Below are 72,089 nucleotides of genomic sequence, written 5' to 3'. Positions count from 1 at the left end.
AGACACCATCATCCTCCCTTGGCGATGAGTGGTCAAAGTGTGGTGCTCACACCTGGTGCTCCTCCTCATGGACTACAAGGTGGACCTCAAACTCATGTTAGGATCAAGCTCTGGTTGCTCCTGCTTCTCCTCATCACCATCATCTGAATCTATCTTAGAAAGACTAGGGAGGTCATCAAACCTCAGTGGTTATTGAACTAGAGAAATATGTGGTAGCCCTGCATGCTCTCTAGCCTCTCGATTGGCTTCATGGTTCTCCAACTGGTCCTGATATGCGGTCCACGCTGCATAAGTGCATGTGGTGAAGATGGCCTTGATCCACTTCCCAAATTTCTCCATCTTCTTTTCCTTACAAGGCCTAGAGTGGGACGACTTAGGCATGTCCACAATTGATGGAGAGCGTCTCACTGCCCTGCTAGCACCTGCCCCTCGGGTCTTCTCAATTTTGTAGACGGTGTGAAAATCATCTTTCTCAAATCTATAGCCAGAGACCCTCTCAATCATAAACATGAGATAGGGGGCATAGGGTATCACCTTTCTCCCATCCTCCATGGCGTTCCTCAGCTCATGCCACATGAAGCGAGGGACAATAAACCTGTCACCTCCAGGAGCAAATCTAGCAAGCACATTCCTCACATATCCATTAAGATCAGAAGCTGCTCCATCCTTGGGATTGATAGTGTGCTAGATCAAATTGTTTAGAATGTAATAATAGCTCTTCAGGCCACTGACCTTCCTATCTGTACTTCTCCTGTCAATCCACATATATGCAATATCGCGGATCTTAGCTCTAGCCTTATCATGAATGTAAGTGAAGCCCTGCTCCTGCTCTCCAAAACTAAGGATCTAGCTAAAAGTCACAAAATCAACTCGATAATGTCGTCCCTCAGTCATCCAGTGAATCTCAACAGTTTAGATATTATAGAAGAAAGTGGCATGGAACTGGGCTAGCACTTCCTTATTCCAATTATATCTGAAGCTCATAATATCAGTGAGGCCAAACAACTCACAAGCCTTGACCACCTTATTGAATTATGGCTCATTCTTTGCCTTCATCTCCTCCCAATCAACATACTGCATCTTGACAACTTTATTTCACAGATGCATAGAAGTTGGAATGAAACTCATTCCAAAACATGTTGTCTATCTCCAAATCCTTTGGCTGCTCATAGGAATTGTTCTCACGTGCATCCTCCACCATCTTTAGCTTTCCCGCATAGTTAAGCATGGGATGAGCACGTGTGTCAACCGAACGCCTCATCACTACATCCTCATAATACTCTCTGATATAGCTCCTATTAAACTCCTCAAGATGAGTTGGAGTATCTAGGTAAGCACCTAGAGGAATAGTGTGGCCAGCCCTCTCCAAGTTCTCCTCCTCCTGGATCATCTGAACTCTCCTCCCCGTGACTCTGGCAACATCTCTGCCTGCTGCACTATTGCTGCCCCCTGTGGTCCTACCACGACCATGATGAGGCATCTGCTTATCCCAAGGCTCTATCATCTTCCTCTTCCCCCCTCCGGTCATCATCACCTCTAGAGGACATCTATGCAAACAAATATAGGTCCAAATAAAAAAAAACTATACATAAGGGGTATAGAAGAACACTTGTAAAACACTCTGGATAGATGAGATAATTCAAATCTTAAGTTAGGAAAGCACTATAAACTAATTAGGTCAGAGGGTGCGGGCCGCACCTTAGGAGCGGCACTGCCACACCTAGTGCTTCACCTCTCCCACGATTCAATTCTTCTTAACTATTTAGACTATTTCTTAAACATTCTCCTAAACCACTAGACAATCTCAGAATGAGTATACCTAAACAAATACATCGAGTTGTCTACAATGTAGGTAAAGTGGCTACATGTTTAAGATAGAAACAAATCTGGTGCACAAATCCAACTAAAACAGAGAGTCATCGATGGAACAACATCTGCATTTACAAGTTCAATCTATTGAGTGCGGCACTGCTGCACCCAACATGTGGCACTATCGTGGGTGCAGATGAGGCTCCCTAGTACAATAAATTTAGCTACTAACTAAATACCTCTATATATAGGATATGGACACATATCTCAAGCACACTATGATCAGCAACAAATAATCAATACAAATAATGATCATAGTGCATTTGTTTCTTGTGATAAAATATTTTAAGCACAATATTTATACTTTTGTAATTCATTTCTCCTATCCATGCTAGTTCATCAATCAAGGTGTGCTATAGTTCAAACCATGTTACAAGAATCAAGAATATTTAGCTCACTATGCAAAGCATAAAACCTAGACTCATCAATAGGCTTAATGAAGATATCGGCTAGTTGTTTTTCGGTGCTCACATGACGAATTTTGATATCTCCTTTGGCTTCGTGGTCTCTCAAGAAATGATTGCAAATGTCTATGTGTTTAGTTCTTGAGTGGCTTACGAGATTGTTGGCTAACTTTATGGCACTTTTGTTGTCACACAAGACTGAGATTTTTGTGAAGTGACATCTGAAATCTTGAAAGGTTTGCCTCATCCAAAGTAGTTGAGCACAACATGCATGGGCCACAACATACTTGGCCTTAGTGGTGGAAAGGGCTACACAATTTTGCTTTTTAGAACTCCAAGAAACTAGGGACCGTCCAAGGAATTGACATGTCCTCGAAGTGCTTTTTCGATCTACTTTGTAACCGGCGTAATCAGAATCTGAATACCCAAGTAGATCAAACCTAGAGCCCTTAGGATACCACAAGCCAAGGTTAGGAGTGTGTACTAAATATCTCAAGATTCTCTTAATATCCACTAAGTGACACTCTTTCGGGTTAGCTTGAAATCTAGTACACATGCACACACTAAGCATAATATCAGGCCTAGATGCGCATAAATAAAGTAGAGAGCCGATCATGGAGCGATATACCTTAGTATCCATGGCTTTCCCTTAATCATTGAGATCTAGATGTCCATTGGTTGGCATGGCAGTTTTGATAGGCTTGGTATTCACCATGTCAAACTTCTTGAGCATATCATTGGTGTACTTTGTTTGGCTAATAAAAGTTCCATCCTTCACTTATTTGATTTAAAATCCAAGGAATAACATCGATTCACCCATCATGGACATCTCAAATCTCTTGGTCATGATCCTACTAAATTCATCATAAAAAATGATTAGTACTACCAAATATTATGTCATCAACATATATTTGGCACACAAATATATCTTTGCCAACTTTATGAATGAAAAGGGTAGGATCGGCTTTGCCTATTTCAAAGCCTTATTTAAGCAAGAATTCCTTAAGGCATTCATACCATGCTCTTGGTTCTTGCTTAAGCCCATAGAGCACCTTTTGGAGTTTGTAGACATGGTTGGGAAACTTATGATCTTTAAAGCCCGGTGGTTGCACAACATAGACAAGTTCTTGAATGGGGCCATTGAGAAATGCACTCTTCACATCCATTTCATATAGCTTGAAGTTGTGATGAGCGGCATAGGCTAGAAGTATTCGGATTGCTTCAAGCCTTGCCACTGACGCATATGTTTCTTCAAAGTTCAAGCCCTCTATTTGAGTGAAACCTTGAGCAACCAACATTGCCTTGTTCCTTGTCACCACTCCATTCTTATCTTGCTTATTGTGGAAGACCCACTTGGTGCCAATGACACTGGTATTGGGTCGTTCCATCGAAGTCCACACTTGATTTCTTTCAAAGTTGTTGAGCTCTTCTTGCATGGCCATTGAAAGGACCATGATGCCTAAGAGGGGGGTGAATTAGATAACTTAAAATTCCAACTCCTAAACTATGGCCTCTTTTTCTAACTTTAGCAAAACCTATGCAAAAGATAAACTATCTAAATGTGCAACTACGGTTTTGCTAGTGTGTTGCTATCTCTACCATAAAAGGAGTAAAGCAATCAATATAAATGCAGAAGCTAAAGAGCAAGGTAGAGATATGCAAACTCCCATCGACGACTCTGGTATTTTTACCGAGGTATTGAGAAGCGCGCAAGCTTCCCCCTAGTCCTCATTGGAGCCCCTCGCAAGGAATCCCTCGCAAGGGCCAAGCTCCTTGTTGGGTAACTCCATGGATAGCCTCGGGCCTTCCCCACGTGCAAGTGGGTCTCCGACGTGCCTTCTAGCAAGCCTCTCCCGGATGCTCTCCGCCATCTTCACTATCAAGCTTCTGGCCAAAACATCACAGGCCTTGTTCCCTCTAGTACATGGTGGCGGCCACACCACAAACTTGATTGGTGTGATCTCGCAAGACCACAAGCCCCTCCAATGTACAACAATGGTGCTTGCAAGCACCGAGTGGTAAGAGGTATGCAAACCTCACTAAACACTAGGCCTAAACCTAGAGCAAGCGCATAAGCGGTGGTCTAATCAACCTAAGCACTTCGCAAAGCACCTATGCTAATCACCTAATAAAATACTAAGCACTATGTAAGTGGAGATCAATAATGGTGTATCAACACCCTTGGTATGTTTCCTCAGCTCCACACCTCTCATTTGGCCGGTTGGGGTTGTATTTATAAGCCCCACTGAGAAAGTAGCCGTTGGGGATGAAATCCCGCTTTTCTGCTACTAACCGGATGCTGGAGTCTCTTGATCAGACGCGTCCATTTGTCCCAACCGTTGGAGCCGTGAACAACTGATCGAACGCTGCCAGCATCCGGTCACTTGCCACCAGACGTGTCCGGTCACTTGCCACCGGATGTGTCCAGTCGTAATTTCACCGCTCTGGAACCTCTCTGTACTCAATTAGACGCTGCTGTCCTACATCCGGTTGGTTTACCACTAGCATCCAATCCAGCATCCGATCGCTGCTGCTATTGCCGAGCCTCCTGATCGGAGCATCCGGTCGCTTTCCTCTAGTGTCTGGTCACCTCTGTGACCTCGTTTCTTTGCGATCTTATGTGTGGCTTGGTTCCTATCTTCGTGCTTAGACTTTGCTTGATATCTTGGGTCTTCTCTTGTGCTCCTAAGGTCTTGCTTGTGGTGTTGATCATCGGATCATCATGTCGTCTTCGTCCAAGTCACATCTTGCACCCTATTGAACTACAAAACAAATACTTACAAATTCATTAGTCCAATTTGGTTGTGTTGGTCATCAAACACCAAAATCTAAAGTAAATGGGCCTAGGGTCCATTTTCCTTACAATCTCCCCCTTTTTGGTGATTGACGACAACACGACCAAAGCAAGCAAATAATAGAATTATGAAATTTAAAAACTACCTACTTGCTAGGATGCAATGCAAAAGGCAAGATTATATGATGCTAAAAGATGCTACTTGTAAGACTACATAAAAACATATCTTGCCCTTGCAAATGTCCCCATGTGGTATTATGGATTTAAGCATTGCTTCCTACAAATTCTCCCCATTACATAGGCTAATCCATAATCCACTATCCTCCCTTTCTCGGACCATTACTGTAAATTAATGTTTGCTTTTGTTCCTCTAAATTCTCCCCCTTTGGAATCAAACACCAAAAAGGAAGACATTAGTAGCACAAGGGAGGGTCAAACTTTGTGATCCTTTGTGTGTAGAGTGAAATAGATCACAAAATTTGACTCTCACATTATATAGACTAAGCTCCCCCTAAATATATGCACACATATGATAGAAGTCAAAATATATGAAAAATTGGCAAAGTATTACACAAGGGAAATTAATCTATATAATGCACGGAGAAAGCATATAAATATCAAAATGAAATCAGCATGATGATATTGGTTTAGAAATACCACATGTAGAAATCAATTTCACTTCTACCACTTGCAATCGGTGGTGGATATTTGAAGTATGATGCTTAACTCCGAGGACTCCATTTTCCTTGCAATGAGACTACTACACACATGATAAGTTTGAAAATGTGTTAGTCTTGTTGGTGTTTCGGACCGGGGGGTCCTCAACCAACTAGTAAATTTGTACTGCATGTACCCAATCCTGGATGGTGATGCAAAGAGACACAAGGTTTATACTAGTTTGGGCAATCGGTGCCCTACGTCCAGTCTGAGAGATCGATCTTGTATTCCATGCACTAAAGTGCTTGTAGTAGGGGGTTACAAGCTGGGTGAGAGAGGGAGCTAATCCTAGGTCTCGGCGTGGAGTGATGCGGGCTGCTTGAGATATTGCTCTCAGGCCGCGGGAGAGTGTGCGTGAATTGAATGAGTGTGTTTGCGCGAGTCTAGGTCTAATCGCCCGCATCCCCCCCCCGAAATGACCCTGGTTCCTCCCTTTTATAGTTGAAGGGGGGACAAGGGTAATACATTCGCTAGCTACACGGCATTGTGCGGACAGAGGCGGCATGTCTGAGCCCTACAGCCTGTTCCTGTGGCGGCGTGGCCGACGGTGTGGTTCGTCCTTGAAGTACTAGGGCGACGTGCCGATCACATCTGATCCTATGCGTCATGGAAGCTCTAGTGCTATCTCGAAGCGGGCGTGGCAGTCGGCGTGTTGGCCATCATGTGTTGACTACGTGGGAAGCCGAGGCTCAGTTGGTGCCGAGGCCAAGCCATCGTGGGAGGCTCGGCAGACATGAATCCCAGAGTTGCCGAGACCCTGAAGTGGATTGCCGAGGCTTGGAGGGAGTAGTTGGTGACATACACTGATTTTGAGGCCATGGTGTCCCAGACTTGACCCCCCATGCTATGTTGTCTCTGGGGCGAGGGTTAGGTGGCACAGTGTAGTGTAGGCGCTGATCATGGGCACAGCACCAGAGCACAGTGGCCAGTAATCCCCGCCGTGCCTGGTCCAGGACGGTATGGCATAGACGTGACTTCCCATCTGGTCAACCACTCCGCAGTGTCGAGCCATCATCTAGCTAATATTGCGGGAGTGGTTGGCGCATTAATGGGACACGACGCGCTGTCGGGGAGACTGGTCGAGGCAGAAGCGACGGGTCGTTGCCGAGCCGGCTTCGAGCGAGACAGGGAATCGACATCTTGTCCGAGGCTCCTCGCGTGGGGCCTCGGGCGAGACGAAGAATCGGTTCCCTATCGAGGCTCCCACATGAAGCCTCGCACGAGGCAGAGATTTGTCCGGCCGCCGAGGCCTCCCGTACGAGGCCAGGAGCGAGACAGAGAGCTGGTGGGTTCGGACGAGGCTGGGGTTTAACAAACGGCTTATCCTTTGGCTTTGTTTTTTATGGTGTTTAAGTGATTTCTTTCGTTATACGCTCAGGGTACCCCATTCTATGGTACCCGACAGTAGCCCCCGAGCCTCAGGGAGAGTGTGAGCGCTCTTCTTGAGGTTTTGACGAGGCTTGACTTGCGGTAGCTTCTAGCGGAATAGCATTTCGTATTTCGAGGTTTCGGTGGGTGCGCGCAAGCGCACCCACTGGGTGTAGCCCCCGAGGCCCTAGGGGAGTGAGTTCATTCCTCTAGGGTCTTTTTCTCACGTTGTTCGAGGGATGTAATCGTATTTGCCGAGCCCACAAGTGCGAGTTTGGGTCGCGAGGTCTCAGCAAGATCGTAGGAAGAGCGCCCGTGCCGCTTTATAGAGTGAGAGGGCAATCAAGAGTCCTCCTAACTTTTTGTGCGACCCTCGTGCTTCCTTTTCATTTGGAAGGAGGGGTGGAACAAGCCAAGCTACCCTCGATGGGCGCAAGCGGTGGCATTTCCGGTGAGCTATTAACGGGTGAGTCCGAGTGGAGGCCCATGTCCTGTTCGCTAGGGGTCGGCTAGTGGTCTAGAGACGCACTACAAGAGTACCAGAGGGTTTCTCTAGTGGGTGCTGAGGCCATTCGCTGGGCCCCGGTGGCTCGGTGCCTCCCTACGGTGGGATCCCATTCGGAGACCTCCCTGCCGGTCTCGGACATGACTTAGGATGCCTTAAGCGTTTCACTTGCCAAGGCCTTGGCCATGTATGGGCTCACCCATAGTCATCCCTGGCTCTATTGCCCTAGGGCAGCTGTCGAAACCCTTAGGGGCCCAGCCTTTGAACCCCTGGACCATAACGGGCTCGCTGCCCTTTGTCGTGTTTTCTCGAATTTTCAAGTGCAGGCTTGGGTCGCTTGTCTTTGTCTTGGGTGCAGGAGGAGCCCCCGAGCCTCCGCACGGAGCGAGAGGGCGGTCAGGGGTCCCCTCGACTTTTTTGTTCGACCCTCGCACATCCTTTTCATTTGGACAGAGGGGTTTTTTGTCGAGCCCACTCGCGTGCGAGCCTAGGTCGCTTGGTCTTGGCAAAATTGTAGGGGCCCCCCCAAGCCTCTACATAGAGAAAGAGGGCGATCAGGAGTTCCCCTGGCTTTTTGTATGCCCCTCGCACATGAGGATTTGTTTGCCGAGCCCCCCTCGGGTGCGAGCCTGGGTCGTGGGGTCTCGGCATATCTACAGGAAGAGCTCCGTAGCCTCTGCATAGAGCGAGAGGGCTATCAGGAGTTCCCCTGACTTTTTGAATCGACCCTCGCGCGTCCTTTTCGTTCGAAAGGAGGGGTTGTTTTGCCGAGCCCCCTCGAATGCGAGCCTAGGTCGCTGGGTCTCAGCAAGGTTGTAGGAGGAGCCCCCTAGCCTCTACATAGAGTAAGAGGGCCATCAGGGGTTCCCCTGACTTTTTGTACGACCCTCGCGCTTCCTTTTCATTCGGAAGGAGGGGTGGAATATGCCAAGCTACCCTCGATGGGCGCGAGCGTTGGCATTTCTGGTGAGCTGTTATCAGGTGAGTCCGAGTGAAGGCCCGTGCCCAGTTCGCTAGGGGTCGGCTAGTGGTCTAGAGACGCACTCCAAGAGTACCAGAGGGTTCCTCTAGTGGGTGCCGAGGCCGTTTGCTAGGCCCCGGTGGCTCGGTGCCTCCCCACGGTGGGGTCCCATTTGGAGACCTCCCTACTAGTCTCGGACACAACTTAGGGCGTCCCAAGCATTTCGCTTGCTTGGGCCTCAGCCTCGTGTGGGCTCGCCCATGGTCATCCCTGACTCTGTTGCCCTGGGGCGACTGTCAAAACCCTTAGGGGCCCAGCCTTCGAACCCCTGGATTGTAATGGCTCAGCGCCCAGTTCCTTCATCTAAAAGGAATAGGGTGGGGGGAATGTCTCCCCCATCGGCTCGATAGCGGCTGGCGCGCCTTTTGAGGCGATTTTCTAGGGAGACGGAATGACGCCTGCTACTGCAGCGGTCGGGCGTGACATGGTGTCAGCGGATGGGACATAACTGTTCCTGCGATTAATGAGAAAAAGGTGGGCACATGGCGGTAAAATCGGATTGGGATTAACCACGCCGGATCTGAGGGAAACTTCCCCAATTTCGTCCATCATCCACTTCACCTTCATCCTATATAAATACGCAATGAGCCTCGCCCCTCCCCTCCTTACCTTGCCCATAATAGCTTTGCTGTCTTTTAGCCGTTGCTAGAGCAGAGAGCCCTAGGAGGAAGAAGGGAGAGAGGCGAGTCAAAGAGAGAGAGAGAGAGAGAGAGATTCACCGTCGTAGTTGAACCCTCCATCGCACTCATGGCCGGTGACATTGTTGTCATCGAGGCGGATCCTTGGGGTCCATCCGACATCACCGTGGAGATGCTTCAGTCGCTCATTGACGGCGGGCTCCTTTGTCCGGTTACCGACCCCAACAGGCCGGAGTGGATCGCTCCGTCGGGTGAGCCGAAGCCGAGGCCTCGCGACGGTTACATCATGACCTTCGTGTCTTTTCACGAGCGTGGCCTCGGCCTTTCGGCGGACCGGTTCATGTGGGCGCTCCTGCACTACTACAGCGTGGAGCTCCACAACTTCAACACCAATTCCATCATGCAGGTGACCATCTTCGTCGCTGTCTGCGAGGGGTATCTAGGGATTGCTCCCCATTGGGAGTTGTGGCTCCACCTCTTCCAGGCGAGGCATACCACCAAGCCGATGGGTACGTTGGGCATAAGGAAGGCGGTGAGGGCTGGCGGCTGCACTCTCCAAGTGCGCTAGGACCGTCAGCACCTCTACATCCTGGCCTAGCTTTCATCATCCAATCATCGATGGTACACGAGCTGGTTCTATGTTCGCAACGACGACGGTGGACTTCCCCCCTACACCGAGCGGATCATGGGGAGCTGCCCGGAGAGGTGGAAGTATGGCATCCCGAGGGAGGATCAACCCAAGTTGTAGCCGCTCCAAGAGGGGCTAGAGAGGCTATGGGGCTGTGGCCTTACTGCGGCCATGGTCATGGCCGCCTTCTACCACCAGAGGGTGCTGCTGCTGATGGCTCGGCGGCGGTGCCTGTTTGAGATGAGGCCGGATGAGCCAAATGAGGGCATTTGGATGTCTTCCTCCACCCTTTCCGACGAGGAAATTCTTCGCCGGGTGGGGGAGATGGTGGAGGCGAAGCTGAGGGTAGTAACCTGACCCCCTTCATGATGCGCCCGTCGCGGGGGTTCCTCTCACTGGTAAGTCACATGCCACTGCAACCCCTGGGGCATCCCTGTTTCTCATTGTTTTTGGTTCCCTTATCCGTGTTTATCGTCCCTTTAGGGGATGAGGGACGTGCGAGACTCCCCACCGCCTGTTCCTAAGGACGCAAGGCGGCGGGCGGCTAACCGGGCGCACGCCGAGGCATAGAAAAGGTGGAAGGACGCCAAGGTGGCGAAGCGCACGAAGAAGATCCTTGCGCGCGAGGAACTGGATAAGCGCCATCGATAGCAAAGGAAGGACGGTCTCCCATTGGAGGAGTCCCTGTCGCCGTTGCTATCGATGGATGCCTTGGATGGAGATGATGAGGGCAAGATAGGGCGAGGTCCCTTGGACCATCTCCCTGACATCGAGGAGACGGTGCCCGGGGCATTGGCAAGCAGCCCGACGCTCCCAGGAGGAGGAGGTGGAGCTACCCCGGGGTCGGCGATTGCCCACCTCGGGGCCGAGGCCAACATGCCCGAGGAGCGGGCGTTGGGCAAGCGTGTCATCAGCCCGGTGGGCTCGGTGGCAGCGGTGGAGCAGGTGGTGGCGGGGGCGACGCAACTGCCCCCGCAGAGGACCGAGGGGGCGTCGGGGTCTGTCGAGGACCAACCGACACCGATGAACACGGAGGCCATGCCTCTGCAGCCGCCACCGCCTTTGCAAACGAGGGTCGCCGTGCCGAAGCAGTTGCAGCCCCGCTCGAGGTAGGTGTATTTTTGGTGGAGCCGCAGCGCTTTCTGTTCATTCTGGCTAGCGTGATTGAAGATTGGGGGACGATCGTCCCCTTCATCGTCATTGATGCGGTGGTGGATGTCACGAGCCCGACGCCAAGCCCCTCCGCAATCACTGTGTCCCTGCTGCTCCTGCTCAAGAGTGTTTCGAAGCTATTGCAGAAGGAGTCAATCTTGCTCGACCTTGGCCTAAAGCTCACGGAGCTGCTCCAGGTCTGGGCATCAAAGTTGTCCGAGGGCAAGGTTCTCATTCTGTGCTGCTAGTGGGACAATGCATGAGGGCATGGCATCGCCCGTTCCCTAATGAAGCAGAGTATGGTTGCTTGCCCCCTCATCCTCATCGCCCGTGCTTGGCATCCCAAGTCCGACATGGAAGCACTCACGAGTGGGATCGTAAGTTCCTTTATCGTCAGAGTTGGAGTAGCCAAAGCAATAGTCACTCGTGACTAGGAAGTGGCGCATGGCTTCAGGGTCGTGAAGCCCAGAGATATCCGCTCCGGCCCACGCCTCGTCCTCCTCTGAGGAGTCGGCATGGGAGTGAGTCGAAGTCATGGTACCAAAGTCGAGGGTGAAGTGTTGGTGGTGTCCTGAGGGCTCCGCGTGAATGGAAGCGCATGCATAAGCATAGGAGGTGGCGGCATTTCTCAACCCAAAGGGGTACAGAGATGGTGCCATCGTTGGATTCTGCTTTGCCGGAGCTGGCTCCTCAAGAGGTGGTAGAGCAGAGCTCGGTGATGGGGCGTTGTCGCATGCCACCGGTGTGTCTCCCTTGTCTAGCCTCAGGCCAGACAGGTCCCCAACTAGGGACCTTGTGCCAATAGCTAGGCATGGGATACCGACAGAGCGCGGAGTGCCGTCCTAGGTTCGCATGGTGTCGGCGTGGCCCCACTCGCGTTGTGCCTGGCGAGCGTGACGAGAGCAGCCACCCGGGCGCTGCTAGCGCCTGGGCTATGGGTGCGTGACATCATCGTCGGCAGGCGGGGCTTGGGGTGTGAGGAGTACCATGTCGTACTCGTGCCCTAGAGACATGAACTCTAGGCTCCCAAACCAGACCATCGTGCCGAGACGCAGTGGTAGTACGGGGTCTGCCATCCAGAACTTGTTGGGATGACGAAGCTGACACGCAGAGGCCCCTACCTGGTGCGCCAACTATCGGTGTTTCGGACCGAGGGGTCCTCAACCAACTAGTAAATTTGTACTACGTGTACCCAATACTGAATGGTGATGCAAAGAGACACAAGGTTTATACTGGTTTGGGCAATCGGTGCCCTACGTCTAGTCTGAGAGATCGATCTTGTATTCCTTGCACCAAAGTGCTTGTAGTAGGGGGTTACAAGCTAGGTGAGAGAGGGAGCTAATCCCAGGTCTCGGCGTGGAGCGGTGCGGGCTGCTTGAGACGTTGCTCTCAGGCCACGGGAGAGTGTGCGTGAATTGAATGAGTGTGTTTGCGCGAGTCTAGGTCTAATCACCGGTGTCCCCCCCCGAAACGGCCCTGGTTCCTCCCTTTTATAGTTGAAGGGGGACGAGGGTAATACATTCACTAGCTACATGGCATCGTGCAGACGGAGGTGGCGTGTCTGAGCCCTGTAGCCTGTTCCTATGGCGGCGTGGCCGGCGGTGTGGTCCGTCCTTGAAGTACTAGGGTGACGTGCCGGTCACATCCGATCCTGTGCGTCATGGAAGCTCCAGTGCTATCTCAAAGCGGGCGCGGCAGTCGGCGTGTTGGCCATCATGTGTTGACTGCATGGGAAGCCAAGGATCAGTTGGTGCCGAGGCCGAGCCATCATGGGAGGCTCGGCAGATGTGAATCCTGGAGTTGCCGAGACCCTGAAGTGGATTGCCGAGGCTTGGAGGGAGTAGTTGGTGACATACACTGATTCTGAGGCCATGGTGTCCCAGACTTGACCCCCCATGCCACGTTGTCTCTGGGGCAGGGGTTAGGTGGCACAGTGTAGTGCAGGCACTGATCATGGGCACAGCACCAGAGCACAGTGGCCGGTAATCCCCGCCATGCCCGGTCCAGGACGGTATGGCGTAGACGTGACTTCCCATCTGGTCGACCGCTCCACAGTGTCGAGCCGTCGTCCAGCTGATATTGTAGGAGTGGTTGGCGCATTAATGGGACACGACGCGCTGTCGGGGAGACTGGCCGAGGCGGAAGCGATGGGTCATTATCGAGCCGGCTTTGAGCGAGACGGGGAATCAACATCTCATCCGAGGCTCCTCGCGCGGGGCCTCGAGCGAGACGGAGAATCGGTTCCCTGTTGAGGCTCCCACGCAAGGCCTCGCGCAAGGCGAAGATTTGTCTGGCCGCCGAGGCCTCCCATACGAGGCTAGGAGCGAGACAGAGAGCCGGTGGGTTTGGACGAGGCCGGGGTTTAACAAATGACTTATTCTTTGGCTTTGTTTTTTATGGTGTTTAAGTGATTTCTTTCGTTATACGCTCAGGGTACCCTGTTCTATGGTACTCGAGAAGTCTCAAAGCATCCAACTTATAGAGTAACCTTCCCCTAAATTTGTGCACACAAGTATGGAATACTTGTGGAAAACATGCACATTGATTTTAGAATAAAAAATACCACTTGAAAGATGACATCACATGAATGTGAGAGTCATTTTAAGGCGATATTCAGGAGAAATTATCTGTAATTCGGACTTTGGCACATATTAGATCAACAATTGAAGGACAAGCTATGTGCCATGCTCCTAAACAATTTTAAACCATGTAGGATTGCTCCAAGGAATAAGAATGAAACCGAGCAAGCCTACCATATAAAATACCTAGTGTATGCATGACAAAATATATAAGACTGCAAATGCAAACCTAGGCATAAAGAGTAGCTACATGCTAAAAGATATCAATTGTAGGAAAATTTAAATCTAATACCAATTGAAGTAAATTGAATATAGTTACCTAACATGGGAAGGGGAATTTGGGTCCATAGTATTCACTAACCCACTCGGCAATGATTTTGTCCATCATGATGCACCCCATGAAATGCATCCAAACTTTGCCAAGTCTCCAAATTCCATGAAGTCCATTGGACTTCTCACTTCCCTTTTAGGATCCAAACCTTTTTGGTGCTCTTCATGTTGGAGATGATTTCCTTTGGCACCCAAAAGCGTTTGACCCCATTGTTGGCTTGCTTGTTCACCTTGATGGCCACCACCTTGTCATTTTTCTTCTTCTTCAAGAGATAAGGTGTGGAGGCCTTCTTGTCCACCTTGTTGGTGTAGGTGTTGGAGAGCTTGCTTGTTTGCTTTTTCTCCTTCTTCTTTGCTCCTCCCCCATTCTTCACCTTGCACTCGTAGGACTTGTGGCCTTCCTTGTGGCACACGTAGCAAACCATGGTTTGTCCTTCATCAAGCTTCTTCACTCCTTTGATGGTGTTATCTTGATGAAGTTGGGCTTGCTTCACCTTGCCTTTCACTTGAGTCAAGTCCTTGGTGAGGCGAGCTACTTCTTGCTTTAGTTGCTCATTCTCCTTTGCAACCTCTTGTGTGCATGTATCTACAACAACTTTCTCAACACAAACTTGGTTGCACAAAGATGAGTCTAAACATAAATCATTACAAGAAGTAGAGGCATCCTTTTTAGACATGTTAATGGTAGAACTTTTCTTTTTAGATGCCATAGTGGGGGTTGTGCTAATGGCTTTAAGATTAGCAACTTCATTAGTTATCTCATCACAATGTTTGCACATGGTTTCCATTTTAGCAAGCAAACTTTTATAAGCATCTTGTGAGCTAGCTAACTTTCCTTTTAATTTTTCATTTTTCTTTACAAGTTGCTCATCATTGATTGTGCATGCATTTGTTGTTGTGCTTGCCTCAAGTCGCTCAATTTTAGTAGATAGTTCAACATTAAGATTAGCAAACTTCTCATATTGTTCAAGCAAAGTTTAGTATGCTTCTTGTGAACTATCTAGATTTTTTTTATTTTTCTGAGCTTCTTTTGTTGACTAGTGCAAACTAGCATAATTAAGGTTTTGTTGCACAATTTCTTCATAAGAAGGCATTTCATCATCACTATCACTCTCACTAGAGGATGAGCTTTCGTTACCTCATGCCATAAGGCACACACGAGAAGAGCTTGATGATGAGTGCTTACACCCTCGCCTCTTGTGATGGTGTTCTTCTTCACTTGAAGAATCATCTCATGACCTTATTGATGTGAGGGCTTAGTTCTTGCATGCCTTCTTCTTTGTCTTGGGTGTAGGCTTGTTTGGACAAACTTCCACAAAGTGCCCCAACTCGCCGCATCTATAACATCCTCTTTTTCTTTGCTCATTTCTTTGATTGGTGAAGATGATATTTTGAATTTGGATGGGCACACCCTTGACATTGAGCCTTTGGATCATCTTCTTCACCTTGTTGATAAGTTTGATTGATTCTTCATCAAGGTCAGAGGTGGAGGAGGAAGATTGATCATCATCACTTGAATCATCATCATCATCATCTTCTTCTTCTTCTTCGTCACTTGAGGAGCTTGAGCTTGAGCTTGTCTCAACTTGCCTACCCTTCATCTTTTTCTTGCCACATGCAAGAGCTTTGCCTTTGCTTGATGAAGAGGCTTCTTCTTGACCCATCTTGTGTGACATTTCAAATGCCACTATCTTGCCAATGACTATGGCTGGGGTCATGGTGCTCAAGTTCTCCATGTTGTGAAGGATGGTGATGATGCTTGCATATTTCTTTTGTGGTAGCATGGAGATGATCTTCCTCACGATGTCTACATCATCTAGCTTTGTTAATCCTATAGAATGGGGCTCATTGATAATTAGATTCAAACGAGAATACATATCACGAACAAGCTCATCATCATTCATTGTAAAAAAATCATAGCTTTGTTTAGCTAGACAATGTTTTTGCTCATGGACATTTGATGTACCGTCATGGAGCTCTTGGAGTTTTAACCATATTTCATGTGCCATATTTAGAGTGAATACTTGGTTAAACACATCCATGCTAAAAGATTCAAACAGACAATTTTTAGCTATAGCATTGAAATGAATTTCCTTTTCATCACTCTTTGTGGGTTTATCGGGATTCTTAATGTGTTTCATCCCATCACGAGTGACTCTCCAAACTCCCAAATCAACTGCCTCAAGGTAGCAAGCCATTCTAGCTCTATAATAGTGGAAGTTAGTGCTGTCAAAGTGTGGAGGCCTAAAGTTATCTATCCCAACCACTCAAAATAGTGTTAGCTCAATGGCGGCTAAGCCAAAGGTCTAAAATGAGCCAACTCGCTCTGATACCAATTGAAAGGACTGTGACGCCTAAGAGGGAGGGTGAATTAGGCAACTTAAAATTATAAGTCCTAAACTATGGCCTCTTTTTCTAACTTTAGCAAAACCTATGCAAAAGATAAACTATCTAAATGTGCAACTATGGTTTTGCTAGTGTGTTACTATCTCTACCATAAAAGGAGTAAAGCAATCAATGTAAATACAGAAGCTAAAGAGCAAGGTAGAGATATGCAAACTTCCGTTGACGACTCCAGTATTTTTATCGATGTATCGAGAAGCGCGCAAGCTTTCCCCTAGTCCTCGTTGGAGCCCTTCGCAAGGAATCCCTCATAAGGGCCAAGCTCCCGGTTGGGTAACTCCGTGGATAGTCTCGAGCCTTCCCCACACGCAAGTGGGTCTCCGACGTGCCTTCTGGCAAGCCTCTCCCGGATGCTCCCCGCCGTCTTCACTATCAAGCTTTCGGCCAAAACGTCGCGGGCCTTGTTCCCTTCGGTACACGGTGGTGGCCACACCACAAACTCGATTGGTGTGATCTCGTAAGACTACAAGCCCCTCCGATGTACAACAATGGTGCTCACAAGCACCAAGTGGTAAGAGGTATACAAACCTCACTAAACACTAGGCCTAAACCTAGAGCAAGCGCATAAGCGGTGGTCTAATCAACCTAAGCACTTCACAAAGCACCTACACTAATCACCTAATAAAACACTAAGCACTATGTAAGTGGAGATCACTAAAATAGTGTATCAACACCCTTGGTATGTTTCCTCAGCTCCACACCTCTCATTTGGATGGTTGGGGGTTGTATTTATAAGCCCCACTGAGAAAGTAGTCATTGGGGACAAAATCCCGCTTTTCTACTACTGACCGGATGCTGGAGTCATCCTGATCGGACGCGTCCGATCATCCTGACCGTTGGAGCCACGAACAACAAATCGGACGCTGCCAGCGTCCGGTCACTTGCCACCGGACGCGTCCGGTCACAATTTCGCCGCTCTAGAACCTCTCTGTACTAGATCGGACGCTGTTGTCCTACGTCCGGTCGGTTTACCACTAGCGTCCGGTCCAGCGTCCGGTCACTACTGTTGTTACCGAGCCTCCTGATTAGAGCGTTTGGTCGCTTTCCTCCAGCGTCCGGTCACCTTTGTGGCCTCGTTTCTTTACGATCTTACGTGCGGCTTGGTTCCTATCTTTGTGCTTAGACTTTGCTTGATATCTTGGGTCTTCTCTTGTGCTCCTAAGGTCTTGCTTGTGGTGTTGATCATCGGATCATCACGTCGCCTTCGTCCAAGTCACGTCTTGCACCCTGTTGAACTACAAAACAAATACTTACAAATTCATTAGTCTAATTTAGTTGTGTTGGTTATCAAACACCAAAATCCAAAGTAAATGGGCCTAGGGTCCATTTTCCTTATAGCCATCACCCAATCTGGGTCTCCAAGTGCTTGTTCTACCATAAGAGGCTCCAAAGAGGAAACAAACGAGTAATATTGACAAAAGTTTGCTAAATGTGAATGAGTTGTTATCCCCTTTCAAAGACTCCCAAGGATGTTATCAACGGGATGGTCCCATTGAATTGTTTGTCTTAGCCTTGGATGCTCAATGTCCTCTTGTTCATCTTTTGGATCTTCATCATCATCTTGCTCAAATATGGGTTGTAGGTTTTGTCCTCGAGCAGGAGTCGAATCAGCTGCTGCTGGCTGTAGGTGTGGCACTTCTGCCCTCAAGTGCAGCACTACCATGCTCTAGAGTTGCAGCAGATGCTTGTGCAGTGTAGCATTAGGTATGTTAGTGGAAATAGGTGCATCAGCAACTTGAGGAACCTCCACTTCAGTGACTTCTTCTTCATGTGGTCTAATATCACCAATAGCTAATTGCTTGATTGCTTCACATGGTGGATCCTTCTTTCCTACAACACTTGAATAAACTTGCTCCACTTGAGAGCCATTAGATTCATCAAATGTCATGTCTACCACAATCTCAACTCTCCTAGAGGTTTTGTTGAAGACATGATAGTCATGCTCATTTGATCCATAACCAAGAAAAAAACCTTCATCAACTTTATGTGTAAACTTAGAGATTTTGGGTTTCTTGTTAAGTATGAAACACTTACACCCAAACACTCTAAAGTAAGACACCTTAGGCTTGTTATCGGTTAGAAGCTCATATGAAGTTTTCTTCAACTTCTTGTGTAGGTAGAGGCAGTTGATGGCATGCTAAGCGGTGTTGATGGTGTCACACCAAAAGATGTTCGGCGTCTTGTACTCATCTAGAATTGTCCTTGCCATATCAATGAGTGTACGGTTCTTTCTCTCTACTACACCATTTTGTTGAGGGGTGTATGGAGTTGAAAACTCATGCTTGATGCCCTATTCATCAAGAAACTCCTCAACTAGAGTATTCTTGAATTCAGTCCCATTGTCGCTTCTCACTTTCTTGATGGGAAGACCGAACTCCTTTTGAGCTCTTCTAACAAATATCTTCACCTTCTCTTGAACTTGGCACTTGTCATGCAAGAAAAATACTCAAGTGAAACGGGAATAGTCATCAACAATAACAAGACCATATTTATTACCCTTGATACTTAGGTAGGCGACCAGTCCAAAGAGATCCATATGTATTAGCTCCAATGGTTGCTTGGTGGTCATGATGCTCTTTGGTGGGTGAGGTGCTCCAACTTGCTTTCTGGCTTGACAAGCGCTACAAATCCTATCTTTCTCAAAGTGAACATTTGTTAGTCCAAGAATGTGTTCATCTTTTAGAAGTTTGGCCAAGTTCCTCATCCCAACATGGGCTAGTCGGTGATGCCAAAGCCAACCCATGTTAGATTTTTCCACTAAACAAGTCTCAAGCTTAGCTTTACTTTTGTTGAAATGAACTAAGTAAAGCTTCTTCTTTAATTGACCTATAAAGACAATAGAGGAATCCTCCCTTCTAAAGACTTTCACACCCTTATCTGAAAAGAGACAATTGTAGCCCATCTCACACAATTGAGAAACAGACAACAAATTGTAACTCAATGAATCAACATGTAATACATTTGTAATTGAATGCTTAAGGGTTATAGCAACTTTACCGAGACCAATCACATCCCCCTTTGAATTGTCTCCAAAGATAATATTTTCATTTGAGTGCATCATCAGGGAATATGATGAGAACATACTCCTTTCTTCGGTCATATGATTTGTACATCCACTATCAAGCACCCAACTTGATCCACCGGAGGAGTATGCCTACAAAACAAGTTTAGTTGCTAGATTTAGGTCCCCAATTTGATTTGGGGCCTTGCATGTTAGTCATAAGAATTTTAGGAACCCAAATAGAAGTATTCTTATATATGTTGGTTTTCTTTCCAACATATTTTGCAATCACTATCCCACTGTTGTTGTTCCTAAAAACAAAGCATGGTGTCAAGCTTTGTCGAGGTGCATAAGTCTTCGGTTGATAGGCATACTTATTCTTGGTGGCCCATACTGATTCCTTAGGCTTCTGGGAAACCTGTTTCTCATGGTACACCTTCTTCTTAGGCTTAGTTTGATTAGGAATAGAATTGGTAGCATTCCCATTTTTGTGGGGCGCGACACTTCCGCTCAAGGATGCTGCACTGCCGTGGTCTATGTAGGCTGATCTATACCAATTTTGCCCTTCCTCTCAAACTACACACACTCATAGCCATTCACTATCCTTCTTCCATTTGTCTTGGCTCCTTTTGTATGTCCAAGCCGATGCTTGATTGAGAGATGCCTTCCTTGTTTGAATTATGGCCCTTTTGATTCATCATTCTTCTTGTCATTGGATTGGGTCTTACCTATCCACCCTTTTCTAATGACTTCATTGAGCCTAGCAATTTCCTTTCTCATAGCCTCCATGTTTGTAAGTTTAGTTGAATAGGCATTCAAATCAAGATTAAGACATTTTCCACAACGATGACTAGTGGAGGGAATAGAGGTTTTCTTTGCCTTAGGGAGATGTGAGTTGCTATCCCAAATAATGCCATATTGCATCTCAAGTTCTTTGTGCTTTTCATCCAAGTTACAATACTTTTTCTTGAGAGCTTTATTTGCTTTCTTTGTAATAGTATGGTCCTCTTGCTCTTTGGCTAAAGCCTTGCACAAGGATTCCACCTCACTTCTCTCTAATGCAAGAGCTTCTTTGCTAGCAATGTAGAGATCCTCTTGTTGGATAAGAGTCTCTTCTCTAGATTCTAGCTCGGTTGGACACTCTCTAAATCCTCCACTAGCTTAGTGATGAATAATTTGGTCTTTCCATCTAAATTTTTAGTTATCATGTTTATTTCTTCATCACTAGATTCATCATCACTAGAGCTATCACTAATATCACTACTAGAGATATCACTAGGAGGTGGAGGAGATTTGGCCTTCGATTTGGATTTTACCTTCTCACCCTTTTGCCATGAGATAAATGTGAGGGGAGTAGTAGTCATCATCGGACATGTCATTGAAGAGCCTTGGTGTAGGGGATGATTTATGAATAGCAATAGTTGCAACCTTCTCATCCTCTTCACTTGTGCTCTCTTTAGTTGAATCTCATTCATGCCCAATGTGAGCCTCTCCCATGTACTTCTTGCTCTTTTTACTGTCAGCCTTCTCCTCTTTCTTATCCTTCTTGTATTTGTTGTCCTTGATCTCATATGGACACTTGGCAATGAAGTGATCGGTGCTTCCATAATTGTAGCATGTCCTCTTTTTCTTGTTTGGAAAGCTTCTCTTCACTACCTTGTAGCCTTGCTTATTTAGCCCCTTGTGATACCTCTTCATAAAGAGAGCAACATCATCAACTTCCTCATATTGATCATCATCATTTTCACTTTCACTTGAAGATGATGTGTTCTCTACTTTTCTTGAACTTGCTTGCTTGCTTTGGGCTTGCTAGTTGAAGCTTGTTGGTTGATCTTGGACTTACTTGTAGAGCCTTTGCTTGCTTGATTTGTTGGCCTTGAGAGCTACATCTTTGATCTTGATGCCCTCTAACTTTGCTTGCAATTCTCTAAGTTTCTTCCTCTTATTTGCTTCTTCTCTTTGCATGTCAAAGGTCAAGGTCCTCCCAAATATATCATTTGGTGTGAAGTACTCAAGCTAGTTCTTGTCTCTAATTAGAGTGACCTCGGTCTTATTTCTAGGTGAATAAGCTTCCAACATAATCTTGACAACTTTGTGATCATCTAGTTCATCACAACCATAGCCTCTAATCTTGCCCACCATCATCATCAACGTATCAAACATCTCTTGTGGCCCATCTCCATCCAAGATTACAAACCGGTTGAGCTTTGACATCAACAAGTCAATTCTTGACTTTCTCACTTTGTCAACCCCTTCATGTGCTAGGTGCAAAGTGTCCCATATTTGCTTGGTAACATCAACTCCAATCACTCTATTGTACTCATCACCATCCAAGACACTAAGCAACACACTTGTGGCTTGACCATTGAGGTGAATGATTCTCATCTCTTCTAGTGTTGGGTTCTTGGGATCAACTGGTGGCTCAAATCTATTACAAACAATCTCTCAAATACTGGGGTGAAGACCTATAAGATAGGCTCTTATCAAGTGCTTCCACTTGGCAAAGTTAGTCCCATTGAAATGACGTAACTTGCCTATGGGCACATTGATAAAAGACCTCCGATCATGGTTAGGAATAGAAGAATAGTTAAAGGATATGGCGGCATATTTGTTGTTGTCTGCCTTGCCCTTTCCTTTCTTCTCCTTCTTGTTCCCCTTCAACACTTGGTATGACTCATCATCATCTCCATCTTCGGAACTATTTGATATGCTTGATGATGCACTTGTTGCCTTCTCTTCTTCTTGCTTCTTCTTCCTAGCTTCTCTTCTTTTTCTTCTTGCTTCTCTCTTGAGCCTTCTTTCTTCTTTCCTTTGCTTCTTCTCCTCTAACCGCTGCTCCTCCTCCTTCTTCTCTCTTGCTTCTCTTTTTAGCTTTCTTTCTTTCTTGCTTTTTCTTCTCTCATTCACATTGAGAGCTCCTTCGGCATCGATAGTCTCAAGATATGGTAGCATGGTGTTGCTTGCTATTGACGCACTCAGCTCGCTGCTGTCCATGTCGACATCCACTCGCTTTGCGCCACTAGTTCCTCCTCTAGGCTCCATACCTCGCACGGTGAAGCGTATATGAGGTAATCGGCTCTGATACCACTTGTAGGATCTCTGGTTGGCCTAGAGGGGGGTGAATAGGCCTGTCAAAACAAACACTCAAACTTTTATCGAATTCACCCTATGGCACTACCGCTTTGGAGGGCGGCACTGTCGGACTACAGCACTACTAGGCTAGAACAACGGCACTACTGCACCTACAGACAACTTCGAGCCACAGTTCAAAATCCGTGAACAAAAACTTAGATCAGAGAAATTTCCTAGTTTACTATAGGTATGACAACCACAGATCAAGAGCTAGAAGTAGTAGGAACACCACACATAAGTAGATCGACTAGAAACCCTAGAAATCACCTCAACCACAATATATCACGTAAGTAATGTAAATCAAGCACAAGTAACACAATGATTTATCCTGTGGTTTGACTCACCACCAAGGCTTGCCTACCTCTAGGTTGTTGAGGTTAGCCACTAAGGCTTAGGGCTTTCCAACCCTTCCTCATTCTCAAATCAAGAGACTTAACTCTTGAGATGAGGGGTGAGTTTATTAGCTTCAAGAGATGATTACAAACCTCTCGGGGCTGTGAAAGGTCCTAATATGGCTAGAGGGGGGGGTGAATAGCCTATTTAAAAATCTACAAATCAACTAGAGCACTTTGATTAGTATGACAAATAGCGAAATGCAAACTTGCTCTAGCTCTACAAGGGTTGTAAGCCACCTATCCAACAATTCTAGTTGCAATGATTACTAGGCACACAACTTGCAATGTTACTACTCACTAAGAGCTCTCAAACTTGCTACTCTAAAGTGCTCCACTAGATGAACTTAAAATAACAAAGCAAGTTCTCAATTCTAATTACACTAAAGAGCTTGCCACAACTAGTTTGTAAGAATATAAATGAATGAGTAGTGTGATTATACCATCGTGTAGAGGAGTGAACCAATCACAAGGTAAATATTAAATCAATCACTAGGAGAATATCAAATGGCAAGAGACAACCAATTTTCTCTCGAGGTTCACGTGCTTGCCAACACGCTACATCCTTGTTGTGTTGACCAACACTTGGTGGTTTGGCGGCTAAGAGGTGTTGCACAAACCTCATCCACACAATTTGGACACCGCAAGAACCTACCCACAAGTGAGGTAACTCAATGACACGAGCAATCCACTAGAGTTACCTTTCGGCGCTCCACCGGGGAAGGTACAAATCCCCTCACAATCACCAGAGATGGCCACAAACAATCACCAACTCGTGCCAATCCTCCTCCGCTGCACCAAGCCGTATAGGTGGTGGCAACCACCAAGAGCAATAAGTGAATCCCGCAGCAAAAACACGAACACCAAGTGCCTCTAGATGCAATCACTCAAGCAATGCACTTGGATTCTCTCCTAATCTCACAATGATGATGAAACAATGATGGAGATGAGTGGGAGGGCTTTGGCTAAGCTCACAAGGTTGTTATGTCAATGCAAATGGCCAAGAGGGTGAGCTTGAGCCGGCCATGGGGCTTAAATAGAATCCCCCACGAAATAGAGCCATTGTACCCCTTCACTGGGCACAACATGGGGTGACCGGACGCTCCGATCAGTTTGACCGGATGTAGGACCCCAGTGTTTGGTCGCCCGATGCTTGCCACGTGTCATCAGCTTCAAATGCCGATCGCCCGATCTCAATGGTCAAGTAATGACCGGACGCGTCAGTTAGAAAGTGACCAGACACAGGACCCCAGTGTCCGGTCATTTCCAGTAAGGTTCCAAACATGAAATTTCACGACCGGACACGTCCAGTCATTCTTGACCAGACACACCCGGTGTCCGGTCACTCAACGTTTCCTCTATGCGCCTCACATCAGCGTACATCAGCACTGACCGGACTCGGACCATGAGCGTCCGGTCAATTTACATGCCAGCATCTGGTCACAAGACTGAGACCGTGTGCTTACTATTGTCACTGACCGGACTCTGAACCCAGCATCCCATCACTGCACCACCAGCGTCTGGTCACTCTATGAACCCTTGTCTTTTCTGTATAGGGCGTCGGTGAAGTTTCTAACCCTTGCTCAAATGTGCCAATCACCAAGTGTATCACCTTGTGCACATGTGTTAGCATATTTTCACAAGCATTTCCAAGGGTGTTAGGACTCCACTAGATCCTAAATGCATATGCAATGAGTTAGAGCATCTAGTGGCACTTTGATAACCGCATTTCAATACGAGTTTCACCCCTCTTAATAGTATGGCTATCTAACCTAAATGTGATCACACTCACTAAGTGTCTTGATCATGGAAACAAAATGGCTCCTACTATTTATGCCTTTGCCTTGAGCCTTTTATTTTTCTCTTTCTTCTTTTCCAAGTTCAAGCATTTGATCATCACCATGCCATCACCATCGTCATGATCTTCGCCATTTCTTCATCACTTGGAGTAGTACTACCTATCTCATAATTACTTTGATAAACTAGGTTAGCACTTAGGGTTTTATTAATTAACCAAAACCAAACTAGAGCTTTTAGGCTGCCACATAAGTTGGCAAGCTACATGGGCAACGCTCTAGCTAACTAGGAGCCAAGCTCCAAGAGTAACAAACATAACCGCCGACCAAAACATGAACCAAGTGCTCTTTAGAGTTGGAGAATCAATGAAGTTGCTCTCTAATCGAGTTTTGGACCCTTTTCTCTCAAGGATTTATGGGAAAATCAATGGATTTGCTTGGGGGCTTAAGGTCAACAATAGAGGGAGGGAGAGAGAGAGAGCTCCTGCCCTATTTTGGGCATGCTAAAGTGAGGAAGAAGAGGCAGAGTACCGTTGGGAAGGAAGGAGAAGGGTATAAATACCCCTAGCCCCCAATGGTCACTTAAGTCATGGCAGTGCCGTGGCTCAAGCGCAGTAGTGCCTCTCTTTAAGTGCGGTAGTGCCTCACCACACAAGATAGCAAGGGCAAGAGTGAAATATAGACTGTCTTGGCTATGAATCTAAGGATGCATGTGTATGTTTGAGCACTTGGTAGTACATATTAGCTTAAGCATTGTGTCCCCCTTTATAGTACGACTTTTCCTATACTCAAATTCAAAATATAAAAGAATTTAAACCTCCATTGAGTTTGAAGCCATCTACATTTATAATTGGGGCTCCTTCATTTCGTGTAGCATCCTCAAACATGAATTCCCTGCTTGTCATCTCGATAAATCTCATTAGTTCTTTAATTGCATGGTCATTATCACTAAAACCCACAATTAGAGCTTGATTGCACTTTCAAATAGTCGGAGGTGTGGCGTGGATGGCGTGCAAGCATGGTGGAGGCACATGGCGATGGCGATGGTGGCGTGGCTTGGCTCTGGCATGCATGAGTGAGAGAGACAAGAGGGGGAGCAAGTGAGCACGTGAGTGGGGTGAGCGTGGACGCGCGGCGCACTTCAGCATGCATCCGACCGCGACGTGGCCTAGCCCTGATGTACGGGCACCACGCGGTGGCCACGGCCTATGGCCGATCGTCCATGATGGTGCGCTACCCGACCGGTTTCAGGCTGCATTAGGTGACTGACAGCGTGAGTTCAAGGACTTGGTACTCCTAATCCCTAGCGAGTTAGTAAAAATTCCATTACTAAGAGTTGTAGAGCTACATGTGATCTACAAATTTGCTTTAAGAAGTTTGGTCTAATTCACCATGGTTTGTAGGTTACAATGCTCCAAAGTGGTGTACCTTGAAACTGGAAATCAGTTTTGACTTAGCAAAATTTTCCAAGTGTGAAAACAACATTTTATTGCTACTTTGAAGCTATTTTTGACTATGTTAGGCACTAAATTAGCTCATGGTCCTTAAATAAAGTTTGTTCCCCATGTCAAGAACTACAACTTTTATTAAGGGACACTGTCATTCAAATAATCTATGCTATAGTTCAACTTTGGTCAAAGTAGGATCATGAAAAATGAAGTTTTGACTAAACTAGGACTTAGAAGCAAAATTGGCCCATGTCATGAATACAAACATTGTTCCATTTTCCATCCTAGATGTGTCTAAGGTGTTTTTGTGACTTCACAACCATCTCTTGCATTGGTCACACATGATCACAAGCATATACATGTATATAATCAACATCACATGTGATAATATGTAAGAATAAGATGAAATTTCACATGCTCATGCTCATGAAATGCAAGTGCCAAATGCAATGCTTAACACTAGGGTGTTACATTGTTCCTAAAGAAGTTCGTGGCAGTCGGCATTTTGCCTACTCGGTACTCAAGGTACCTAGCCCTCGTGGCTCAATGACTATACGTGGTGACGGCAAGGATGTCATCGCCTATGACATGAAAACCCTAGACATGATCAGGCAGTATGCATAGGTCCCAGTAGACCTAAAGGAACCACCAGCTAAGCAACAGAAGACAACTGCAGTGGTGACTACGATTGTGACAACCCCAAAGCCGAAGGAAGCGCTAAAAGATCCTGAGTCCTCTAAAGCAACCGTGGCCTAAGCTAAGGCTCTGGCACCACTAGCTCAAGAACCGGCGGCCACTGTCAGTGAAAGTCATGAAGAAGATGATGAGTTGGCAAAATCTCCTGATTCTACTCCTCAAGCGAAGGAGACCTAGGACGATGCGTCAATAAAGAAAGTCCAACTGGATCCCCAAGATCCAACCAAAACTACCAATATCGGGTCAAACCTAGATCCTCAATAGGAACTCAAGCTCATTACTTTTCTCTAGGCAAATAAAGATGTGTTCTCTTGGGAACCGTCTGACATGCCTGGAATCCCTAGAGAAGTAATTGAGCACCAACTTGGTCTACCAGCTGGCACCCGACTAGTAAGGCAGAAGCAAAGACGCTACACCCTAGAAAAGCAATCTACCATACATGACGAGATTAACCATCTGTTGAAGGCAGGTTTCGTATGAGAGGTCCCTTTTCTAGAGTGGCTAGCGAACCCCATCATGGTGAAGAAGCCCAATGGTACATGGTAGATGTGCGTTGACTACACCAACTTGGATAAAGCAAGCCCAAAGGATGAATATCCCCTCCCAAGGATAGATCAAACTGTAGATTCAACCTTCGGATATGAATTGCTATTTTTTCTAGATGCCTATTCAGGGTATCACCAAATTAGCATGTGCATAGATGATGAGGAAAAAGTTGCATTTGTAACTCCTTTCGGTGTATACTGATATATTAAGATGCCTTTTGGCCTAAAGAATGCTGGTTCTACGTATCAAAAGTGTGTTCATATTATCATTGAAGGCCAAATTGGCTGTAATGTCGAAGCATATATTCATGACATAGTTGTTAAAAGCAACTCCAGAGGTGATTTAATCACCGACTTAAAGGAAACTTTTAACAATTTATGAAAGAACAAAATGATGCTTAATCCTGATAAATGCATGTTCGGCATTTCATCGGGTAAGCTACTCAAGTGTTTGGTGTCTCAATGTGACATCGAAGCAAACCCCAAGAAGGTCAAGGCTATCGAAGATATGTAGTCTCCACACAGTCATAAGGAAGTCTAGAGACTAGCTAGAATGATGGCAGCCCTAAGTTGATTCATATCCAAGTCAGGCAAACAAGGTATGCCATTTTATAGATTGCTACATAAACATGATGGTTTCCAATGGGATGAATAGGCCAAGGAAGCATTCTAGAAATTCAAGCAATACCTGAAACAATTACCGACCCTCGTGCCTCCAAAGGAAGGCGAAGTCATGCTCTTATACGTAGCAGCAACCCCCAAAGTCATTAGCACGGTCTTAGTGGTCGAGCGTCGGGTGGAAAAATCCATGAAGCAGCACCTGGTCTATTTTGTAAGTGAAGTCCTACATGACACTCGATGCAGGTACCCTAACATCCAAAAATTATTGTATGCCATACTAATGTCTTCTTGAAAGCTTAAGCATTATTTCTTGAGTCATAAGATCAAAGTGGTTTCATCCTATCTGCTCAACACTATTGTTCATAATCAAAATGCCATCGGTAGGATAGCCCAATGGTCTATCGAGCTAGGACAATACGACATACAATTTGTACCTCGAACTGCAATCAAATCATAGGCTCTAGCTGATTTCGTTGTAGAGTGGACAAACCCCAAATCAAAAGAGGCAGTGAAAGTGCATTTGCCCCCTATGTGGGTTTTGGTGTATTGATGACATCCAAATTAGGGACTAATGTGATCTTAATGAGATATGTCGCAGCAATTTGTCCCATGAAAGATTTAAAGAGTTGACAAAGATGAAATGGTGTCCCTCAATTCATGAAGTTGAAAAAGGCATCGAACTTTAAAGCGGATCTTCAAGTTTACATTTTATGCTTTTAAGTTTAGGTATGTCATACTATAAAGAGGGATGCAAACTTAATTGGTCTGAGGAAGATAGAGTGCTCAAGTATAAAATTAAAATCAAAGAGAGACACTCTAGCACTTCACAAGCACATAGAATAGTTTTTGGTGACTTTTGGTGTTGAAAGTCCTGATGTAAGCCGAAACTCTCGACCGTCGGAAGTCACGACTCATGCTAGAAGTCCTAATGCTCAATCACTTAGCCTACGCGGTGACTACGGCCTTTCAAAGTCCCAGTGTGAGTTAGAACTCCCGACAGTCAAAAGTCTCTACCCAAGTCGAGAGTCTCGACTCCTGGACTTAGCTGGCTGGCTGGCTACGCCCATTAGAAGTCCCAACTTAGGTCAGGAGTCCCAACACCTGGCCACCTGGTTGCCCTGCAGACCGTACGCGTCGGAAGTCTCGATGTATGCCGGGAGTTTCAATGTTGACGTGTTCGTAATGACTTTGACCTTGCATGAACAATGTTTTCTTTATAGGTTGGAAGTCCCTAGATCTGCGTCGAAACTTCCAATGTAGATTTGAATGGTTGGATTTCTACCTTTAGTATAAATAGTTCTCTCATCTCTTCTAACCGGTAAGTACTCATTCATTGCAACCTACTCACGGTGAAAACAACTCCTAAGCATTCAAGACTCCCCTCTCCTCTCCCCTTTGCTCCAATCTTCGATTCCCCTAGGGTTTTGAGTGAAAGAAGAGTGGATTGAGTGAGAGCATCGCTTTGGCAATCTTGAGCACTTGATTTTTTCATCAAGCCAGTTGTATTTGCATCTATTACTCTTGGGGCTTTGCCCCTAGCCACCTAGGCGTCACCCAAGAGCTTCCATCTTATGAAAGAGCCTTGAGAAGTTTATATTATCCTCGATTTCTTAGTGGAAACCTCGAGTAACCTTTGCGGTTGCTTTGAGAGATGCAAGGAGGTGAAAGAGACTCTGGCCTTTGTGGTCACCTCAACAACGAGGACATAGGAGCTCCTTTTTGGGGTTGCCGAACCTTGGGATAAATCCCTATGTTCCGCGTGCTTGTTGTTGTTGAGACTTGTGCTATCACTTTTATTCTTGTGTGTCTCTTCCTCCCCAAAAATTTTCTTAGGGTTTGGACTCGATCTATGGAGTGGTGACCTTTCGGCGTCAAAGGAGCAACCCCAATGCGTTACCTTACCACTAGGAAGTGGGGTTGTAAGTTATCGAAGTCACAAAATTCATTTTAGCACTTATAGTATATTTTTCGTAGGCATCGGGACTTTTGATAGTTTGCGTCAGAACTTCTGACGATGTCGGGAGTTCCAACCCAAACTGTCGAGACTTCTGATAGTTGTTGATAAGTGACTTTGAGTTTTGTATAGAATTTTTTAGATACGCCTCTTCATCCCCCTCTAGGCATTGTTTAGATCCTTTTAATAGGTATCAGAGCAAGGTCTTCTTTTAGCGCTTCACCACGTTAGAAGAAACAATGTCGGAGTCCAACAAGATGCAAGCCGATGCCCTCGAGATGGCCAAGAAGATAGCTGAAGAGTTGATGGCTGCTCAAGTCAAGTTTTTCCAAGATGAAATGAAGAAGATGCAAGATGAGATGAGCAAGATGAAGGAAGAATTAAGCAAGAAGGTTGATGATGCAATAAGTGACAAGAATGATGCAACAAGTGGCAAGAATGAAGCAAACAAAGATGCCACTAGTGATGTTTATAGGCATATCAATGATTAGAGTCAAAATTTGATAGGCTTGAAGTACAATACATACCACGAAAATATAATACCGATGCCGACTCTTTAGCCAGTCGAGCAACTTCACGATAGCACCTACCGGGAGACGTCCTAGTCGAAGTGCTTGAAAAACCCTCTATCCTGATCTTGAAATCGGGTCCAAACCCCACGCTTGATCCATCATGCGATGAGGAAATACTTAGCGAATTCCACAAAAAGTCTATGATGGGCAATCTGGCTCATGTTGCCGCTCTAGTTGGAAACAGGGAGAATTTGATGGATCTAATCTAAGCGTACCTCACAAACCAAGATACTCTGGTCGATGGTGTAGATATGGAATGAACCAGCCATAAAGCCATGCTCTATACAATGGTCGACGGTATCCTCTATAAACGGGGTCGTAATGGGGTTCTTCTCAAATGCATCACACAAACCGAGGGCATTAGTTTGCTCCGCGACATCCACAGAGGAATCTATGGGTCCCATATCTCTCATCGGGCATTGATAGGTAAAGCCTTTCGACAAGGATTTTACTAGCCAACAGCTCTTCAAGATGCCACCGAACTGGTCAAAACTTGTGAATCATGTCAATTTTTCCCAAAGCAGATACACCAGCCGGCCCAAGCATTGAATACAATTCCACTATCCTAGCCTTTTTCCACATGGGGTATCAACATACTAGGACCATTTCCAAAGTCCTGAGGAGGATACAAGTTCTTGATCATTGCCATCGATACTTTTACTAAATAGGTCGAGGAAGAGCCAGTCAGATGTATCACCAAGGAAAACACAGTCAAATTCTTGCATGGCATAGTAATGCGTTTTGGCATACCCAACCAATTAATATCGGACAATGGAACACAATTTATAAGCAAGAAGTTTGAAAATTTCTGTGCCGCCTACGGGATAAAACATCCTCGGTCTTCAATAAACCACCCAATGACTAATAGAAATGTCGAACGAGCAAATGGCATCATATTGCAAGGGATTTAGACCCAAATTTTTGATAGGCTTAAAGCCTATGACAAAAAGTGGGCACAAGAAGTCCCGACAGTATTGTGGTCAATGCGCACGACATCAAGCCACGCTACGGGTGAAACACCATTCTTCCTTGTGTACGGTGCCGAAGCAGTACTTCCACCAGATATATGACTTAGGTCACCATGAGTATTGATGTTTTTCGAAGAAGAAGAGCCTGAGCGTCATGATCTCGACCTAATGCTACTCGAGGAAGAGCGTGATAGAACCACTTACCGAGTACAGCAATATCAGCAATCCCTTCGGAAATATCATAACCGCCGTGTGTGCGGTTGGGCTTTAAGCATCGGGGATTTAGTACTAAAAAAGGACCAACGTACAAAGGACAAAACCAAACTATCTTCTCTTTGGTAGGGACGGTGCATCATAGTCGAGATAGCTTATCCGAGGGCTTATAGATTAGCTGAAATTGACGGCGACATGCTCCCCAATATGTGGAATATGGATCAACTACGACATTTCTATGCCTAAATATACGTTTTTCTTCATTGTTTGTGCTATTCAGTCAACATTTCCTCTACATGTACGGTTTAATATCTGCCCCCTTTGTAATCTATGTTCTCGGGGGCTAGAGCTTGCCGGTAGGGTCGTATGAGCCCGTTGAGAACTTAACCAAAGGCTCAGGGGCTACCCTAGTTGTTTGTTCAACAGTTGCTCAAGCGGATCGTTGCTCTTCATCTAGAATTTCACCCAAAAATTCACATAAAAGAACAACAAAGCTGCAAAAATTTACCTACAAAGTCTTTACTCTTCATCTAAATTCCAATCCAAATAAAGAGTCAAGGGCTACCATATACATATTCATTAGTATAAAATGTTGTCAATCATGCAAAGCTAAAATGCCCGAGTTCATATAAATCTTTGGTTAACAAATGAGAGTTTGCTAAAGACCGATCAGCTCAGGATGAACAGATCAACTCATTAAACCATCAATAGCTCAGAGACATAAGTAATTATCAACCTATTACTATGCAGATAATGTGCATGCATTAAAATGCAAAAATGGACTGATAAAAGATTTTTTTTCTTTACTGATAAACTTCACTGAAACATGAATGTACAAAAGAGGTTTCCAAAATACCCTAATTAACTACCCTTAGACCGATCACCAAGTCAGGCCACAACGAATCCCGATCCACAAGGATGAAGAGTTCCTTGTGGTATAGGGACAGAATGGCCCGATCAAGGTGACTGTCGCCAAGCTTAGGCGCTTGGTGGAGAACTGGGAGGCACGGTGGCCTGCTCCGGTGGCCCATCGTGCACCGCGGCGCCCTCCTCTTCCTTGTCGCCTGGACCACAAAGTGGCAGCACAAGTGTATGCTCGACCTCAAACCTTAGAAATCACCTCAACAACAATATGAAATGCAATAGAAGTAAACCGAGCAAAAGGTAACACAATATTTATCATGTGGTTCAGCTCGTCACCAAGGCTTGCCTAAGTCTACGTTGTCGAGGTTAGCCAATAAGGCTTAGGGCTTTGCAACCCTTCCTCTATCTCAAGTCAAGAGAGTTAACTCTTGAGATTAGAGGTGAGTTTACTAGCTTCAAGAGATGGTTACAAACCTCCCGGGGCTACCACACAAGTTGGCAAGCTCCATGGGCGACGCTCTAGCCCGCTAGGAGCAAGCTCCAAGAGTAACAAACATAATCCATTGGCTAAAACGTGAACCAAGTGCTCTTAGGCTTTAGGGATCAGTGGATTTGCTCTCTAATCGAGTTTTATAGCCTTTTCTCTCAAGGATTGATGGAGAAATCACAATGGAATGCTTGGGAGCTCAAGGTCACCAATGGAGGAGAGAGACAATATGAACTGAGCAGCTGGCATCGGTTTGAATGAGCAAAGGTCGAAGAAGAGCCGTTGGAGGGGTGTGTGAGAGGTATAAATACCCCCTAACCCCCAACGGTCAGTTAAGTCACGCCAGTGTCGCGGCTCAACTGTGGTAGTGCCACACTACGGCAGGGCCTTTCTTCAAGTGCGGCACTGCCGCACCAGGCAAGACAGCAAGGGTGAAAATAGTGAAAGTTTGGCTATCTTGGCTGAGCAACTGAGGATGTATGTGTATAAGATTGAGCACTTGGTTGTACACTTTAGCAAGTTTTTTATGTTCCCCTTTATAGTATGGCATTCCTATACTCCAATTCAGAATATAAAAGAATTTAAACCTTCTTTAAGTTTGATGTCGTCACCATTTGTAATTGGGGGCTCCTCCTCATTGTATAACATCCTCGATTGTAAATTCCCTGCTTGTTATCTTGATAAATCTCATTAGTCCTCTAACTACGTGATCATTATCACCAAAACCCACAATTAGGGGTTTGATTGCACTTTTAGTTGCGCTTCGTTGGTGCCCTTGGCTCAGTGGGGACCGACCTGAGGCGCGCGATGGCACCACCAGCGCCAGCAAAGGCGGGCAGCGCTGCCCTGCCTGATCTTGTCCGCATCGCTAAAAGCCATCATCGAGGGAGGATGCGGACCGAGCTCTGTGGAGAGGAAGAGAGGTGGAGGCCGATTAGTCGTCGCTCCTGACCCGAGGTGCTGTCGAGAGGGACGAAAGCGGTCGTGCGGACGCGATGAGCTGAAGTTGCGTGATGGTCGGTGAACTATGGTGGAGAGGGAGGAAGGCGGCCTACGGCACTAAGGTGAGGTGGAGATGGAGGATGGCGGCCAGCCAGTCACGGCCAAGAGCCCTGTGAGAGCGCGGTCAGTCGATCACGGTGGTGCTGGAATTGGAAATCGACGGCGAGTGGGAATTGGGGAATGACATTTCTAGATACCCGTGAGTGAAGAAGACAGGAAAATGTTTTTTTTATCAAACAGCCGATCGGAGGAGGCATCCGGGATAGTTGGGCCACTCGTACTGTCGCAGGCCATGACAAAGGGGGTATCCGGACGATTGGACGCCATGACACAAGCATTTCCATAAAAAAACTTTACATATCCTATTCTTTGAGGAGTCTAACTTTTTAAAATTTAATTAAATATGTAAAAAAACTTGTAATGTTTACTGAGAATGTACAATAATAATAATAATAATAATAAATAGGGGCTTGTTGCCTGAATTTTAGCATTTTTTCAGAGGAGATTATTGTTTATATTTTATAATAAAATTGTGGTTTTAGTTCATTGCATTTTATGTTGGCATAATTTGTATTTTTTTATTCCGAGAATAAAATACCCATTAGAAAAAAATACAAACCCGACAAATTTTGATCTGTATTGGCACACAGACAATCAACAATTTACAATTATTTCTATAGTTAGACAAGAAAAAATTTAATAATGTTATAATACAAAGAAAAATAACAAATCATAAATTAAAGTAACAATTTACTTACGCTAGTTGGTGGTACAAGAGTGTTCATGAAATCATCTTAAAATTCAGGCACATAAAATATAGTAGAAGTGTAATAAATATCGTTAAATTAATTGTTGAGTATATTTGTCACCAATCCTACTGTGATCCCAGGTGAGAAGCAAGAGCCCAAAGGTAGGGGGCCCAGGTAGGCTGGGAGTTTATAAAAAATTATACAAAAGATGATATAATTTTTTAATAAACCGAATTACATTTGAAACTTTCGATTATGGAGAATGAGATATGTTCTCTCAATTTCAAATTATAAGACGTTTTGAATTTCTAGATGTATTAATTTTACTATGGATCTAAACATAAATGTATATCTTGACATAGCAAATCTATGCATCAAGAAATGCCGAAGCATCCTATAATTTGAATGGAGTGAGTATATTTTTTGGACGGAGTACACCTAAACTGTTGCTGTACGTACGTTCGCCTGCAGTATTCAGGATATGTTCCATTATAGTTGATCGATTCTGTAACTGTGTGTCCGATTGGTTTGTGACCTCGCTGATGGGCTGTTGGTAACATTACCTTCATTCAACAGGAAAATAGTCTTTGGACAGCAGGCCCTGGATATTTTTGTGTCATCGGGGAATCCTTGTGGTCCGACCAAATGAAGATGCTCACAAACAGTAATTTGATTGTCTGCCCCACATCTTTCACAGTGTCCATCCTGAAGATGCTGCATTATGTTGACCATTCAGATTTCTAGCCCTTTTGATCCAAAAGGAAAAAAAAAAGATCCGCAAGGGAGAGATGTCACGCTTGTCTACATGGGCTTACTCCTACGTACATCATTGTCTAACAATATATGGTCTATACGAAGATCATTCAGGAACATGGTAGTACATCAGTGGTTCCATTATGTACTGATCAGTTTGTGGCCATAAATTCAGATCAAGCTGCTGTTATAAATATCATGATGAATACAGTAGTTCGATGTCTTGACAGTGCGTGGCTGAATGTTAGTGGTGTCCTCGGGGACAATGAATTGAAGTCCCAATGAACTGGCTGCCGCTTTGGTACTCTACTGTCTGAACTCACACACTTGTTACAGCACCTGTTCGCGTGTGCTTATAAGCTAGATTTAGCTTTACTTTTTTTTAGCCATAGAAAAATATTTTTCTCTCACAACAAATCAATCCTACAAATTAGCCACAGCAGCAATAAGCCCTGCCGAACAAAGCCTCCATGAGAATTATATGTACTGTACAAGAGCCTAGTAGATCTAACAGTGCCCGACAGCCAAAAAGCTTCATGTGCATTTGTACTATGGCCTTGTTTAGATTACAACTTTTTTCAACATGATGAATAGTACCACTTTCGTCTTATTTGGCAAATATTGTCCAATCGTGGACCAACTAAGCTCAAAAGATTCATCTCGTGATTTCCAACTAAACTGTGTAATTAGTTATTTTTTACCTACATTTAATACTCTATGCAAGCGGCTAAAAATTGATGTGATGAAGAGAGAGTGAAAAAACTTGGAACTTTGATGGGATCTAAACAAGGCCTATATGTCTACGTGCTTTTATTGCTTACTGTTTGGCCAACATTCCCACAAGCCAAGCCACAAAAATAAACTTGGATTACAGGCTGGAAAACGGCGCCTAAGAAATCTAGTAACGTCTCGAAAAGTGGCAATAGGTAGCATGAACCTTGTACTTGCCAAACGAGAGCACTTCATCTTCGGCAAGCAACGCACCACATTACGTACCTTTCTTTGGCCACTGCGTCGTCATCGCTTTTGGCACATTACAGTACGTAGCTGTGATCTTTGGAAAAGGCAATCGGCAACTCATGTTCGTTGGCACCGAACATGTCGTTAGGTCAGCTAGAAGCCTAGAACCTCTCTGATTTTTTTACATGATCCGTCATGTGGTCACTTTTGAGTAGGGATGACCGCGTTTTTCTGAATTCTGAAACGGAGCGGCCGAGCAAAGCGCAACGATTCAGAGGCTGGAATCGAGAAATCCAATCACTGAATCACATCTCAAAAGGTGGCATCAAGTAGCATGATTTTTGTACTTACCGAACAACAGCACTTCTTCGTTAAGCAACAGAAAAGGATCAATCCCGCGTTACAGTAGCACTGCATCATCGCTTTCCGCGAAGTGTAGTAGCGGTGAAGTATATGTGCTGTTGCCGAAGAACACGTGGTCGATCATGTCCTATTGCCCTATGCGCTTGGCTTATAGCCGACGGTATTTTTAGTCGTGACTTATCAGCCAGACGAACGGGATAAAATTTTGTTGGCACGATCGAAGACCGATCATGTGATCATATCCTCACCAGATCTTGGCTACATACATTCTCGGGACGGGAGTTTCAGAAATGGAACGGCAGCATCTTGCAGAGCTGAGAAAATGCATTATATGATATCCCAAGAACACAGCTTTATTGATCTCCGCTATTTACAGAACAAAATCGCAGCTGAGATAGCAGACGTCGAGCGAGAAAAACTCCAGCCCCCAGTTTCGTAGTAGCCTATACATACAAATATGCCGTGCAGGTGCAGTAGCCTAGAGACTCTGTACCATGGTTGCAAAATTAGCGCTCTGAACACCACGAGCAACACAAGAGCATTGCTGCTGCTCGCGCGCTACTCTCCCTTGGGTGGAATCACAAGAGGGCTCCTCACGATGTAATCATTGGAGACCCACTTGAGGGTGCCCTCGGCGCCGGCCACGTTGGGCTGCCCCGCCCACCGCACCGTCACCGTGAAGCTCTGCTTCTCTTTCAGCTCCGTGAACCGGAGCATGGGCGGCTGCACGGTCACCGACACGTCCTTGGGCATGTCTACCACGGCGGTGTACACGGAGCTCGCCTTGCCCACGTTGGTCACCGTGCGGTTCACCGTGATGGGCTGGGACAGCAGGTTGACGACGAGGGACGGGTAGTTGAGCTCCGCTTCGGTGATGGCCCTGAGGCCGCCGCAGGCGACGGGGCGGTGGGCGACCTCCGTGACGCCGTCGTCGCCGAGCCCCAGCCCGCAGAGGTAGGGGATGTAGTCGTCGGTGTGGAGGTCGTAGACCAGGCCCGGGTCGAAGGCGAGCGCCGGGTTCACGTAGCCCGCGCCCATGGCGTAGAAGGTGGCGTGCCGGTACTGCTCGTCCTTGATGGGCAGGCCCGTGCGGTCCACAGCGTCGGACGTCGTCATGATCGCCGACTTGATCGCGGCCGGTGACCAGTCTGGGTGCAGGCTCTTGAGGAGCGCCGCGATGCCGCTCAGGTGCGGCGTCGACATGGACGTCCCGGACTCGACGAAGAAGGAGAGATCGGCCCCGCCGTCGGAGAACTCCGTGTGCGAGTCGCTCGGCGCCCACGCCGCGAGGATGTTCATGCCGGGGCCCGTGATGTCCGGCTTCAGGATGCCCGGGCTCGCCTTGCTCGGCCCACGGGACGAGAAGAAGGTGACCGTCGGCGACGGGTACGAGCCGATGATCGTCCCCTTGAAGTCGATGCTCGCCGTCCCGTTGGCCGTGGAGTTGAGGTAGGCCATGATCTTGGCCCCGGCCTCGTAGCTGACGTGCGACGCCGGGAGGACGTGCGCGTCGGCGAAGGTGGTGTACCCCTCCGCCGCCTTGTTCATCACGATCATGCCCACGCCGCCGTACGCCGCCACGGTCTGGCCAGCCTCGATGCGGCCGCTCAGGCCCCTGCTCTCGCAGAGCACCACCTTCCCGGTCACCTCGGCGCCGCCCAGCACGCTGCAGTCGCGGCTGGCGTCGAAGCCGTCCGCGCCGGGGTACACCAGCGGGAGCGGGGCCGCGGCGGAGTTGTTCCTGGGCTGGAACAGGGACTCTCCGTGGAACTCCTCGCCGTTGCCGAGCTTCACATTGGTCCGTATCGCGCGGTCCATGGTGCCCGCGGCGACGGTGAGCATCCACGGCGCGCCGTTGCCGACCGTGCCGGGGTCCGGCCCCGCGTTGCCCGCGGCGCAGCTGACGAAGATGCCGCGCTCCATGGCCTTGAACGCGGCGATGGCGATGGGGTCGTAGTTGAACTGCGTGGCCGAGTAGGCGCCGATGGAGAAGGACAGCACGTCGACGCCGTCCTTGACGGCGGCGTCCAGCCCGGCGATGATGTCCATGATGGAGCAGCGGCTGCGCGTGCACACCTTGTAGATGGAGAGGTGCGCGTGCGGCGCCATCCCGGACGCCGTGCCGTCCGCGTTGCCCCTGATGTTGGCGTTCTCGACGAAGTTCCCCGCGGCCGTGCTGGCCGTGTGCGTGCCGTGGCCCGCGTCGTCGACGGGCGGCGCCGTCGAGTTCACCGCCGCGCTCCCGAACGCGCGCGCCCCGATGATCTTGTTGTTGCATCCGCCCCCGGCGATGTCCTTGAACTCGCAGGTCCCCTTCCACCCCTTGGGCGGCGGCTGGAGCCCGTCGTCGCCGAAGGACGGGTGGCTGGGCAGGATCCCCGTGTCCAGGATCCCAATCACCACCCCGCGCCCGAAGCCGGAGCGGCTCCAGAAGCCCTCGTTCCCGAGGTGGAGGCCGAGGAAGCCTGGCGAGCGGGTGGTGGCGAGCGGCAGGAACACCTCCGGGTACAGCCGCGCGCACCCGTCCGTGGCCCTCAGCGCCTCCGCCTCCTCGTCCGTGAGCCGCGCGGCGAAGCCGGTGAAGACGTCGCTGTAGGAGTATATGATCCGCGGGCCATCGTCGGCCGCGGAGTCCAGCCCTGCCGCCGCCGCCGCCTGCGATAGGAACGAGCGGTGCCACTCCTCGACGGAGCCGCCGTCGGCGCCTTCCCGCGGCCGGAGGTGCACGATGAAGTTCTTCCGCTCCTGCAGGTACGCCGCGCCGCGGAGAGCCAGCGACAGGAGCAGCAGCAGGGTGGCGCGACACCACCGGGACTTGTTCATCTCCATCAGTAGAGGCGGAGCGGCGCGGCGCCACGGAATCTTGGCGGAAGAGGACTGAGGTGGGGCGTGGCTAAGGGTGGCGGCGACGAGGCGATCCGCGGGAGTTTTTATGGCTGGGGAGGAAGGGTGGCAGTGGCACAGGGCGCACAGCTGCTGCGAGGTGTGGGGGAGTGGAGTGATGACTGATGAGCGGACAGTGGCACTGGCAGTGAGCCGGAGGCGTCAGCTCCGCTGGTTTTAATAAAATGATGGGGAAAACCCCAAAAACGCATCGGCGTGGGGGCGGGCGTACCCGGTGTCCGACCGGCGTTCCCTCCCCATGGATTGCATGCACCTGCGGTTCGTGTTCGGGTCCCGGCTGTGCCAGGTCTCTCCGGCTGGCTGGATGTGGATGGGGTCCGGCGGAATTGGATTCCGGTGCCCCACTTGTCTTTCTTTCAGCAGAGCGCAGTGCGCACTAGCAGTGATATACCCTACAGAAGTCTGTCTAGTAGGGCAGATATTTTCCGTGGCCCCCCTATCTGCCGGTGAAATCCGGCGGCGGTGAGGCTATTTTTACCTTCCAGCACCGCAGCACGACGGCCTGCGAGAGGTCAATGGACGGTTGACCCGTGGGGTCCCCAACACAACCCTGTCATGATTCGAGCAGGATACACACATGCAACATCGCCCTGCATGATGCGCTCCGCACCTGGCACGACGTGGAACGCTGTCGGCCTGGCTGGAAGGACGCCGTCGACGTCGCCGGAGCCACCGGACAAGGATATCCTCACCTTCTCCCGGTAGCAGGAAATTTTGAGCGCCGCGTGGGCACGGCCACGCCGGGAAAAGGAAATTGCAGTTTTGCAACGAAGGGATGTCGAGGAAGGGACGACGCCTGTTCGGCTGTTCCGCTCCGCATATTCGGTGGCCAGTGCACACGCACGGACACGGGCGCGTGCCGGTGAGGGGATGGAGCCATGGAGGAGGCCCCCCGCGGTAGCTTCCAAAAACAAATGCGGTGCCGGTGCGGTGGCCGACTGGACTGTGGTAGTAGCTCGCGCTGCCGAGGATATCCTTGTCTTTCCGCCGGTGGCCACCACCACTGTTGGTAGTGCCCGCTCGTTTCGTTCGTTCGTTTGCCACGCACACCGGCAAGGCAAGCAACAGAGGCGCAGCACAGTCACGCACCGCCTCCTCCTAGGAATTAGGACGCGGACACTGGCTCGCCCACGAGCCGCAGCAGCAGCAGGGTTTTGTTTTGTTTCTTGCTGCGTGCTCTCTCGAGCAGATGAACCTCCAAAAGCGCTGTTCGTGAGGAGAGTTTGTATGCTAGCTCGGCAAAAGCACCCAGGGTGCCAGGGCCCGTGTTTATTTTCCCAATTCCCGCGAACAAAGTGGTGGCTTGTTTAGCCCGTGGCACAAGTATCCATGGCGCGAACGTGATCCTGATCCCGCCTGCACCAGTGCCGCCGTCGCGTCCGGTTGGCAGGCCGAGACGGGGTAGATGCTCGCGATTTGGACGCATCGATCGGATTGTCAAGCGTGTGATACAAAAAAGCAAGCAAGCACGGTACACGACGATCCTACCACGTCCTGCCGCTACTGCTAGTACTATAGGAATATATACTAGTCAGTCACGCGAGGGAGTTTCGGTGGCAAGTCAATGCTGCAGCGAATCAGAGTCATCGGTGGATGATCCATCGACTATCGTCTATGGGCATGTTCCACCCAAAATGCTAAATTTTTCAAGATTCTTCGTCACATCGAATCTTTGGACGCATGCATAAAATATTAAATATAAATAAAAAATAAAATTAATTACATAGTTTAGACGAAATCCACAAGACGAATCTTTTAAACCTAGTTAGACTATGATTGGACACTAATTACCAAATAACAACAAAAATGCTACCGTACTCATTTTGTCAAATATTTCAGATCTAAACTGGGCCTATGAATGGATGAGGCAGCCCTTTGTTCCCGCTTCTTAATTTCCTCATTCCCGGCACATCTGTGGTGTGGATGGCGACGGCTCGGGCGAGCCCTGCCTGAGTGAGCGGTGGTGTCCTGCATGGCCAGATATGGCACGTAGACGTCGATGCATGATGGAATCGATGTTGCCATGTGTTCCCGGTCCTCGTATTCCCGCCAACCAGACAATGGATTGATGAGGCCAGCTTTAACTAATGGCCTACCTAATCGCTAGACCAGTGGCCACAATATACTAGGGCCCTGTTTGATCCTACGGTAAAACTCTAGGTCTGTATTTTTAGCTCTCTTTTTTTTTTTTTTTTTGCATAGGGATCTAACAGGAAGCTAAAATAGAGTAAATGGCTAAAAACTAGGTTAAAATATTTTGCTCTCAAAGATATCATAAACTAAGCTAAACTTTTTCGGGGCGGGCGCTGGACGTCCCATACCGCTTGTGGCTTGCATGTATAGTTGTGTATGGATAATTAAACGAGAATAAATCTATCATTGTAGATTAGAGAACTAAAATTTAGCTCATAGATCAACGTGCCGAACGAACTAAATTTTAGAGGCTAAACTTTAGCCTTAGACTAGTGATCTGCCCGTAGATTTTGCTGTCGCCCGATTGACCGATTATTGTTAGGATTTCTTTGCTGGCACACGTCGATCTACGCGTCCCGCGCGGTGGCGTCTGTAGCTATTACTGCATTCTCCCTTTCTTTATATAGACTCCAATTATTGAGTCGTATCCCATTATACTTATTCCCTAATCTATTTCAGCTTTTCAAGTGAGTTGGGGCACAATCAAGAGCAGCCATTAGAAGAGTTTGCTGCTGAGACATGAGTGCAAATGTGGTTCTTCTTATTTGTGCTACTTCAGAGTTCAGATAATCTTCGGTTTAAGTTCATTGCACGCGGAAACTTCGTGTCCAGAATTTTACACACACAGCGTTGATGACATACATTACTACCGAAAACATTTGTGCATGCAGTTGGTAACCCTTTTGTATAGCTGTTTTACCAAGCACATATAACTCAAGGTCAAGGGCTATGAAAATCATTGGGTTTCTATAGACAGAAATGGAAAACCTCCTGCAACAATCCAATTTAAAACAACAATTCAGCCATAATAGTGTTTTTTTCAGCCAGAAGTTGCTAGAGGTTGTCAGAAGTTACACATTTTTCTTTTCATGTGAACACGCGTGCATTAAGTTCCATGATTCCAACCCACAACATTTTCCTTGCGTGGTCATCTCTTACCATCTGATTACAAAGTTACTGCTGATAACAAGATAACCTTTTTTCTAAACGTTATTGACTTCTAAAATTTGTATTGAAATATAGTGCATTCTGCAGGTGTCCATACCTAGATTTGGTGAAGTTTGTTAAAAAACCAAATTTGAGGGAAAACATCTTAATTGGTATTAATCTACGGGTACATGCGTCATTTGATGATTCTCTTAAGTTGTCTTAAAATTTTTAGAATGCACTATATTACGTGACAGAGGGAGTATGTGAAAGGATTTCATAGATTATCCATATAAGAAATTGACTGTGGAAATGACATTTTCACATGCGTGTAATCTTCTTTATGTAAATATGTTGAAAGTATATATTGTTTTGGTTTTTTTTTGTAAATGAAATACGGTGGCATGGGCAGATGATAGTATGGACCATACAGGGGCTGTTTGGTTTCCTGCCCACCCCTCCGACCTGGCTCCACTAATGCAGCTCGCGTTTGTTTGGCTCGCTGAACTCCTCCCGAAGCCAGGCTCCCGCCGACCACCAACGTCCCTTAGCCAGGCTCTGCAGGAACGCAGGTGGCGGGCGTTTCCACTAAGCCAGGCATGGCTTTGCACTCCCCTCATCTCCCGACGTGGGTCCGCTGCTTCACCTCCCGTCCTTCGGGCCTCGTTGCCGCACCTCCCACCTCCGAGCGCCACACCGAGCTCCAAGAGTGGCCCCTTCGAGTCCCCATTGTTAGATTGATCTCTAACCTAACTGGACCCAATGACCCAATTGAGCCTTTGATTTGCGCCCTGATCGGGGGCGCCTAGCCCACCATGGCTGGAGGGCCCCTGTCACCCTACGCTATAAAAAGAGGTGGGGGCCGACGGCTCTAATCATGAGGTTGACCTGAGCCGATCTCCCCACCAACAAACCCTAAACCTAATCTAAGTGAGGGGCGCAGCCAGTGATGGGAAGTACCTCCACCACATCACTGCGCCGTCATCATCTTCACTGTCGGCACCGCATCTCCGACACATCTTCACCGACCGTCGCTGCCTTAGCACAGACGTCGACCCTATGGCGGACACAAGCGGATCTCCTTCCACTGTGGTCTCAGGTCTTACACGACCATCTTCTACCTCTCCCTTCTCTCTAGTTCTACTTGCATTAGGAAGTACTACGCCTTTTATCCCGAATAGAGTCAGTCTATGGCTAGATCTATGATACCAGTGTTCCTACGGTTCTAACATTGGTAACGGAGCCTCATTTGAGTATAGATCTAGCTTATCAGTTTAGATCCTTTCGGATCTGAGAAAAGGAAAGAGGGTTTGGATGAACCCTAACCCTAACTAGGTTAAGTAAAGAGGGTTCAGTTGAACTCTAACTTCGATCCCTTCGGATTTGAGAAAAGAAGAGTGTTCAGATGAACCCTAACCCTAACTGGGTTAAAGAAAGAAGAAGGGCTCGGTTTTCACGTTTAAACCGAACCCTAAAACCCGCAATCGATTCAAGAAAAGAACAACTGTGATACCCTAACAATGAACCTAGAACCCTAACCCTAACTTCCATCCTCATCCCCAACTCTAAAATCGGATAGATCCAAAAACAAAAGGTAAAAATCGGATAGATCCGAGAAGAAAAGACGAAAGAAATGCAATCAAATAGAAAAAGGGGAAGGGGAAATGACAATCTTCACCACTGTACCGCTGGCGGGCACGTGCTCGCGAGGCTGAGAGAGAAGGTGGAGAAGAGGATGGGAGATCTAGGGTTTCAGGGTTTCGGGAGCTCCTCACTAGGGGGAAAAGGGTGTCGCCGCTAGTCCTCTCGACAGCGGCACGCTCACCCGCGTGGGGAGCGCGCGTGCCGGTGAAGGGGCCGGCAACGGCACCAGACGCTCGATCGCCATGGCTGCTTGCTCTCGGTCGCCATCGCTCGGTAGCCACTGTGGTGCACTGAGGAGAGAAAGTGTGAGCAGCGAAGAGAGAGAGCGGAATGGAAAATGAGTTAGGGTTTCGGTTGGAGGACGGCGTCGACAGTTTTTATCCACCCGAAGTCGACGCGTGACCGTCCGATGCTGGACGGACGGCCAAGATAGAGCAGGCCAACTCGCGGCCCAAGCGAGAGTGCATGGGGTGCGACTTTGCTGGCCTAGGCCCAGGTTGCGGCCTAGGTGCTGCGCGCGCGCGGAGCAGTGGGCCGAGCCGGCTTTTGTCGGTTTTGGGCCAAAATAGTAAAGAATGAGCCCATTTTTGTTTTTTCTTTTTTCTAGAAAATTGAAAATAGAAATTGGCTCAAAAGAAAATAGAAAAGAGGATTTTCCTGTGGGTAAAATTCATCAAATTGAATTATTTCCCGCTGCGTATGTAAAGATGTTATTTTCATTATTAAATTCAAACCAACGGGAGAATTTAATTTTGAAAAATAGATATGTTTTAATTGATCATAATATTGTTATTATTCTGACCAATGTTGATTAATGGCAATATTATGATGTTTTGTCTTGCATTAATTCTATTTCTGCCCAACGGTGATGTAGAATTAGTGTAGAGAACAATTGTATGTTTTAATTTTTATCAACGTTGGAACTAAGGCATGCAATTATTATTGTTATTATTTATGTTCTCACACTATTTGAATTGTGTTTTCAGGCGGGTACAACTTGATGAGTTGTATCAAAGAGATCCCCACTCTAAAAGGTGATAACTACATTGAGTGGAAGAAAAAGATCGACCTGGCTTTCATCCTCGTTGAGGTGGACTATGTAGTCACCACACCATGTCCCACAGAGCATGTGGCACCGATGTGGGAGACAAATGAGGCTGATGCCGCCTAGGCAACCAGAGAGAGGGATTTTGCATCCCAAAGAATGTCCTATGACCTTGAGCATAGAAAATAAGTCACTGCCAACAAGAAGTGTTTGGCTATGATAAAGAACACGATTGAGCCTGTAATTGTGGGCTCAATCCCAGAGTGTGACACTATCACTGAGTATCTCAAAAGAATAAAGAGTTAGTTCACTGGATCTTCAAAGATATATGCTACCCAGCTGATAAAGCAGCTGGTGACAGAGAGATACTCAGGCAATGGTGGCATAAGAGAACACATACTAAGGATGAGCCATTTGACATCCAAGCTAAAACCAATGGATCTGGCTCTCAAGGATGAGTTCCTTATCCATCTAGTTTTTGCTTCCTTGCCAAAAGAGTTTGACACTTTTGTTGTCAACTATAACATATAGCCCAAGAAATGGGACATGGAGAGGCTCATGGCTATGTGTGTGCAAGAGGAGGAGAGAATGAAAGCTGCCAATGGTGGCACTATCAATTATCTGAAAGACAACAAGAAAAGAATACTAATGCTAACTTCTCCTCAAAGTCAAAGGGAAAGGGTCACATGCTGCATCAGCCACAACAAAACAAGTTCACAGTAGAGAAAGATCAATATCTCCACTGCAAGAAGATGGGACACTATAAGAAAGATTGTCCCGATTACCTAAAGATGATCATGACAAAGAAAGGCGAGAACATTATTACGTTCATAAATGAACCCCTGTATGTACAGTATTTAAAATCTACTTGGTGGATTGACTCAGGTGCAATTGTTCATGTTGCTAATTCTTTACAGGGATTCCATTCGACGAGGACTATGCAAAGAAGCGAAAGACACATTAAAGTCACAAATGGAGTCCAAGCAGAAGTTGAAGCCATTGGCGATCTTTCTCTAGAGCTAGCTGATGGTTTCAAACTCATACTTAGAGATGTTCTTTATGTTCCCTCATTACAGAGGAACTTGATTAGTGTGTCATGTTTGGACAATGATGGTTATGATTACCATTTTGGAAATGGCAAATGTAAGATAACATTTAATGATGCATGTGTTGGTCTTGCTATCTTACAGAATGAGCTTTATTTGTTATCACTACGTGATGATGTGAATGTTGTATGCGATGATGGGAACATTGCGTGCGACAATGTGAATGTATCCTCGTTTGCGGATGTAAACAGAAAACGAAAGAGAGCTCACGATGCGTTGTCGAAATTATGGCACTGTCGTTTAGGCCATATTTCGAGGGGAAGAATAGAAAGACTAGTTAAGAATGAAATTCTTCCTCCATTAGAGCTCTCAGATTTAGAACAATGCAGAGATTGCATAAAAGGAAAGTATGTAAAGAAAATTAAGAAAGATGCCAAATGAAGCACATGAATTCTATAGATATTCACACAGACATCTGTGGTCCATTTCCTATAAAGAGTGTGGATGGTTATGATTCGTTCATAACATTCACAGATGATTACTCCCATTATGGCTATATTTATCCAATCAAAGAAAGAACAAAAGCATTGGATAAGTTTAAGATATTTAAGGCAGAAGTTGAAAACCAACACAACTTAAAGATTAAGATAGTCAGGTCCGACCATGGAGGGGAGTACTACGGTCGGCATACCCCATATGGCCAAGTTCCTGGACCTTTTGTAAGGTTTTTACAGGAGAATGGCATAGTTGCCTAGTATTCAACACTGGGCGAACCTCAACAGAATGGAGTAGCTGAAAGACACAACCGTACCCTGATGGATATGGTGCACAGTATGATAAGCTACTCCACTTTACCTTTGAGTCTGTGGATGGAGGCGTTAAAAACTGCCATTCATATTCTCAATAGAGTACCAAGTAAGTCGGTGCCCAAAACACCGTATGAGTTGTGGACAAGAAGAGTACCCTCACTAAACCACTTGCGTGTGTGGGGGAGTGTGGGGGTATGGCTCCCAAGACATGGGCCACACCATCAGAGGTGGCCCAGCTCACAAGATCAAGGCGTGCACGGCGCTGCTCGGCATGCACCGCAAGATATTGTATAGTACCAAATAGGATACTTATCTTGTACCCCTACCTCCTCCAGAGTATATAAGGAGAGGTAGGGGTCCCCTAGCAGATAGGCTACATCAAGCTACTTGGTCATCTAGATCAATATAATACACCAAAGACACAGGACGTAGGGTATTATGTCGATCAAATGGCCCGAACCTGTCTAAATTGCTGTCTCTGCGCCTTGTGTCATCATCCGGTTCCTGATTACGCGCACCCCCACCGATAAATCTACCATCGTGGGATATCCCTCGGTGGACTGTCGAGCATATTATGTCGATAGTTGGCGCGCCAGGTAGGGGTGTGCGCGCTGATCCATGGCGGGCCAGATGGGATCTCAAGATCGACGCCACTCATGGCAACCTAACTTCCTACAGTAGCGTCCTTCAGCAACCTGACGTCGTTCGACATCATGGCAACGATGACTTTCCAGTAGCCTGTGACGAGACTTCACGTCTCTAGCAAACCAGATCTGATCTCGGAACCACCTCCGAGGTCGCCTTCACCAACAACTCACCGCCCGCCAGGTGCTCGCCGTCAACGCCGACTAGATAACGCTATACGTCGCCGACCAGACGCTCCATCTAAAGCTAAGTCACGCTTTAATATTCTTCTAAATATTCTCCAATCTCCGTATATCGTCATAATATTTCTTCAAACTGTTTTCTCCGTATTTGCTTTCCAAATGATTTTTTGAACCCCCGAACCGTCCTGTTGATGCTCAGATGCCTCCAGAGATGGCCCTGTCTCCGACTCCTCCCTACACGTGCTATGGGCTCCATGCTCTGTGTTATGGGTGGTCGGTAGCGGTTCCTTGGTCATGCCTGTTCCTCCTACACGTGCACGGGCTCCGCGCTCGACGTTATGGACTATGGGCTAGCTAGGGCTGAAGACTCAGCTACACACTAACTAGTCGGGCGATTTATATTAAACATAAATATATTTTTACGCCAACTGATCGCCGAACTGCATACGTCGTTTCATCACCATTGCTAATTTTTCTCCGGAGTTTATTTATTTGTACATCATGTACTACCCATTCTACATGTTTGTATTGTAGGATCATCGTCTAGGTGATCGGACCACCTAGTGCTTGAACTTCTCCACCGATCAATTGGTCGGACCGCTTGGTTCATGGACTCCATCGCCGACCAGTTGATCGGACTGTTCACTGGTCGTTTCTACTCAATGTTCACTTCGTCGCCGACTAGTCGACCAGACTATTCGTCGCTGTGCTTCATCACTAGTGACGCTGGTTACTCCTCGGCCCTTGGATTCTTCATGCTCGAGGACTAAGTGGGCACACTTCACCGCACGGACGTCGTCAGCTATGTCGATGCTCAGACCTCACCGCCTACGTCGGGCACTCCTTGGTGCTCGGACCTCACCACCTACGCCAAGGTCTCCTCGGTACTCGGACATCACCGCCTACGCTGGGGACTCCTCGCTCCTCGGTGCTCGGTCATCGCCAGCGACGCCGGGGACCCCTCGCTCCTTGGTGCTCGGTCATCGCTAGTGATGTCGGGGACTCCTCGCTCCTTGGTGCTCGGTCATCGCCGCCTACGCCAAGGACTCCTCGCTCCTCGGTGCTCGGACATCGCCAGCGACGCCGGGGACTCCTCGCTCCTTGATGCTCGAACATCGCCAGCGACGCCGGGGACTCCTTGGTGCTCGGACATCGCCAGCTACGTCGGGGACTCCTCGGTGCTCGGACATCGCCAGCGACGGCGGGGACTCCTCGCTCCTTGGTGCTCGGTCATCGCCAGCGACGCCGGGGACTCCTCGCTCCTCGGTGCTCGATCATCACCGGCGACGCCGGGGACTCCTCGCTCCTCGGTGCTCGGACATCACCAGCTACGCCAGGGACTCCCTTGGTGGTCGGATCTTGCTATGTCTCGTCGGTGTGCTATCAAGCTGCGCCATGCTATTTGGATCAGGGTGCTGATCTTGGGCAGCACGTCTAGGGTCTTGATATGCACATGTCGGACGACGTCGATAAGCTTTCAGACTTCTTTTTCTTTGACCCTGCTACAAGATTCATTCTTCATCTTCCAGTAGGCTCGGGTCTAAGTGGGCACACTTCACCTTGAGGTGAATGTGCTTGTTCTCATCTCGAGGCTACGCTCGAGGACTGGCTGCCTACTCAGCTGGTCTTCTACTTTCTGACCCTAGCACCACATGACTACGTCACCTACTGTCAGGCTCGAGGACTAAGTGGGCATACTTCACCTTGCGGTGAATATGCTTGTTCTCATCTCGAGGCTACGCTCGAGGACTAGCTGCCTGCTCGGCTGGTCTTCTACTTTCTGACCCTGGCACCACATGACTACGTCACCTACTGTCAGGCTCAGGGTCTAGCTGTGGGGGTATGGCCCCCAAGACATGGGCCGCACCATCGGAGGTGGCCCAGCCCACAAGATCAAGGCATGCATGGCGTTGCTCGGCGTGCACCGCAAGACATTGTATAGTACCAAATAGGATACTTACCTTGTAACCCTACCTCCTCCAGAGTATATAAGGAGAGGTAGGGGTCCCCTAGCGGATAGGCTACATCAAGCTACTTGGTCGTCCAGATCAATACAATACACCAAAGACACAAGACGTAGGGTATTACATCGATCAGACGGCCCAAACCTATCTAAATCGCTGTCTCTACGCCTTGTGTCACCATCCGGTTCCTGATTACGCGTACCCCCACCGACAAATCTACCATCGCGAGATACCCCTCGGTGGACTGTCGAGCATATTCTGTCGACAGGGAGCCCTGCTGAGGCTAAAGTATTTAACCCAAACATTGGAAAGCTAGATCCCAAAACAGTAAGTTGCCATTTCATTGGCTACCTAGAAAAGTCAAAAGGTTTTCATTTCTACTGTCAAGATAGACATACAAAGTTTATGAAAACGAGACACGCTATCTTCCTAGAGGATGAAATGATGAGGGGGAGCATGGTAGCTCAAGAAATTAACCTTGAAGAGAAGCGGGTGTATGCACCCACTCCGATGATTCATGAGCCATTTTTCTCACTACCTGCTGTCGCTACACCAACAGTGTAAGACACTGTGGTGCCAGCACCTATTGTTATCCCGCCTGTGGCAACAATGAATAATGATGAAGAACATGTTCCTCAGGATCCTATAGAACCTATTGTCATAAATGAGGGGGAGCAACAACAGCCTCAAATAGAAAATGTGCCAAATGTGGAGGCCCCTAGAAGGTCTCAAAGAGTTGGAAAATCAGCTATTCCTGCTGATTATGAAGTGTACAACACTGAGGAATTTCAAATGGAGGATGATCCCACCTCATTTGAAGAAGCCATGAGAAGTGATCATTCATCAAAGTGGCTTAAAGCCATAGAAGATGAAATGAAATCAATGAATGCCAATAAAGTTTAGGATTTAGAGATAATTCTTAAAGGAGCCAAAACAGTAGGCTATAAATGGGTCTACAAGACAAAGCTTGACTCTCAAGGGAATATAGAGAGATATAAAGCTCGACTTATGGCAAAAGGCTTTACATAAAGAGAAGGGATTGATTACAATGAGACCTTTTCTCCAGTCTCATGTAAGGATTCCTTCAGAATCATAATGGCATTAGTGGCACATTACGATCTAGAATTACATCAGATGGATGTAAAGACGGCATTTCTCAACGGAGACTTGGAGGAAAATGTTTACATGGCACAACCAAAAGGTTTGTCATGGAAGGAAAAGAACGAATGGGATGCCGCCTAAAGAAATCCATTTATGGATTAAAACAAGCTTCAAGACAGTGGTACTTGAAGTTTGATCAGATAATAAAGAATTTTGGGTTTTAAGAGAATGTAGAGGACAATTGTGTCTACACAAAGTTTAAGAATGGGAAGTTCATCTTTCTTGTCCTGTATGTGAATGATATCTTACTTACTAGTAGTGATGTCAGTCTACTACTAGAGACAAAGAAGTTTTTGTCCTCAAAATTTGATATGAAAGATCTTGGTGAAGCTTCGTTCGTTCTAGTGATCGAGATTCACCGAGATAGAAGTAAAGGGGTATTAGGACAGTCACAAAAGGCATACATAGAGAAAATCTTAAAGAAATTCAGTATGCACAAATGTAGTCCCTCACCTGCTCCTATAGTCAAGGGCGACATATATGAGGATTTTCAATGCCCCAGGAACCAATATGAGATCGATCAAATAAAAGTGGTTCCATATGCTTCAGCTGTCGGAAGCTTGCAATATGCTCAAGTATGCACGCGCCCTGACTTGGCATTTGTTACCGGGTTACTTGGCAGATTTCAGAGCAATCCTAGAATAGAACACTAGAAATTGGTAAAGAAAGTCTTATGTTATTTGCAAGGAATGAAAGGCCTCATGATGACGTATAGAAGATCTAATTCACTCCATATAGTGGGGTATTCAGATTCTAATTATGCGGGAGATGATAGAAAATCCACGTCTGGATATGTATTCACTCTCGTAGAGCGAGCTATTTCATGGAAAAGCTCAAAACAAACCGTCACTACATCGTCCACAATGTATGCCAAGTTTATAGTGTGTTATGAGGCAACGGGGCAGGTGAACTAGCTAAAGAAGTTCATACCCGGTTTGAAGGTGGTTGACGACATCTATAGACCACTAAAGTTATACTGCGATAATAATCCGGTAGTACAGTATGCTCACAATAATAAGTCAAGTGGTGCTGCCAAACACATTGACATAAAGTATTATGTTGTGAAAGATAAAGTCCAGGATCAAGTCATAAGTCTTGAGCATATAAGTACAGTAAAGATGCTCGCATATCCGCTTACAAAAGGCTTACCACCCAACGTGTTCAGAGAACATGTAGCCAGCATGGGTTTAAGGGAAAGCCTATAATTCCTGGACAAAAGAAGGCCCAAAGATAAGTATCTATTTTAGAACAGAGTAGTGTGTTATAGCTGTTAAATCTATCGGCAATGGACCATGATGATGAGACATGCTCTATGCGCTAATCTGTAATGGAATGAACAAAAGTAAAGAATATGAAAGTGAAAGATGGAAATAGATCAAGGGAGAGATTGTTAGATTGATCTCTAACCTAACTGGACCCAATGACCCAGTTAGGCCTTTGATTTGCATCCTGATCGAGGGCGCCCAGCCCACTATGGCTGGAGGGCCCCTGTCACCCTGCGCTATAAAAAGAGGTGGGGGCCGGCGGCTCTAATCATGAGGTTGACCTGAGCTGACCTCCCCACCGACAAACCCTAAACCCGATCTAAGTGAGGGGTGCAGCCAGTGACGGGAAGTACCTCTGCCACAGCACTGCGCCGTCATCATCTTCACCGCCGGCACCGCATCTTCGACACATCTTCACCGACCGTTGCTGCCTTAGTGCAGACGTCGACCCCATGGCGGACACAAGCGGATCTCCTTCCACTGTGGTCTCAGGTCTGACACGACCATCTTCTACCTCTCCCTTCTCTCTAGTTCTACTTGCATTAGGAAGTACTACGCCTTTTATCCTGAATAGAGTCAGTCTATGGCTAGATCTATGATCCCAGTGTTCCTACGGTTCTTACACCCGTCGTGGCACTTCCCACTCCGCCTAGCGCTGCGACGAGCTATCCATCTTCAGATCCCGACGTGCGACGGCGACCCTGTTCCTCTATGTAGGGGGTGTGCTCGATGACGGTGACCTTGCTCCTCTGTGAAGGGGACCCTGCTCCTCTCAGCGGTGCGGACACGCACGCGCCTATCCTGGCGGGCTAGGCGGCTCGTCGATGGCCACCATCATCGCCCGTGCAGGTGGGCGGGCGGCTCCTCGGTGGGCACGATCGTGCAGGCGAGCGGACGTGGTCCAGCGTTAGGCAACAACAGACGACAATGGTGATGTGAGGCCGCTCTGGGTGTTTGATGAAATGACCGAGAGGAGGTAGACTTATCAGTTGAAAGAAGAGGTGACTCTATGTCTTTTGCACAACAATCCAAACACATAACTCATCCTGGCCAAGCTTAGCAGCGCACACAACTAAACAAACACCTCTTGGCTCCCTGGAAACAGGTCTGCGGTGCCCAGGCTAGGATTCCTGGCCAGTCTACGATGGACCAACAAACCAAACGCGCCCATAATGTCCTCGTATAATGGCCTTATTTGTGCCGATCCTCTATAAAATTCAGCAGGAGCTCTGCCAAATAGTTTTTTAGAAAGAATTAATTCTTTGCGAATTATGTGAAGTAATTATCTAAAATGAACTAAGAAGCTAGGAGATGAAAAAGTAGTCTCTCCTGATTTCATGAAGTGATTCCCTGAGTTTGAGAGTCTATGCTAAAGAATTAAAGAGAATTTACTTTCAACCATTGAATTAGCTCGCATAGAGAATCAGAATCAGCTCCATCTGACTCTGATTCTCTGAGAGAAGCGATTATGTGGATGAAAATGATTCTCTTTAGTTTTTTAGCATAAACTCTTAAAATCACGATAGAGAATCACTTCACAGAATTAGGAGAACAAAGCTACTTTTTTCAGCTCTCGACTTCTTAGTTAATTTCAGAGAATCACTTGTCTCTGAAAAACTATTTGACAGAGCTCTGGCTGGATTAAATAGAGAACCAACGCTGGGAGCTTTGCCAAACAGGGCTTAACAAATGGACGCACATTATCTAATTAAAGTTGTAAAACGGTTTGCAATCATTTTTTATATACTTGTTTGGAAGGTACACCATTAACTATGCATGTTCTAAAATCGGATCACTGACCTCTTTAGCTACTGGAGTATCTCCATTCTTACAACTTGTACACCCTAATTATTGGGTCGTCGAATCTAACATTATTCTTATTCCCTAATCTATTTGAAGTGAGTTTAGGTACACTCATGGTTCATGCACCGCTCCTGTGACGCAAGAACGTTGAACAGCTGAAGTGAGCTGTGAGCACTTGAGTTTTTTTTTTAATAGAAAAATATTAACAGAGACAGGTATGTAATAAAAGGCCGCCTCTGTTACCTTGTATTTATGGCGGGCGCATTATTACGACCGTCTTGGTTAAAATATTAACGGAGGCGGACAAGTTAGAGCGACCATCTCCATTAACTAACGGAGACGAATGTCTTAAGACAAATGCCTCAATTAAGATCATAATTAACCGTGAGCGACATGTCGTCCCCTCGGTTAAGCTTTGTGCAGTCGTCACCGCATGTGTGGATACGGTGCCATCCGTCAAATCGATCACGTACGACCATTTTTGACACAAGTAGCTGTCAAAGACGACGACTCCAACGCCCATCGTCTAGACTAGGATGTCACGTTAGTCATTCGTCGAGTCGGCACAGGTACTAGACTTGATGTGCGACAGATCCCGGGAAACTGCTTACGCGTGGCGTTTCGCCCTGACCATGAGCGCCAATGCCCAAAACGTGCTCTCAAGGACGACGATCAACTGAGATTCAGGTGACAAGTCCGATATTTTCAGACACGGGCGCATGGCGTGGAACACCGACCTCTGTGCTCACGCCGCGACACTAACTGCAAGCTACTGTCATGCAATTCAGGTTGTTTAAATCTATGACTAAAGTTTAGCAGTGTCATATTAAATATCACGTTGGTGGGAGTGTCACGTCGAATGTTTGATAGTAATGGTAAAACAAAACAGAGAAGTCTTTAGTAATCCACGAGACGAATTTATTAAGCCTAATTAATCTATCATTAGCACATGTTACTGTGACATCACATTGTCAAATCATAGCTAAACAGTAAGCAACTTATTATTCCCCAACAAGACGCAGTACACAAAGTGGTTGCCTACTATCATTGCTCGTTTTCGTTTCTTTGCATATATGTATACAAGGAGTCAAGGACCTATCGCTCGCGTACGTAGCTGCAGGCGCCGACTACGTCTACGTGTCCACTGCTGGCCAGGCGACCGGCCTCATCTCGCCGTCGCTGTCAGATGCAGACCCTCGTCGATGTGGAGCGTGATCATGGTCCGGTAGTTGACAGTCGCCTTCTCGCCGTCGCGCAGGCGGAACACGAAGAAGCGGAGGAGCACCGCCGCGAAGACCTTCATCTGCCGGTACGCGAACTCCTTTCCCAGGCATATCCTCGGACCAGCCTGTGGAAACGCATAAGGATAAGGACGCGAGACGAGTTCATCTGAACATACACCGATACACGGTCTGCATGATTGCATTGGCGTTTGATTGAGAAAACTGAAGTCATATCTTACTTGGAACGCTGTGAATTTGAAGGGGCTTTCCTGCTGGAATTCGCCATTCTGATCCAGCCACCGCTCCGGCCGGAAGACCTCAGCGTCTTTGCCCCAGAGGTACTCCATCCGGCCCATGGCGTAGGGGACGTAGAACACGATGTCGCCCTTGCTCACGCTAGAACCGTCAGGCAGGACATCGTCTTCGAAGCACTGCTTGTTATCCTGAAATAACATGGTCAGTTGCTCAATTTCTAGAAAGGGGTGTCCTTTCAATTCCAGTGACTACTGACAAGAGTGTGTAGCACGAAGCCATGAACTAGTACTCCTACTCACTAGAGGAACCGATGGGTACAGCCTGAGCGTCTCGGTCAGTGCGGCGTGCAGGTAGTGCATCTTGTTCAGGGCCTCGTCGGTCAGGCTCTGCGCGAACTCGTCCACGGTTGCCGTCTCGCTGGCGTTGGTCACCTTTGTGGCCTCTTGACAGATCCTCTCCTGGATTTCCGGGTGCTTGCACGCCATGTAGAGGAACCAGGCAAGTGCCCCCGCCGTCGTGTCCTTGCCGGCGATGACAATGTTCAGTATGATGTCCCTCAGGTACTTGTAGTCCACCGTCCCGGTTTCGTTCCTCGCCGTTGGGATGAATCTGGACAGCATGTCTTGCCTCGAATCCTACATCGCGCGATCGAGGGATGGATGTGTCAGTTCATTCAGAGTGCAGCAAGTTCGACAGAAACAGGTGGACGGAGCTGTTGCAGAGCAGCTGAGCAGGTGAAAGGTGATGGCTTTACACTCACAGGGACAGCGTCCTCGGTCGCCTTGCTGTCAGAGAGCTCCTGTGCTCTGTCGCGGATGCACTTGTACACGAACTCGTCGACGATCTTGACCCGCTGCCTGAGCTTGGCCTCGGAGCCGACGCCGAGGAACCTCTGCGCCCTCCAGAAGGCGTTGACGTAGCGGAGCAGCGTGAACTCGCTGGCGTGGTCGAACGCCGCGGCGAAGCGGCTCCCCTCCCCCGATCCCGAGCCGCCGCCCAGCAGCGTGTCGAGGTCCAGGCCGAAGGCGATGGTGAAGATGGAGTCCATGGTCGCCCTGAGCGCGAGGCCCTGGAACTCCATGGGCTGCCCCGACGCGGCGTTTCCCGAGATGATGCCGGCCAGCCTGGCGGCGTTCCGCTTGAAGACGGCGCCGCTGAAGTCGCGGAGCGCCCTCGTGGAGAAGTCGTAGCTGGCGATCTTCCGCTGCTGCCTCCACTTGTCGCCGTCCACGGCGAAGATGCCGTCGCCGAGCAGGTCAGCCATGTTCTCGTAGTTGAAGGTGCCCTGCACGGTTCAGACGAAACACAAGGAAATTCGGATACTAGACTAGATAGCCTGCCTAGAATCAGAAGGCCCATTAAAGGTCCATACGAAAAAGACATGCTTTATGGAGGCCCATTCATTGTCCAACCAAAAAGGGATCTCTTCCATCCTTTTGCGTGGTGGATCGGGATTTAGAGGCTCGTTACATTGGGCCACAAAAAGTAGACACTGTTAGGATTGATCTCCCACCAGTTAGACCCAACGGCCTAACTGGGCATTGTTCTCACGCTCTGATCGGGGGCGCCCAACCCTACATGGTTGGTGGGCCCCCGTCGCACAGCGCTATAAAGGAAAGGTGGGGGCCGGGGCTCGTAGTACGAGGTTCACCGCGCCGCCAGTCACCCTACCGACATCCTAACCCTAGACCCGATCTTGAAAAGGGGCGCTGCCAGCGACGGGAAGCACCACCGACGCCGGCAACGCCACCCCGACGCACACACCGCGCCGAGGACGCCACAGCGCCAACTCCCTCTCCACCGAACGTCGCTGCCGGCGCGCAGATGGTGTCTGTCAACGAAACCCCGGCCGGAGCTTCGACAACTACGGCATTTGATGATTTGCAACCTATCACCCCCCTCTCTCTCTCTCTCTCTGTGAAACCCGAACACCTATTCCTATGCAATATATCCCGATCTGATGAATATGACTAAAAGAAAGATCCGACAATGGTATCAGAGCGAGGTTCTGAGAAGAAACCGGATCGGGAAAAAAAATAGAAACAAGAACCCTAGACCTAAATCCTTTTGGATAAGAGAAAACCTAGACCCAAATCCGAAAGAGGGAAGAAGGGGAAGAAGAAAGAAAGAAGGGTCGAACCCTAACCCTAATCCCAGTTTTCCATTCGGATGAACGAAAAGAAAGAAATCAAAAGCAAAGAAAACGAATCGGCAAGAACAAACCCTAACCCTAACCCTAACCCTAGTTTTTCCCCATTCGGATAAACCCGAAAAGAACAACTCAAAAGAAAGAAAGGGGAAAGTAGGGCTAGGGTTAGGGTGCGTCGGATGAACTTTCACCGGCGCGGAAGAAGAAGAGCCGAACCGGTTTTTTCGCCGGCGCAGGAGAAGAAGCGTCGATTCGGCTCGCTGCTCGCTGGGCTCTGCCAAGGGGCGCCGCGGCCAGGCCGCTCGACGGCGGCGTGCTCACCCGTTGGGGAGCACGCGCGCCGGCGAGGGGGCCGGCGACGGCGCCATGGGAGCGCCCGTTCCTTCGCTCTCGGTCACTCGGTTGCACTGCAACTGAGAAAGGAGAAGAGAGAGAGCAGTGAGGCGAAGAGAGAGAGAGAGAGAGAGAGAGAGACCGAATGAAATGACCTAGGGTTTGCTCGATCGGGCGCGACGTTGAGGTTTTATACTCGGCGAAACGTGCGCCTGGCCGTCGGATCGAGACGGACGCTCGAGATGCGCTGGGCCAACTCGAGGCCCAGGCGGGAGTGCACTGCCGAGGTGCTTTGCTGGCCCAGGCCCAGGTTGCGGCCTAGGTGCGGACTGGGTGAGACGCGCGGACGCTGGGCCGTCTTGGGCCGCTGCAGCGCGCGCTGCTGGCCGGGCCGCGCTGCTGGGCCGAGCCAGTTTTCAGCGCGTTTTGGGCCGCGCTGGGCTGAAAATGAAAGAAGAAGACAAAAATGTTTCTTATTATTTTCCAGGAGCAATTTTAAATGCATATTTTGATGAATTTGAATGATTTTGATACAATTTTCTGTGCAAATTTTATCCAACGATATTTTGCTCAGAAAACAATGAATTTTTTAGTGCTTCTGGAAAATAATAATATGAAAAGATTATTAAAGTTTCCGCTGTGCATGATAATTATTGTTCTCTTTGATTAAATTTGAACCAACGAGATAATTTAATTTTAAGAGAAATGAATTTCTGATAATTTTGATGCGATTATGATATTGTTATTTTCCGACCAACGTTGTTAATAACAATATTATAATTTTTTGATCCATGAGAAATTGTGCATTAATGTTACTTCTGCCCAACGGTGATGTAAAATGTTTGCTTGGATGAATTATAAGTTTTAATTTGACCAACGTTGAGTTAAAGCATGGAATTTTATGTATAAATGTTTCTTACTTACTCTGGTGTGATTTCAGGAGGCAAATGCATTGTGAACATTGCCAACATCCCGACACTCAACGGAACCAATTACCGTGTGTGGCGGGAGAAGTATGAATTGGAACTTACGTTGGGAGAGGTCGATTTTGCCATCACCTCACCGTGTCCTACTGAGCCAGAGGACCCGGTGAGAGGTGACAATGAATCTGACGCTAATTTCGCTTCTCGAAAGCGTGATCATGCTGAAATAAGAATGAAATATGACCTTGAACATAGGCAATGGACTCTCTCCAACCACAAGTGCCTGTTGGTAGCCAAAGCTACCATAGAAGAACAGATAAGGGGCTCAATCCCTAAATGTGCTACTGCCAAAGAATATCTTGAGAAAATCAAGAGTCAGTTTACTGGGTCTACCAAGGCCACAGCAAGTTCACTGATTAAGAAGCTTGTGAATGAGAAATTCACTGGTGGTAGCATAAGAGAGCACATTTTGAAGATGAACACTACGGCATCTAAGCTAAAAGAAATAAATTTGAAGGAGGAGGATTTCCTGATTCATTTGATTTTTGCTTCTTTGCCAAAAGAATATGACACCTTTATTGTGAATTACAATATGCAGCCTGAAAGATAGGGCATAGAAAGACTCATCTTAATGTGTGCTCAAGAATAGGAGAGGATAAAGTCCTCATAAGGTGAATCTGCTCATTTTGTGAAGGATAACAAAAGAAAGAACTTTAATGGCAAGAATTCTAAACCACAAGGGAAACCTAAGTGGGATAAGTCCTCTTCCTCCAGTTCACAGGGAAAGAAACCCCAGGATTCTGAGAATCAGCAGTATGGTGGAGCTAAAAAAGATCAGTGCAAGCACTGCTTCAAGAAGGAACACTACAAGAGGGATTGTCCAGACTTCCTGAAATCTCTGCTAAAGAAAGGTGATGAATTTATTACATTTATAGATGAATCCCTATATTTATATTATGATACATCCACTTGGTGGGTTGATTCAGGTGCAACTACTCATGTTGCCAATTCCTTACAGGGGTTAAGTGGGACGAGAACCTTGCAAAGAGGAGAAAGAACGATTAAAGTTGCAAATGGAGTGCAAGCCAATGTTGAAGCCATTGGAGATTTTTCTTTAGAATTGAATAATGGTTTTGTACTTAGACTTAAAGAAGTACTTTATGTTCCCTCTTTGCGCAGAAATTTGATAAGTGTTTCGAAACTTAATGATGATGGAATTGATTGCCATTTTGGTGATGGCAAGTGTAAGATACTAGTTAATAATAAATGTATTGGTCTTGCCTTCCGACAAGACAAGCTTTATTTATTATCTCTTGCTGAGAATGCGAACAATGTATATGATGAGAATGTGAATGATTCCCCATCTGCGGATGTAACTAAGAAGCGGAAGAGAATTGATATTGTCTCTTCGAAATTATGGCATTGTCGCTTAGGCCATATTTCGAGGGGGAGAATGGAACGATTGGTTAAGAAATCAATTATCTCGCACTTAGAATTTTTAGATCTAGAACAATGTATTGATTGCATCAAAGGAAAGTATGTTAAGAAAATTAAGAAAGATGCCAAACGAAGCACAAGAATTTTAGAAATAATCCACACAAACATATGTGGTCCTTTTCCTATGAAAAGTGTGGATGATTATGACTCGTTTATAACATTCACAGACGACTACTCTCGTTATGGCAATATTTATCCAATTAAAGAAAGATCAGAAGCATTGGATAAATTCAAAATATTTAAAGCTGAAGTTGAAAATCAGCATAATAAGAAAATCAAGATAGTACGATCAGACCGAGGTGGAGGGTACTATGGACGACATACCCCTTATGGTCAAATTCCTAGACCATTTGCAAGGTTCCTACAGGAAAATGGCATAGTTGCTCAGTACTCCACACCGGGGGAGCCTCAGCAGAATGGAGTGGCTGAAAGACGTAACCGTACCTTAATGGATATGGTAAGAAGCATGATGAGTTACTCCACATTACCGATTAGTTTATGGATGGAGGCACTGAAAACCGCCATTCACATACTTAATCAAGTACCAAGTAAATCGGTGCCTAAAACACCATATGAATTATGGACAGGAAGGGAATCCTCACTTAACCATTTTTGTGTGTGGGGCTGTCCAGCTGAGGCAAAAGTGTTTAACCTAAACATAGGAAAGTTAGATTCCAAGACAGTCAGCTGCCATTTTATTGACTATCCAGAAAGATCGAAAGGATATCGCTTCTATTGTCCTGACAGACATACGAAGATTGTAGAAACAAGACACGCTGTGTTCTTGGAGGACAACATGATCAGGGGAAGCATAGTAGCACGAGAAATCAGCCTACAGGAGAAGCGGGTACATGTACCCACTCCGATGGTTGAAGAACCATTCTTCACGCTACCTGCTGCTGTTGCACCGACAGTGCAGGACACTGTAGTGCCAACACCTGTTGCAAGTTCTCCCGTGGTGACAATGAATAAACATGAGAAACCTGTCCTTGAGGAACCTATCCTTGAGGAACCTATAGAACCAAATGTTGCACATGAGGAAGAACTACAACAGCCAAATGTGGAACAAGTGCCGGAGGCACCTAGAAGGTCTCAAAGAATAAGAAGATCAGCTATTACTAATGACTATGAAGTTTATGAAACAGAAGAATGTCAGATGGGGGATGATCCCACCTCATTTGAAGAAGCCATGAGAAGCGACCACTCATCAAAGTGGCTTAAGGCCATGGAAGATGAATTGAAATCAATGAATACCAATAAAGTTTGGGACTTAGAAAATATTCCTAAAGGAGTAAAAACAGTAGGCTGTAAATGGGTCTACAAAACAAAATATGACTCCCAAGGGAATATAGAAAGATTTAAAGCGCGACTTGTGGCGAAAGGCTTCACGCAAAGAGAAGTGATTGATTACAATGAGACGTTTTCTCCAGTCTCATGTAAAGATTCCTTCAGAATTATATTGGCACTTGTAGCCCACTATGATTTGGAGTTACATCAAATGGATGTAAAGACGGCTTTCCTAAACGGGGATTTAGAAGAAAATGTTTATATGGCACAACTAAAAGGTTTTGTCGTAAAAGGAAAGAAAAATATGGGATGCCGCCTGAAGAAGTCAATCTACGGATTGAAGCAAGCTTCAAGGCAGTGGTATTTGAAGTTTGATAGAACGATAAAAGGTTTTGGGTTTGAAGAAAATATTGAAGACAATTGCGTTTATGCAAAGTTCAGGAATGGAAAGTACATATTCCTAATTTTGTATGTGAATGATATCTTGCTTGCTAGCAGTGATATCAATCTACTAATGGAAATGAAGAAATTCTTGTCCTCAAACTTTGATATGAAAGATCTCGGTGAGGCCTCGTTTGTTTTGGGAATAGAGATTCACCGAGATAGGAGAAAAGGGGTTCTAGGATTATCGCAAAAGGCATACATAGAAAAGGTCCTGAAGAAATTTAGTATGCATGCGTGCAGTCCTTCACCTGCTCCTATAGTCAAGGGCGATAGATTTGGGAAACATCAGTGTCCCAAGAACCAATATGAAATTGACCGAATGAAAGCGGTACCGTATGCTTCAGCTGTTGAAAGTTTACAATATGCTCAAGTGTGTACACGCCCTGACTTAGCTTTTGTTACCGGATTACTTGGCAGATATCAAAAGAATCTAGGAATTCAACATTGGAAATTGGTGAAGAAAGTCCTGCGTTATTTGCAGGGTACGAAAGGCCTCATGCTTACATATAGAAGATCTGATTCTCTGCAGATAGAGGGGTATTCAGATTCTGATTATGCGGGAGATGAAAGAAAATCCACGTCAGGATATGTATTTACTCTTGCAGGAGGGGCTATATCGTGGAAAAGCTCCAAACAAACCGTAACTACATCCTTGACAATGTATGCCGAGTTTGTAGCATGCTATGAGGCAACGGGGCAGGTGAATTGGCTGAAGAAATTCATACCCGAATTGAAAGTGATTGATGATATAAATGAACCACTGAGATTGTATTGTGATAACAATCCAGCGGTACAGTACGCTCACAACAATTGGTCAAGTGGTGCTGCCAAACACATTGACATAAAGTACTATGTTGTGAAAGATAAAGTTCAGGATCATATAATAAATCTTGAGCATATAAGTACAGAGAAAATGCTCGCGGATCCGCTCACAAAGAGCTTACCACCCAACGTGTTCAGAGAACACGTAGCCGGCATGGGTTTAAGGGAAAGCCTATGATACCCGAACATATGAAGGGCCCAAAGAAAGTTTACATTTCAAAACGGAGAAGTGTATTGTGACTGTTAGTCTAACAGCACTAATTGCTGTGACGATGGGATAGTTCTATGCACTAATCTATGATGAAATAGGATGGAAGCAAAAAAAATATGAATTGAAAGTTTTGAGTATGAAATTGAAGAACGAAGAATAGATGAGAGATCAAGGGGGAGAATGTTAGGATTGATCTCCCAGCCTAGCTGGGCCTTGTTCTCGCGCCCTGATCGGGGGCGCCCAACCCTACATGGTTGGTGCCCCCCCGTCGCACAGCGCTATGAAGGAAAGGTGGGGGCCGGGGCTCGCAGTACGAGGTTCACCGCGCCGCCAGTCACCCCACCGACATCCTAACCCTAGACCCGATCTTAAGAAGGGGCGCTGCCAGCGACGGGAAGCACCACCGACGCCGGCAACGCCACCCCGACGCACACGCCGCCGCCGAGGACGCCACAGCGCCGACTCCCTCTCCACCGAACGTCGCTGCCGGCGCGCAGATGGCGTCCGTCAACGAAACCCCGGTCGGAGCTTCGACAACTACGGCATTTGATGGTTTGCAACCTATCACCCCCCTCTCTCTCTTTCTCTCTGTGAAACCCGAACACCTATTCTACTACTATGTATCCCGATCTGATGAACATGACTAAAAACGAAACCTAACAGACAGCAGCCAAAAACTGACTGACTTAAAAAAGAAATCATTAAAATAAAATATCTGCTGAGCTGACTGCTTTGAGAAGGACGCCTGATAGCATTAGCATCCCTAATCTAATCCAATGTTCCGAAAGACATTGGGTTGGATTAGGGATGCTAACTTGGTCCTAAATGTCAAAGACATTACCTCTCCCGTGAACTTCTTGTGTGCTTCCTGACTCCTCAAGGCACACATCGAGATGCGGACAGTTCTAGCTAGTATATATCGAACACCGATCAAGCTCGGTTCAGCCAGCTATAAAGTTTTGGCGTATATACGTAGTGTATGGTGGAGGACTGGAGGGCACCCCAACCCAATCTTGCGATGCCGCTCAGCCTCCACAAGTTGCTCAAGACTTCAAGACAAGAGCGACGTCCTAGGAAAGGCCAACGACGGAGATAGCTAGGCGAAGTTCTAGCCCCTCGGCCAGATTTGCAGCGCACAAAAGTAACATGCAAACAGAGGAAGCATATAAACTAGCTTAATAAGCTTATCACTCTGCTCACCTTGCCGTAGTTGGCGAAGTTGGTCCTAAGGATGTGCTCGACCACGGCGGGGTCGCACGTGTAAATCTGCCGCCGGCCGGCCGGCACCAGCAGCTGGAAGGTCTTGCGCTGGCGGAACAGGTCCGTGTGGTAGTCGTGCAGCCGCCGGACGTGGTACAGCTGGTGGAACACCGTACCCACCACGGGCGCGTACCGCTTCGGCTGCTTGCTGCCGCCGCCGCGCTGCCCTTGCCCGCGGCGGCCCACATGCAGCAGGTAGTACGAGCAGATCGCGAGCAGCGCGACGCCGGCGGCGGCCAGAGCCGTGGAGTAGTAGTCTTGTGCTCCCATGGCTGCTAGAGGCTACAGAGTTTGGGTTGGCGGCTCTTGCGGGGCAGCTGTAGTACTTGCAGGATGGTCGTTTCTAAAGGCGTGCGTGATGGACTCTCTCACTCGTCGTCATTCCAAGAATATATTATCGTTACTGTTGCATGTCTCAGTCTCTACTTGGGGAAGGGGGAAACATAGGGTAGAGATTTTGGGATGGGCTTCGAAGAATTTGCAAGATGGTCGTTATATAGGCGTGATGGCCTCTCTTAGGGACGAAGCTAGAAAAAATTTAGGAGGAGCTAAACAACTGTAATTAGCAAGAAAAGAGGTTCAGCAAATCTCAGCCCCTCCTACCTGTACATCTACAGCTGAAATTTCAGACGGCAGCTCTACGGGGCTTCACTTGCTCGCGAGCGGTAGGGTAGCCCCACCGCTGGCTCTGTACCTGGCCTCTCTCACTCTCACTCATCGTCAAACCGTCATCGAAGAACAACCATCGTTACCCCCACCCCCCAACCCCCCAACCCTCCAAAGAAAACAAAACTGAAGTCATCCTATGCAGCATGCAACATATATCCACAACATTTTGAACTTGGCTCGGGTACATTGGTAGAGAATTTGGCACATAGCCTCATATATTGGCGGCCAAGTAAGGCTATGCTTCCGGTTTGATCAAAGTTATACGAATTAGTAAACTATTCCTAAGAACCATTCCCAATGGAAATCGTTCCCAGGGATCCGAACGATGCCTAAAGTTACATTCAAGGTGAAATATTGATTCTGTCAGGAACGGGACAAGGTAGGATGGCGACCGACTTGGGTCATCGCTTATCGGTGTGTCCGCGTGACACGAGATTTTCCTGTTTCTTTCGATAGCTTCGTGCTATATCACGGTAGCATACTCCGTACGTCCTATCAATGTCTTTATCATACGTACAGCTTAACAAAGAAGCAAATTAAAACGCCGTCCGGGAGCGCCATTTTGGATCGATACGATCAGCAAGATGTATCGAAAGCTGCTTAATTATTTTGCTATAAGCCTGCAGGGTGCAACCCCTATGTGATGTGCATGCTGGTGCCATGTGCTTTCTTCTTGGGGGAATCCAAAACAGGGCACATGATCAAATTATAAGAAAAAGAAAAAAAAAAGAAACAGGGCACATGATTGGAGGCTCTGACAAACCAGACTTTGGCAATACACATAATACTTACTTGAAATGTAATTGCAAATTGGGCATTGGTTGCTTTGTTAGGGTTTTTTAATGTGCAGAAATATGTCTATTTGAGTTTAAGTCATCGACTTAATTAATGCGAGTATTAATATTTTTTGAATCTATTTTTTAACTAATGGCTCTATTTTTAAAATTTGCTAGCTCAGTCACTCGAAAATACTTAGCTTCTGCATGCGTAATGTGCTTAAAAAAAACTCAAGAATGCAAATAGCTACTGAGGTTAACTAGAAAAGCACAGTGACAAGAGAATGCAAAATTTCAGTGACTAGCTAGGCAAATCGTCCAGGGGGACGTGGTTGCTAGCCTTTATCTAGGTTGCGTTGTTCCTGGGTAATATATGAGAAAATACTGTAGGATATGCGTGTTCAATTTGTACCGTGTCCGTATGATGAATGAGAGCATATACCTTCGAGGCACCGGGTGTCTGAACTCAATTAGCGCAGCACGCACGCATGCACGCGTTGTAGTCTGAAGTCCGAACTCATCATTCGCTGATGCGGTGACTTTTTTATCCAAAGAAACACAATTTGCAAAGGGCTTCTCCAAATAAGAGAATACCTATATATATTCCCTACCCTTCAACTTCATCGTTCCAGCAGCCCCGGCCCTTTCTTGGATGTTTCTTAAATGTCAGCCAACTACACCAAACCCATATGCTGGGTCCAAGAAGCACCCCAACCCAACAATGGTGCCACATCAAATTGGTTAATTAATGGTCGGAGGCGGGTTGTCGGCCATTAGATATTTTCATTTTCTTTGGACATCACTTAACACGTTTGTTCCTAGCTAGATCTCAGTATTTCCGTTCGATCATGAGAAGATCTAATGGAACTTTAGTCCTATTGCTAGGTTGTTTTTGTTTGCTCTTCAATTAAGATAAGAGGATGCTAGACAGTGTTCGGTGTGTTTACGTGAGCTTGCGTCTGTACTCTCTCAGAAAAATTAGTTCAATATTCCTCCACTTTTACGTCTATATATATCTATATTAAAGATAGAAATGATACTTCTATCATTTTTTTACTTCCCACAATATTCTCACGCCCTTCGTGTCCCGTATTCATATACGTGACCTAGATTCATGATCCGTGCTCATATATAGAGATGTCTTGGTTTGTAAGCATCATACGTGATAACGTACACGAAATCTTCTGAAATTTTTATCATAGTCTCCACATATGATATCACCACATCTCAACAAGTTTCATGATTTTTGGACTTCGTTTGCTTTTTTATAGAATTTAAAAACACTTCGCACGCAAGTTTGCGGTCATGTTTCATGAACAAGATGCCCGAAATTTCAGGTCCATTCCTGGATACAGCCTCACACTACACTCAGTAACATGACTATCATTTTTTGAATCATTAAATTCCATTATTCGTACTACGTGCAGTTCAAATTTATATTTTTCGAAAAAATTCAAGTAAACAAAATAAAGTAACTAAATATATCAAAAGGCCACAAAAAATCCCCAAATTCTAACGAGGAGTTTCTGGTACTTTAAAAGGGCTGCACAAAAAATTTGGAGGCCAAAAACAAAAAAAAACTTTGCCAAGCGTCGGGGCATGTGCCAAAAATAAGGCGCTCGGCAAAGAGGTTTTTGATTTTTTTTAGAAATTTCCTCTTTGCCAAGTGCCTTCACAGGGGCACTCGGCAAAGGTATTTCAAAAAAAAATCTATGCCGACGGCCAGATCGGGGCACTCGGCAAAGGGGTGGGTGGGGGCACTTAAGCGAATTCGGCCGGGCAGTCCAACACTGAGCCCCACGCCACCACTCCCAGCCGTCCCCGCGCCGCCGCCGCCAACGTCGGCCCGCCCCCGCGCCGCGCGCTGCCCTCCCCTCCCCGTGCGCTGCGCCCGAGGCCGCCCCCGTGCCCGCCAGCCACCGGGCCGCGGCTGACAACGCGCGCCGCCGCCCTTCCTCGCGCCGCGCGCCACCCGCCGTAGCCCCTCCCCACGTCGCGCGTCGGCGCCTGCCCCCGCCCCCGCCAGCCCCTGCGCCCCGCACCCGTGTGTGCCCGAGCATGGCCAGCTCGCCCACGCCGGCCCGCCAACGCCGGCGGGTGGAGGAGGAGGAGGAGGAGTAGGAGTAGGAGCCGGCCCTGCCCCCGGGCGTGCCCCGTGGACCGCCCGCCCCGACACCGCTTGTGCCCAACCCTGTTCCTGACTCCGGCGACCCCAACCCCGACCCTGACGCCGCCCGCCCCTACCCCTGGCGCTCGTCAGGTATGCCCTCTCTCTTGTTGTTGTCGTGGTAGTGATAGTTGTAGTAGTATTAGTTGTAGTAGTAGTGCTAGTGGTAGTAGTAGTATTAGAAGTAGTGGTAGTAGTAGTAGAACTAGTGGTAGTAGTAGTAGTAGAACTAGTGGTAGTAGTAGTAGAAGTAGTGGTAGTAGTAGTAGTAGTAGAACTAGTGGTAGTAGTAGTAGCAATAGTGGTAGTATTAGTAGTAGTAGTAGCAATAGTGGAAGTAGTAGTAGAAGTAGTCGTACTACTTGGATATATTCTTCTGCATGGATTGATATCTAAACTACATGGCTTCTCTTGAGACATATATGCTTGTCGGCCATCGTGCCGTTGTTTTTTGCAGGTTTTGGAAACCTCACCGTGCAGGGGAGGTTCTGCCGATTTTTTTTTAAATGACAGTATTTTGTTCCATTTTTGTAGAGAAGAGCCCGTCGGAGCTGAGTCGGAGTTCCCGTCGCCGTGCCGGTCTGCCTACACCGCGTCGCCTCGCCACTGCACCGACCCGCCATGGCCCCGCTAGCCTGATTCCGCCGCCACCCTAGGTATAACCCCTCTTTCCGTATCATGGTCGTAGATCGCGTAACCTAGTTACGCGACTCCCATTCGAAAGAGATACGGTTGGAGGTATGTAGATCTTTGCATATCTATGACCGTATCTGTTTTGGATTTTCCACGTTTTTGGACAGCCCACGGATACATAGATGGGTTAGTTTCCATGGTCTGCTCCGGTCCAAGACAGAGTTTCGGCATCACCTCCCTGTTGTTCTCCGGATACGCACTCTTCTTTGTCAGGACGTATATCTGGAGAACAGCGGGGAGGTGCTACCGAAATTCTATCTCAGATAGGAGTAGAGCATGGAAACTAACCTCATCTATGCATCCACGGGTGGGATTAGGACCTATCCTCACCTATTAGACAATAGGAACACCATGTAGATGCAATTGATGGTTACATTACTTGTTGATACATATGTTAGAGGATGAATGACCGTCAGTGGATGTACATGGGCTGGAGAAGTCAGAGTGATTACACCATGGAATGGATGAACAAGACCAATGCTTTCTTGAACAGTGCATTTGGCAAGGCTGCTAAAGGACATTGCCTAGTTTTGTGTCCCTGCAGTAAATGTGAAAATAGAAGAAGGGTAAACAAGGTGGAAATGGGTAAACATCTTATGAAGAATGGATTTACGCCGGACTACACCCGATGGGTCCACCATGGTGAAGCCCATCGTATGAGAGAGGAGGTGGTGAGACCATGGGTGGAGGCTTTTGATGCTGATGTCGGGGTAGCAGACATGTTATATGACTTTCACCAAGGACAGTTCGATGAGGGACGTGAGAAGGAGGAGATGGAGGTAGCCTCACAAGCGTTCTACGACATGATGGACTCGGCATAGAAACCCCTTCACGATCGGTCAATGGTGTCTCAACTAGATGCCATTGGACGCTTAATGGGGTTAAAGTTCGAGTTAAACTTGAGTCGAGAAGGCTTCGATAAGATATTGGCCGTGATTGACACCCTACTTCCGGAGGGCCACATTCTACCAAAGAGCATGCACGAGTCACAGAAACTCCTTCGTGCACTTAAGATGCCGTATGAGCAGATACATGCTTGTCCGAAGGGGTGCGTCCTATTTAGGAAAGAACATGAGCATGCAAAGTTCTGTCCAAAGTGTAAATCCTCCAGGTACCTGGAGGTAGACTCTGATGATGGCCAGGAGAGGCAACTTACGATCCCCGTGAAAATCCTACGGTACCTTCCGTTCCTACCGAGGATCCAACGGCTATACATGACCGAGGAATCCACGAAATAGATGACATGGCACAAAAATGGCAAACGGTACAATCCTGACAAGATGGTACATCCATCCGATGGCGAATCTTGGATCCGCTTTAATGACAAACATCGTGACAAAGCAGATGAGGCACGTAATGTACGTGTCACACTGGCAACAGATGGGTTCAATCCTTATGGAATGATGGCTGCCCCATACACATGTTGGCCCGTCTTCGTTATCCCCCTTAATCTCCCCCCTCGGTGTCTCCTTTCAACGACATAATGTATTCTTGTCGTTGATAATTCCTGGACACCCAAGGAGTAATATGGGTGTGTTCATGGAGCCCGTGTTTGATGAATCGGTCCGTGCTTGGGACGAAGGGGTATGGACATACGATCGAGCTACAAAGACAACCTTCAAAATGCACATTTGGTACCACTACTCCCTACATGACTTCTTGGCGTATGGGATATTCTGCATCTGGTGTGTTCACAGGAAGTTCCCATGCCCAATATGCAAAGAAGGTGAGAGGTTCATTTGGTTGCAGAAGGGTGGCAAGTATTCATCGTTCGACAGACATCGTCAATTCCTACCTCTTGACCATCCATTTAGACAAGACATCAAGAACTTTACGAAAGGTGTCAAAGTGACAAACCCTGCACCGTGGATGATGACTGGTGCCGAGGTTCATGCTTAGATAGATGCTCTCATGCCCAATGAAGAAGGTGGTTTTATGGGATATGGTGAGCAACATATGTCCCTCGCATAACATTGCTCAATACGTCGTATTCATTGGACTTTTCTTGAAATAATGAATGGATACATCGCTTTTGTATGCAGACTTATTACAGATGCGAGGAGGGATTTGAGGCCAGGACGGAGCAGGTGACTATCAAAGCCTGTAAAAAACTCGTCATCGACATGCATCACGAGGTGCGCATCTAGGCCATCGTAACCTACTATGGGTCGAAGCTTGGAGAGAGGAAAACCAAGAAAGACGCAAGAGCCGATTAATCGCGATTAATCATGACTAATCATCCTGGACGGTTGGAGCTACTCGACCAGGGCCTCCGACTCGGCCAGACCATCTAGGAAATTGGACGTCCGATTAGTCGTCGTCCAGTCACGATTAATCGTCCATCCAGGCTGTGTGGGCGTCCAGCCAGAGAATGGACTACATCTCAGAGTTGGGTCTATCTAGTTGTCTTATATTTTGGCCCAAGCCCATTAGGGTTTCTCTTCTTTCCTACCCCTCACTCCCTCAGCCTCTCACTCACTCAGAAGTCAGCAGAACACACTCACTCCTCTCACCTCTCCCATCTAGCAGCAGTAGCCGCCTCCATTGCTATAGTTCTATAGCTCCCTCTCCTCTCCTCCCTTCCAGTTCCCAGCTACTCCCTCTCCTAGTGTGTGTGTGTGTATATATATATGGTATATATTTTATATTGTATATATATATATATATATGGTATATATCAGTCCCCATATGTAGGGGACGACTGGGACGACCAGAGGACTCGTCTAGGGTTGATTAATCGTCCTGGACGTCCTAGACGGTCCTCAGGCGTCCAGGCTCGACCAGCCATCCTGAAAACATTGAAATGAAGAACATCAATATTGATTCGTTTTGAGATTAAGTTGGTTTAATTTGATCTTCTTATATGTC

The 72,089-nt window shown here is 47.1% G+C and overlaps 2 protein-coding genes across 2 annotated transcripts; both read right to left on the bottom strand.

The window, feature by feature from the left end:
- Positions 1-37,257: 37,257 nt before the first annotated feature.
- LOC136539550 (subtilisin-like protease) lies at positions 37,258-40,148 on the bottom strand. Its single transcript, XM_066531516.1, has one exon. The coding sequence runs from the start codon at positions 39,751-39,753 to the stop codon at positions 37,483-37,485; it is 2,271 nt and encodes a 756-aa protein (XP_066387613.1). The 5' UTR covers positions 39,754-40,148; the 3' UTR covers positions 37,258-37,482.
- A 15,300-nt stretch (positions 40,149-55,448) lies between these two features.
- Positions 55,449-65,253, bottom strand: LOC136539549 (cytochrome P450 704C1-like). Its single transcript, XM_066531515.1, has 5 exons — positions 64,857-65,253; positions 56,751-57,275; positions 56,290-56,625; positions 55,975-56,178; positions 55,449-55,860 (listed from the first exon to the last, which is right to left on the bottom strand). The coding sequence occupies exons 1-5, from the start codon at positions 65,184-65,186 to the stop codon at positions 55,678-55,680; spliced, it is 1,578 nt and encodes a 525-aa protein (XP_066387612.1). The 5' UTR covers positions 65,187-65,253; the 3' UTR covers positions 55,449-55,677.
- Positions 65,254-72,089: the final 6,836 nt, after the last annotated feature.

Source organism: Miscanthus floridulus, chromosome 2, assembly GCF_019320115.1.
Source record: "Miscanthus floridulus cultivar M001 chromosome 2, ASM1932011v1, whole genome shotgun sequence".
Lineage (NCBI taxonomy): Eukaryota > Viridiplantae > Streptophyta > Magnoliopsida > Poales > Poaceae > Miscanthus > Miscanthus floridulus.
This window is presented reverse-complemented; position numbering and strand designations above follow the sequence as displayed.

What these genes read in the sequence shown, in the direction of transcription:
- LOC136539550 (XM_066531516.1), bottom strand. Translation starts at nt 39,753, where the DNA reads ATGGAGATGAACAAGTCCCGGTGGTGTCGCGCCACCCTGCTGCTGCTC.
- LOC136539549 (XM_066531515.1), bottom strand. Translation starts at nt 65,186, where the DNA reads ATGGGAGCACAAGACTACTACTCCACGGCTCTGGCCGCCGCCGGCGTC. An exon ending in TGTACCCATCGGTTCCTCTA is followed by an intron (nt 56,179 to 56,289) that starts GTGAGTAGGAGT and finishes ATGTTATTTCAG; the next exon opens with GATAACAAGCAGTGCTTCGA. An exon ending in TCAAATTCACAGCGTTCCAA is followed by an intron (nt 55,861 to 55,974) that starts GTAAGATATGAC and finishes GCGTTTCCACAG; the next exon opens with GCTGGTCCGAGGATATGCCT.